Source organism: Buteo buteo, chromosome 25 (assembly GCF_964188355.1).
Source record: "Buteo buteo chromosome 25, bButBut1.hap1.1, whole genome shotgun sequence".
NCBI classification, from domain to species: domain Eukaryota; kingdom Metazoa; phylum Chordata; class Aves; order Accipitriformes; family Accipitridae; genus Buteo; species Buteo buteo.
The window spans coordinates 12,609,649-12,681,737 of record NC_134195.1 but is presented as its reverse complement, the minus strand read 5'-3'; the positions used below and the strand labels follow the sequence as shown (position 1 = coordinate 12,681,737).

At 40.4% G+C, this 72,089-nt stretch overlaps 1 protein-coding gene across 1 annotated transcript; it reads right to left on the bottom strand.

Annotated features, from left to right (window-relative positions):
* Positions 1 to 45,147: 45,147 nt before the first annotated feature.
* LOC142044598 (uncharacterized) lies at positions 45,148 to 49,523 on the bottom strand. Its single transcript, XM_075057216.1, has 3 exons — positions 48,590 to 49,523; positions 48,404 to 48,559; positions 45,148 to 45,276 (listed from the first exon to the last, which is right to left on the bottom strand). The coding sequence occupies exons 1-3, from the start codon at positions 49,397 to 49,399 to the stop codon at positions 45,148 to 45,150; spliced, it is 1,095 nt and encodes a 364-aa protein (XP_074913317.1). The 5' UTR covers positions 49,400 to 49,523.
* Between the last annotated feature and the right edge of the window lie 22,566 nt (positions 49,524 to 72,089).

Sequence of the window (72,089 nt, the reverse complement as noted above, 5' to 3'; positions counted from 1 at the left end):
ACTAAATTAGATTATTCTAATTTAAATAAGTATTGAAATACCTCAAGAAACAGAATCCAAAGCCTGTGGGTCAGGTATTCATAAAGTTAAGGGAGTACTAAAAATATATCTGCCTCGTCTGGAGTCTCAGCAGCATCATTAGCCTCAACAACCCTAAATCTCAAGTAGTTTACCACTGCAGAGGTACAGTTTGGGAGAAAGGTGCGTGCGGATACAGTCCCAGCAGCTCCCTTTCACAAATTGGTTTGCTTGGACACAGACTTCCCCTTTATGCCTGTGAACAACAGATGATTTACGCTGAGTTCAAGGAGATACTCTGCAGGGGCTGGGTTGCACAGGGAGGACCTGATGCACAAGGTTGTGTAACCAAGCAAGCCTCTCGGGACCTCATCTTTTGGCTGTGATTTGGGGCTCACCTCTGAGCCATTGGTTTTCCTGTTGAAGCTTCCGTACTGACTGCCATCAGCTGCCACTGGCTTTATGCAAAAGGCTGACAAATACACTGTCTGAGGCTGTACCTCCGCTTGTCTCAAAGGTTTGTCTCCATTCCCCTCCTTTACACAGAAAGCAGACTTGCCAGAAGTCCACAGCCAGTCAGCTTTGTCTCTGGGCATGTTAAGTGACAAAGCACACTTTAATGGACCCTTAGAACGTGCTCACAGGGTCCAACACCCTCCTGGTGGTAGGTTATAGTAGCGCTGAAGGTAGCACCTGTAGGCTTGTTTTCTAAGGTCATCTCAACTGTAGGCTAAGTCTCTCAAAAAGTTTCATAGGCTTAACTGTAATGTAACCCGTCATGACTCCTGTCTGGTAGAGACAATGGGCTCAGGGTTTCAGAAGAAGAGGTTTCCATTCAAAACTGGTTTGTTGTCTTTCCTCTCTCTTAAATAAATTTCTGTTACAGTTTTCATTATTGCCTCCACACTAATTAGGGCACAACAGGGTGAAGATGCCCTACATAACGCATGTAAATCATGTATTAGTCCACAAATTCTTGTCAGCCTCCTTTAAATGTTTCTAAAGGTTTAATGCCTAACTGTTCACCAATCTTGATGTTCATAAAACACTGGCAACTTATTCATGACCAGACTAACTCTTTACAGGTGTTCTATGACTGATTGTAATATGTTGTGAAATACTGAATATTAGACTCTATTGGAAGACCATCAATGGTATTCTTTGATTTAAGGCAAACTAATATTTGGTATGTGAAGTTTAATAATTTCATGGCCCTTATTTCTTTTCACTAAGCTGTCCAGACATTTGCCTTTATTCATGCCATGCACACATACATTTAACTGACAACACTATCTGCAGAACTGGGCTATGACTCTCTGTGTGTATGAGTGTGTATCTCCATGTATTTGTATAAGAATATATGTTTGTGTACATGTATACATACAATACACACACTGGACCATGTCTCACATTTCTCTGTGCAATGTCTGTTTCTCTTATCTAGAGATGGTAACTTGCTATATCTGGATGTCAAATACTTAGGGGAAGGACTAATAAGGAATCTTAATTTTAGCTTTGGACATGCAGATCAGATTTTGCCTACAATAAGTGTAATGAGAAATAGACAATCTGACGCTGTACTTTAGTTTGGAACACTATCTAATAGGCTGTCGATAAAATTCTTTCAATTCTACAAATGCAACAAAACTAAAGTTGGATTAATATCACTTACATTTAGCCATAGAAAAATTGAGCATCCAGTCTAAGCTGGTCACCTAGGCTACATGTAATGTCACTGCAAGGAGCAATAATCCTGTAGAGGGCAACTGATCCTCAAAATAAGCATCTAAAATAGGTGGAATGGCTTGCCTCTAAAATGTATCTGTGCCTCTACCTGCAATGACTACAAATGGAGCCCACATGACCACTTGAAATTGGATGCCCCACTGTTAGATGGTTAAAATTAGAGTGAGACATATCCCAACTATAATAGAGAATTTGTTGCCAAGACAAAGTAATTCATTAATATCACAACAAGTATCTTTAAAGTTAACATACACTGTCCTGAAATCTCTGCTTAAGCAACTCTGGTTCTGCTGAGACGGGTCTTAAGGAAATCCAAGACTGGGCTGTAGCAAGTAGGGAAGGTGGATGGAAACACCTTAAAAATTAACCTGTTAGTGAGCTTCTCATTGTCTCTGAGACATATTGGTAACAGATTAAAAATAATCTAAATAACTGAGATGTAATAATTTTCTCAACAACTTCAGAAAGCCACAGTTGGAAGGCAGCATTGCCATTTAGCAACTGCCTCTTAACAGTATTTTTAGTATTCCTGTATTGCCAAAGGGTGATAAGAAATGCCAGCTGGAAAGCAACATGACAAATGAAGGCAAGGACGTTGCGGCACACACTGCTAATACAGAGGGTGAGCTGCAGGCTTCAAGAATCATGTCTCCAGAGTTAAAAAAACAGAGACTTAAATACATAGGACTATAAATGACCGATGACATTCGGTACGGTCCTTTGACACTGCTAGCAACCATATGCACTGGACATCCAGTTTGGCCTAATTTCAAAGTCTTTGCCAATGCTAAATAACAAATGTTAAAGCTTTATAGCACAAAAGAATCAAAGTCACAAGAGCTACAAAGGGCAAAGGAAAAAAACCCACAAACCAACAACAAAAAAAACCTGGAAGACAAATCAAGAGCATTGACAATAGCCTAGATGACAAATCCTGGAGGCCTAATGAAAGTAAACTGATAAAGAGTAATTAGGAAGGGCAGAAGAAAGGGTCATTATGCAGAAGTTGTATAACAACAGTGTACATGTATGTGTCTATCTATATGTATTTATAAGTAGATAGACAGATATGAGAATGAAGGAGGACTCCAAAGGAAGTCTAATGGCTGACTTGAACCTGAGCAGAAAAGTCTGATTAACAGAAGGATATGAAATGCCTTGAAATAGCTGTCCTAAATAACTAATACTTTGCTTTATTACTTAGTTTTGAGGGAGCAGGCACAAGCTTAGTGCAGACATATTGTGAGAACCAGCATTTGGCAAACCATGGCCAGGTCCAAGAACGACATGGCTCAGCAGGGCTGTGAGCTGAGCTGCATGCCTCATCATGCGGAGTGACTCAAGTCCAATTAGATTTGTAGCTGGGAATTTCTAACCAAAATAAAATATCATAGGGATTAGAAAGGCACTTAGTAAGTATAAGGGCAAGAATATTCCAGAGTCAGACCCTTGGCTTGAACACAGCAATAACTTCTGCAGACTTAGTTTTGCGCACTGTGAGAAGTTCCAGTGACTTCAAAGGCAGTCAGTATGCCAGGTAAAGCACATGTGCAAGTCTTTACAGGATGTAGAAACTCCACTAAAACTGTCTCAACTATCAAATGGCATATGTAGTCCTTACTGAGTTTGGCAAAATATGTAGATCTTCATATTGCAGGAAATTAAGCCATTTATATTAAGATGCTTATATGTAAATACCTACCTTAAAGAAGAGAGATTTTAAAATTTTAGCCAACACCATACCTTCTGGGATCTGCTCTAGACCATGCAGGCATATCATACACCATATTTCGGGGTCAGATACCTGAGCACCAATATGTCTGGTATTTGTTTTGATCAGTAATTTCCCCCAAGAATTTGGGCTCCAGAAAATCTATTTTTCTTTGCTTCATTTCCACATTGTAAAAAGTGGAATGCTAATTACAACTTTGGAAAAATATATCTTAGGTCTGCTGAATGAATATATTGTCATTCATGAGCTCAGTTTTTTGTTCACATTTTGGTAAAGGAAGACAAAATAATTGGCATGAAAAGTTATGAGGCATTAGATAAAGGTCAGATGCCAAATTATATCAAATTATACAGAAAGGTATTTCCTGTGATTTAATGTATCAGTAAGTAAGATATGCATATTTTACTATTTCTACCATATTATGTATCAACATGTAAAAAAAAAGCAACCGAACAAAGAAAATGCAGGAAACTTAGCTTATTGCCATGAATATGTCTTTCTACCATGACCATTCCAATTCAATCCACTTTAGCAAACTATAGGGACAATTGCCTAATTACAGGCAGTTAAAGGTTTTTCTCTACCAGAAGAGGTGACATGTGATATCTGATTTTTAATTATGAATAAATCTTGGTCTATTCATACCTGTAGTCTCCTAATTACCTTCTAAAATATTTATGAAGGGTTTAAGAAAACAGTCCTGAATTTAATTTTATGTTTCTTAAACCATTACAGCAGTGCTGTTAATATAATAATGGATATTATATGGGGAACTATAAGCTATTTTAATTATACAGTTATCTGGGTATAAAACAATCCATGACTACTAAGGAAAAGAAAAATGTCCTAGAGAGAAGAACCTCAGCTGGAATAAATCAATATTTAAATTTATAAGCTTATTTACTTGTGAACTTCTCTCCATAAGTGGTTTTCATGTGTTAATAATATTCTTACAGCAACCATTATAGCAAACTGTAACACAAGTCATCTTTAGGTTAGATTTTTATTTTTCCTTATCATCCAGGGATTAGCAAAAATATATCATAAATGATATAAATGTACCTAACAATCTATTAAGTATTATTATGTCCATATATACAATCCAAAATATCATGCTGCTTTAATGTTGATAAATATGTGTACATATGCTAGCAAATAACACACATACTTACAGGTTTAAAAATTAGTACTCAAACTTCAGTATATTGCAGTGGGTCGAATTATCAGCAAATGTTTTACTAATTTACAGTAGAATATTTTGTAATCAAAAAGAGAGGACTTATTTCCCAATCTATAGCATGTCCATACTGTACACATATTTTTCAAATAGGAAAATGTGAGAATGGATGTGACGGCAGCACACATTCATTATTTGTGCAGACATACCATTTTCAGCAAGCTAAGTAAAAACATTCAGCAGCAGCAATGTGTGGGAAAATATTTTACATACAAGAGCTCATTTTCATATGGCTTCATTTTTACGGTAATTTTTTTGGAGACTAGGGGAAAAGAACGTCTGGATAAAGTTGATTTTAGCCTAGGTTACTTGTGGGGAAAAATACATGCACAGGCACCCAACTGCCACCGAATAACATTGTTTGTTTTTGATCAACCAAATATGTGTGCTTGAAAAAACATGCCATAAATATTATTTGGAGGAAAAAAATGATCAAACAAGATACAGTTGCAGGTTTTTATTTTGTTCATAAAAACACTTTTCAGAAACTGCAGAGTTTTTAGTCTGACAGTGTGTACTTGCACACATAAAGCAAATGAAAGTCTGAAAGATGAATTCTCCCATTCACAAACAATCTAAAGGGGAAGTATGGAAAAAAGATTATACTGTTTAATGTATTTGTATATAGCATTATAAGGGCTATGCAAGACTGTATTCTGGTTTTATAGAAAAAATAGCATACCAGAAAATGGTATTATATTCTCTGATGAATCCACCATCATAATAAAAAACGACTTCTTTGATTTCAGGGAAATACACCTTCTACTGATTATGGAACATAAATTCACTTTACACTTTTGAAATGCATCCAAAAGAGCTGAATCACAGTAATTTTCAGTGGAAATACCAATAAACAACATGGTTTTACATGCATATGTAAAAATTAAATACTTGTTTAAGGCTAAAATGTGACTAAACTATTTTAAATGGCTTCTCCATTTCACAAACCGCAAGCACCTAGACAAAATTAATCAGCTAAGGCATCTAATGATTTTAAAAAACACTGAAACAATAACCATAAAACTTTAACCTCATCCTTAACCTCATCCTGCCATGTACTTACTCTTGCTATAGATTTACATGTATTTAGTATAAGTAATTTTATTGATACTACTCTATCATTCCTCCCCTGTTCCCTGTTCTTGCTTTATGGCACTGTGTCTACCGTTGGATCTCATTCGAAACCCAACCAGCAATAATGGTATCGAACAATGAATAAAGCAATTCTACACTTGTAGTTCTACAAATAGTGCACCAATACTCTCTATGCACACCTGCCACCTCTTGCACCATGGTTTTAGGTCCAAATTACTCAAAGATTTGTTTGCAAGCTTGGCTTTACACCATGTGGTTATTTCCATTGAACGTCCTGAGCTTACGTGCAGCAGGTAATGTCAAGCATTTGACTGGTAAATGTCTGCAAGTCTGGGACCTCAGTTCATTTCCTAATGAAGGGGGCATGAAGAAGTGGTGGGAGAGGGCAGAGGAGAGATGGGGGAGCGGCTCCTTTCCACCTCCACAAAGAATGTGTGCTGAAGCTCATGTAAAGAGATGAATGAACGGTTAACTTCTACATGGTGTTGCAATGCATATCAGTAGCTTTAACAAAAAGTGACACAAGGCTGCTGGCTCCAGCAGTGGTCTACACAAGCGTAAGGGATCTGCGTGTTTTAACAGACACCAGTGCAGAGTCAGGGCCAAGTGCTGAACCATGCAAACCCCTTTCACAACCTGCCAGTTTTGCTTTCTGAAGTGTTTAGATAAGCAATTGCTGACAGCATGCACAAAGGCTGATGGGAGCGGGCTCTGTGCTTGCAAATCTCGCAAGGCAAGAGATTACGGGCAACATCTGATAGAGTGCTTGAGCACTTTAGGAACGTGCAGTGGGAAGTTACAAGCACACTTGATGGTGCCATTTTAGAATACCCACTAAACGCAGAACAGAGCTCCATTACAGAGAGTTGAGACCATGGCACCAGCTCAGGATCATTAATTGCAGGATAATGATGTTGCAACAATCAGGGAAGCTTTGTGGTGCACATGTGAGTAAATGCAACTTGAAGCCAAGGTAGTATTTTTACATGTAGATTATTAATATACGTACTAGTATTAAGTTAATATAACGTTTCATAGATAAAAAAATGTCCGTATACATACATGTGTGCATATGTACATCTATAGGTGTGTATGTATGTGTGTGTCTCTCTATATATGTGTGTACATGTACATAACATCACACAAAACGATTTTCTGCAGAGATGTGAATAGTTTAATTTTCAAACTAGAATGTGGCATTTCTCTGGGTGTGCATATATAATCTTTGGTCACTAGCAGCTGTAGTTAAATTAGAAGCATTTCTAAAACTGTTATATTTTTTTAAGGACCATTAGTCTTTTTAGAGCTCTTGCTATGTGAATAACGAATGTGTCAGTCACAGTGCAAAGGATAAACCAAACTGCAAACACAAACTTTTAAAGCCTCACTGTTTCTCTTTAAAGGAACTTTAATCTGTGCTTTGCCACTCCGTGCACTTATTCCTGGCTGTTGAGTAATGCGCTGCGCTTGTTTCAAGGGTTTAGCAACACTTTCAACCTAAAAATCAATTATATGAAAAACAATAAAAAATATTCTTATTGCATGCCATAAAAAAAAAAAAAAAGATACAAAAGGTTAAGCAGAGCAGCCGGCATCTGCACACTAATGACATGATTGTTATGATAGGTGTTTGCTTTACCCTGGAGTGGTAACATTATAATTCATCCACCGCTGAATGAGTGGGGACAATTAATGCAGTCAATGTGTCCCACGTGTTCCCTGCAGCATTAACAAGGCAGCTCCAGGCCCCTCGGCAGACACGGGGCTGAAAATTGAGCCGGCTCCCCCGTTGAATGTGATCCTGATTACCTCCGCGGGGGCCACCTGCTGCTTCGTGCCTTCTGGTTTTGTGCGCTGGCCGCCTCCGTCCGTGGGGCCCCGGGGGAGAGCAGCCCGGGGGCCGCGGGCAGCTGACACCAATCTGGCGAGCTGGGAACGAACAACCGTGGCCCCGCGAGCCCGGCGGCTGCACGCCACGCTTGGCCACGCCGAGCCCGCCACGGGCGCGCGAGCCCACGCGAGGACGGGGCATCGGCCCCGCTCCTGCTTTTGTTGGTCATGACAGGCACCACTCCTGCGGTGGGTCTCTCGTGGTGCCGGCCTGTGCCGGGATGCCGGGATGCCGAGGTGTTTTTCTGGCGTTCAAGATGCTGCGTGGTTGCGGTGCTGAAAATGGCTGGCACCTTGTGTACGGTGGGAGACCGACTGCTCGAGCCCCGAAGTCTGTCTGTATCCCATGATAATGGAGACGCGGTTTCCTTCCAGTTGTCCCCGTGCTCATAAAAGTAAACCCATGAAAAAAGTGAAAATGGGCTTGCCTCTCTGGTCCAGCAGGTGATGGGCGCTCGCTGACCACCGCTGTTCTCGGATATCGACAGGTGAGGACCGCGCTCGCAGCAGCAGCTCGAAATGGTGTTTTTCATCCTCCCGGGTTGGCTCTGGGGGAAAACAGGTGGGTTTCTGCGAGGCTGTGATCAGTTACGCAGGTCTGTGCCGCTGGAGCTCTGGTCAAAGGGGCAGCGTGCAGCTGCAGCGGGGATCCATGCCTGAAAATAGGAGGAGGAGTCGAAAGTTAAGAGAGGTGGAAAGAGCCGAGCGGTGCCAGGTTAGCGCTGCGCTGCGGAGTGGCAAACATTGGCTTCGTTATTCTGTAGCGTGAAGCTTCCTGTGCAGGAAGTTTGAAGGGGTTTAGCAATCTGCTTTCCTTTGCCCTCTGCTAAGTGAAGGGCATTTGCTTCATGAATATTCCATTACCCTGCTGTTCCCTGCAAGCCCTCGACCAACTTTTGAAAATAAACAAGTGTACGCAATTCTAGGCAACATCAGGCAGGCCTTGTTTGCTTTTTTTTTCTCCCCCTCTAAATAGTAAAAAGTGCTGGTTGGGTTTTGCATGTAATTCATAATCTCTTGGATAAATCTCTCACATAATATGAAAGTGTATTGCACGTATACCCCAAAAAACTTGCATCTTCTCATACCAGGCTATTCATCTTCAGTTTACTGATATACGTTATTTTAAGAAACTCACTTCTGCCTTAAAGCTTTCCAACAGGAGCCTCAAAACTCCTTTCAAAAGTGTACCACAATTCCTGGAGAATGTGCCACCAACCAATGTTACAGGTTTGAACTCTTATGACTACCTGCGTTACTGTCCAAACCAGCTGGAACATGTCCAGGATCATTTTCTCTGTTGGTAGACCACACAGCACAGCTAGCACTTAAGAAATAGAAAAATTTCTATGTATTATTCATATTAATTATTTGTATTCAGCTGAGGCTAGCTAGACTCATTGTGATATGTATTATAACAGATGTGTCATTCGTATAAATGTGCAAGAAGTGGGATTTCAGTTCTTGAGAGATATTTGTGTTTCCAGACCTTCTTGTTTTTCATTCAAGATGGGCACAAAAATCTCCCCAAAATAGCAGCAGAAAAAATAGAATCAAGGTTTGGGGTTTTTTTCCCCCTTCTACATGCCTAAGTACACTTTACAATCTGGACTTTAATCTAGTATTTGGCTGATTCAGCCATTCTTATTGTGAGTAGGGGTGTCTGAGTGAGTTTGAGATCCTAGACTCCTGTGTCTCATCATCCCTTCAAGAAAATGGAGATAAGAGGACTTGCTTGCCTCAGAGAGACATTTGGAAGATAGGTATGATGTTATCATGCAGGGCTCAGATAATGGCATGTCTGTGTACTTCTAGGTAGATAGAAGAATATTTGGTGAAAATTCTCCAAAAGAAGTAATAAGGTGACATCATTCAAAATTTGGAGGTCAAGAGGAGCAGGGAAAGGAAGATCATTTCTCCATGGGTAATAAAAGAAAATTGATAAGTAAGATACAAGCTTTCAAAAAAGAAACCCTTTTTTTTTAATCTTTTTCTTACAATGGAATGATTTTTTTTAATGGGAAGAAAAAAAAAAGATTTGAAAAGAAACAAAACTGTACTCTGAGAATTGTCACTCATTAAAAGTATTTCTCAACTGGTTCCACAAGGCAGAAAACTCAAATGCCCTAACTCCCAGACCAGAGCCCACCCACCGAGTTATCTGCCTCCCCAGAGGAAACAGATCATTTTGATGCCATGAAAATAATATTAGTGCAAGAAATTCAGATTCCTAAGGATATTAGAGTCTTTTCAGTCCTGAATTAATGAACAAATTTATTTCAGAGTTACAGCGAACATTTTCTTTACTGTGTGATGGCTGTTCAATAGCTGACTGAAAATGAATTTATTGGCTTCAGTCTGCTATTAGCTATTATGACAAATATCACCTTTGCTAAAATTAGACATTTTAGTGAAGAAACCTGAAAGCAGAAGCCATTGAACTTTGAGCTAGAAGCCATGCTTGGTAGCTCCAGGCTGTAACCAATTCCCTTTCCCAGAGGACTGGATAAAAAGTTGAACATACAGTGCTGTGATCAATTGATTATGCCACCAGCACAGCTGCTGGTCTGGTTGGGAGGCCAGAAGAAAGACTATGGCAGCATGGCCAGCGTATAAATTGCTGGTTTGATCCAGAGTCTAGCCAGTTTGTTCTGAAGAATATAGCATCGCTGCATGGCCAAGTGCACAGTACCATGCTGGAGAGGCTTTGTTCAGGACTCTATTCAGACTTCTCAGTCTAGGAAACACAAATTCAGTGTGAATAAGATTCGGACCTTTATTTTGAATCAAACCCAATGGCATTGGAGGTTTTCCCCAAGATGAGTCAATTCATGTTCATTTTGGTGGGAGCAGAACTGAGTTGAAGAGTGCTCAGCCCCGAAAGCTATGTGAAGTCATCTTTAAGCTGCTACTGTAGGCCTAGCAGGTCCTAGGAAATGGGAATCTCAAAGGTTGAACGGGTTCCTTACTTTAGATTAGAATAAATTTTGAACAAGTCCCACAGGTTTTGATAAATTCAATCTAGATCCTGGCTTGAGTTCAAATGGCCTTTATACCACTTTCCCCTTAAAAACTTAGCTTCCTCCAGTTTTAGTGTGTATTAAAGCCCCTATCTGAATCTTGTGGTAAGTATCAATTTGGAGTCAAAACATTAAAGATCAAGAATTATTTTCATGCATTCCAACTTCACTTCTTGGAGTGGCCAGTTTGTGGAGTAAAGCTTCTTTGTTGTAATTCAGTGAATGTCAGCTATTGGATTCTTCCCTGTGTGGTTATACGAGACACCCGTACAAAGGTAACCTTTGTCAGTCAGGCATAGTCCTGCCTCCATAATGCCCATTTGATAAATTATACATGGGTACCTAATGTTCTCTCATAAATTATTATAGGCTCTTATAGCCCTGTGTTTTATGGTGATATGTCATGGCACAGGAGCAGACAATATATTGTCCCAGAAGATGCCATGGACTCTGAGATGGCATTACAAATTCTGCCAGTATAAAATAACAAATTAAGAGCTCTAAAAGTAGAATACTTGACAACGCCTCCCTTAATTGAAGAAAACGTTCCTAATGAAAGTGAGCTGTTGCAGCAACCAGTGCATTGGTGAGTGAGAGAGGGTTTGATTTAGGATCCCCTCTGGCTCTCCTGTTCCCCAAGCAATCAGGAGGAGCTTTGAGCGCTTGGTCCCTGGGGAAGGACATGCCTTACATCACTTACCAACCATGCTTCGCATGATTAAGGGAAGAGGTAGAAGCCTTCAAAAGGATTTTCATCCAGTCCTTCTCACTAGGAGGATGCTGAATAATATCTTCAAACTGTGGACTTAAAAAATGTCTAGAAAGATGGGATGAAGAAGGGACAGGGGATTAAAGAACTGAAAGATGCAGTAGCCATATCCTCTGCCAGGGACAAAATGCAATGAGAAAACTTAGGACCACTTTAAATGGTTCTGCTTTTTATCTCAAGATTAATATACATCATTTAGGATGCTGCTCTCCAACATATGTTATATCTATACCTAGAAAGGGCTGTGGGACAACACTCAGTAAAAAGTACTATGCAGAGTCAGAAGGGCTGCCACAACTCAGCCAAGGGACTTTGAAGTTCTCTTCCTCCAACCAACTACAAAAATAATAGCATTCACAAAGGAGTCACTTTTAATTCTAATGGTCTTACATTATCTGTAATGCAGAGGATGATGGTACTACCTCTTTAAAATATTGGCATATGTGCTGGTTTTGTCTGGGATAGAGTTAATTTCCTTCATAGCAGCTAGTCCTGGGCTGTGTTTTGGATTTGTGACCAAACCAGTGTTGATAACACAGGGATGGTTTCGTCACTGCTGAGCAGTGCTCACCCAGAGCCAAGGGCTCTTCTGCTTCTCCCCCCACCCCACCAGCGAGCAGGCTGGGGGGGCACAAGGAGTTGGGAGGGGACACAGCCAGGACAGCTGACCCCGACTGACCCAGGGGAGATGCCAGACCATAGGAAGTCATGATCAGCAGATAAAGCTAGAGGAAGAATAAGGAAGGGGGAGACATTCGGAATGATGGCGTTTGTCTTCTCAAGTAACCGTCAAGTGTGATTTTGAAGTCTTTTTCTTTTAAAGGATTTTTAAAATTTTACATCAGGGGCACATTGATCTTCATCCGATTTTTCCCAAATATATTTAAGTTGTACAGCAGAACTTCAAGGCTGATGTGGCCTTGAGGTTAGGAACTGTAAAACAAGAGTGGCTAAAATAGTTTCCCACACATTTTAGTGGACAGCTCTTTTTTTTCTTTTTTTTTCCAAAAAGCTTTTACTTCAAGGAAATTATATTTTTTCCTTGAAAAAGAAATCAATGTATTTGATTTACAGGAGAAATTTGAGAGTTCTGGGGAAGATCAACTGTTTTCAGAGTAAAATGGAAAAATTATATATATTTTTTTTTCAGTGCCTACATAAATCACACTGTGTCAAGTCAGCTGTAGGAAAGAGTTCACCAGTCTAACCTAAATGTTTAGTGCTGTGGATCTAGAACCATAGTGTAAATGACACTATGCTCAGTAAAAGGTCTGTAATGAAACCAGAAATGCCATACTTCAAAGGCTGGAAAAGTTTTTACCACCAAAAATTAAGAATCTTGTGTTCTTACATCTTAGGCTGTTGTAGAGGTTTTTGTAATCTTGTTTAATACACTGCTTCAGTTGAATGCTAGCTGACTGTGTGCCTTGCTATCTAAAAGAGAGTAGTTTTCTTGACAGCATGTGGAGGGACTATAGCCTTTATTTAAGAAACCCCAGTGCTTTAAAACTTGGGTGGCAGATCCTACCTTACAGTATGTCAGTGGATATCTGACTTGTGTAAAAGGGACTTACATACTGTTTGGGTTGTTTGTGGGTTAAAATCCCACGGCAGTTAGCACTATAATCAGCTAATGGTACTTTTTAGTAAGAGCAGACGTGCAAAGGAAATTCAGTCATTAGAAATGAGATGGTTACCAAGGCAAGGTCATGTGGTAAACGTGGAAATTAATAAATTAGCAAGTAATGATGATATATGGCTGGTTAGGAAATATTATATCAGAAGATTTTTAAGCTGCTATCCAAGAAATAAGCACCGATCATCTATTTCTACTTTTGTAAATAAAGAAACTGAGACCCAGGAAGAAGTGACTTATATAAGTGTAGTGGTGACAAACACCATGGCATTTCTTGGCTGTCTTCTGTGGATTAGCCAATGCAAGTAGTTGACAGTCACTCACCAGGAAAAAAATGATGAAATAAAAGAATAATTTGATCAAAAATAATTACACCAGCATGTTAACAGCAGTGCTTCATATGCTGGAGTAGTTGATACTGGAAAAACCAGTTAGGTGAGTAGAACCTTCCTCTTGGTACCATCTGCTGAATTTCTGGCAGGCGTCGATGGCCCTTCTCCAAGGGTGAGGACACAACGTTTATCCCAGAACTCAGTGCAGCGGCGCCATCAATGAAAACAGCGATACCCACTTAATTGCTTCGAAGCAGCAAGCAACTGCCAGAGCTGCCAGGCAGAAGATGGGTCCTGACACGGAGACCCCGGGGTGCTCAGCCCATCCAGTGACCGCCCCCACCTCGCCCGGGCCATGGGCACCATGTAAACAACCGTATACTAACGGATGAAGTGGATAGCGTTTGGGCAGCGCGGTCTGTCAAGGTGGGAACATTAGCACCGTGCAACCAAGTGAAGAGCGATGGGGCACCAGGAGGCTGTGACAGAGGAAGGAGGCAACGGGGGGTAATACCCATAACCACAGCTGTCATGTCAGCCCCTGACCGAACGCAGACCGGGTGGATGGAGACACAGACAAAGGAACGATGCTCAGCTGTGAGACCAGCACGTACCGGTGAAGACAAAATGCAAGGCCAGGCTGCCTCTGGTGAATGTTTGGCAAAGCGGAGGAAGAGTGTAGAAATGGACAGCGACCACCATCTAATTACATCTTCAGTCTTCTTCAGAATAAATCTTCCAAGAGCTGACACAGCGACACTGAAAACAGTATTTCCCTTTGGAGTTTTTATTTTGTCGTTTGGGTGGGGGTTTTTTTCCCAAATGGGGAAATTTGCCTCAGGTAGCTCCCACTGATGTTAGACCTTTCCACTGACTTCAGTAGAGATTGGATTGGGCCCAAGCAGTCTAGAAATGAAACGGTGCATGGAAAAAAATCAATTTGCTGAAATAGCACGTCATAACTGTCTGCCACAGAAACACTAACAACAAGAGAAGGCTGTTTGGCTGTCTTCTGAAAGACAGTACATGAAGAATAGATTCTCTCGCTGTTTACAAATACTTCCTATTTTATAAGAATATAAAACACAGGCCTGAAGTGAGACTTCAGTGCTTCAGCCAGAGGTTTTTCTAGGCTGAACCGTAATAGCTACAGGGGAGTTAGTCAGATTAAACTGATTTACAGAAGTTAAAGAGCTGGCCCACTGTATCTGTAGGGCAGTTGCTTTATGTGACTACAGTCCCCCTGATGCCCGTTTTACCAACAAATACAGGTGTCACAGCAGCTGAAATTTCATACACTAGTATGTTTATACTCAGAAACAACTAGCTAGGTGATCCAACATCAGTAGCTTCATCCAACTGAGTGTTTGCTTCTGTTCATGTTAACATGCTGTTTACAAGTTTTTTGATACTTACTCACTAAAAATGTTGATGATTTTTGCTAATTTATTGTCCTCTGTGAGTGGTCTCTCCCTACAGTGGAAAGGACTCAGCTATCTTATCCTCTTTGAAGGTTGAGATACCTCAAGGGAACCAAAATTCATGCAACTGCATCAGACCAGCAATGAGTAAAGGAGCATCACCATGGCAGGATTTACAGCCTCCTCTGACCACTGTTAAGTACCAGTTCAACAAATCTACGTTCCAGTCACAGGTGGGAGGCAGCTAGAAGGGTTGGAAGCTGGTTGGAAAAGGCTTCACATCCCCTTTCGCTGTCATGATGCTGTAATGTTGCTGTATGCAAGCATATGGGTGCAACCAAAACCACAGGATATACCAAGAAATAGTCTGGTCTGCAAGGAAATTCAGAACAAAAGCTGCTAGAGCAATAAGACAACCTTGTGCCAAACTTTCTGGCACTCGCTCGCGGCTTTGTAATATTTAACTTTTTGAAAAATTTCAGAATTCAGTTATTTTATTTCTTAAACATGGTTCAGAGCCTTAACACATCTAATAACAGTGGATCAATAGGCTCATTGCCCTACAGTGTATCGCAGCACCAGCAAATACCTATGTTATGAAACTAAGTGAATTTACTGGAGTGTAAACCCCCAGTGAGTTGTCTGTAATCAGCCAGCAGGCCTTCAGGGCAAGAGAATTAATTTATTTTAATATTTTAGGTTATCTTCCATATGGCATAATGCTATACCCCATCTGTATGTGTGAGTGTGCAAGCAAATGTAGGAGTTTTTTTCCAGAAATAAGTTTCCCTTAGTAGAAGCTCACCTGCCTTCTAATATCTTTTAGCGTCTACTGCTTCAAACAAACTCAAAGCAAAACTTGGAAGAGTGTGAAACTACAAATAGCATTAGTGTCTGTAGAGTTGAAATAGATTATTTCAGAATTTTTCTCTTTACAGTGTTGAAATGCCTGTTCTATTCTATTTTAAAAGACTCGGCCACTTAAAAAGCAAAGCATCCTTAAAAGAAATTTCCACATTTTTGTGAAACCTATCACTGAATCACAAAACAGCAAGTTTAAGGTTCCATATAATTGTTGTCATATAACTGTGCTGAGGAAGGCTACCTCTAAAGTATCCCTTCATGGAAATAATGTCACTGCAACCATCAGCTGCAGGATCTCTAGTTGACTTAACATACTCAGGAACACAGCTCTTAGTAGAAGCAGGTGAAGGGTGATGCCAAGAGACAAAAACGCATACACATTCATATTTATATAGATATTATACCGTTTCCCATGGAGCATTACAGAGAACTTTTAATAACTCCTCCAGGCAGAGGAACGGTTGTGGGGAGGCAGCAGAGGGGAGTGAGCATCCCGTGCTGCAACCTCATGTCCTGATCAATGGTCGGGATTTCACCTATTTCACCTCCTCAGGTTCCCTGCTCGTAGCTTCTGCAGACCTGGTGCATGGTGAGCTGAGCAGTAGAGGTGCCAGTGGCAGCTCTGGCAGGGGACCACACAGGTTTCCCATATTTGGCTCCATCAGGATGAGTGGATTTCATGTCCAAAACTCAAAGGAAGTATTTTTGACATCAGCATTAGATAATGGCCACCATTAAAAAAGGTAGGTTACTAATGGTTTAGATTCAGGCTTGCTTCATGCATTGTACAAACTAGGACAGCAAGACCCTGCATTTGTTCTCTTAGTAAAACATTTTTAAAAGACAGGTTTTTTAAGTGAAAGGAGAGGCTGCAATACTATCAATCAGCACTACCATTGATTCAGCAAGAGAGACTGCAGCCTGAAGATCACACATCAGCTGTCATGTGCCTTTGTAATAGAGGTATTATATGCTACTTCAGGAAAAAATAAACAGCACTATGTGTTTGATCTGTGACTCAGAAGAAACAAACTACAGGGAATTAAAGAGTGGCACTGATACACTTAACTAGCACTGTTGGATAAATTTCTTTATGAAGAATGAAAAAACTTTAAAAACAAGTTACGTAATAGACCACCTTTTGTAGCATTCTTTCTTCTGAATCTTGTAATTAATAATGCATTGCTGATATTGTAATTAACTCATGGAAGCACTGATGCTGTTAACAGGAGTGTGGAATTTACAGAGGAAAATTCCCTTTCCTGAGACATGATAGCCAGGTAAATACATGAATTGTCTTGGTGGAACCTGTGGAAAATGCCTTTTAAAAATCTTTCCTCCCTCCTTTTTTTCGGTAGCCGTGTGGGAAAATACATTTTGCAGGAGTGTTGGCAGTTGAAGAAGTGAGTTTCACAGATGCAGGTTTACTGGCAAGAAAATAGACACCGTGAGGGTCTCCCATGCAATCCTGTTAGGAGGGTGCAGCGTGACAAGCAGAGCCATGCCCCGTGTGTTACGGTGTAGCATGGTGGTGCAGCCTGCGTCGCCTCTGCCCCTGGTCTGTGTGAGGAATCACCTGCAGCACAGAGATGTGTGGCATCCACAGCCTCGGGTTTTGAAGAGCCTTGAGTTGGAGGCTGAAGAGTCTGGCGACAAAGTGCGAAGCAAGTAAAAGCCGGCAGTTGATTTCAGAACAGGAGGTATCAAATCAAAATAGAAGAGAAGATAATTTTTTCAGAATTTTGGGGGAGAAATCAGGGGAACTTAGCATAACAAATGGTTGAGATCTATCACTTCAGGACAGCCCTACACCATCCCTACCTAAGTCAATTTAGGCCATGTCCTCTGCATTCCTCAAAGCCTAAAACTTGTCTTTCACCCTGGTCCTACGTATTTTTGCATAGACCTCCTTGAAATAATTTTTCAAAGTCCTCATTTTGGGTCGTTACCTAATGAAACGGGTTATGCAATCCTGTTATCCATTTATCCTGTCTGTGTTTCATACATTTATTCCTGATCCTTTCTTCTTAATCTAAATTCTATTTTTAATGGGCAAGTACAACAGTCATGGTAGTGTTAACTTTGTTCAAAAATAAAGGTTTGGACAATTTTTGCCACATTTTTTCCTTACTGAACTAATGTCACTGGCTTCTTTTCCATATATTCCATAATTTGTACTTCTCTAGTTTTTGTTGATTTTCTATATCTAAGAAGTGGTGTAACACAGAGAAAAAAAAAATAAAGCAGTGTAATAAGCCCAAAACATAATTTGAATCTATAATGCATGGAAAGTACATGCTAGAATCAAAATTATCAGTAACATTTGCAGTTTCCTCAAAGCAGCTCCCAACCTACTGCTACATTTAAATTTGATTGTTTTTTAAGTGTACAAACTGTAAAAAATAATTCCTTGCAAAAACTAATGATGCAGGTCACAGTTTTGTCATTAACTTCTTCACAGATTGACACTGACAGTTTTAGCTTTTTTTTTATTTGCTCTGAAAACTTGCTTTTAATTTCGCCTCTTTCTCAGAATAGAAATGTTGTCTGTTGAGGTCTTTTTCAGATAAATATGTTTAATCCTGGAAACTGCTGATCATCCTGTCCCTAGTGATGTGAAGAATTCTAAGACAGCTCTGTCTTTCACCTCAGTGTGAGAAATTTTCCTTTGAACAACATATAATTATATCTATTTAAACAGAAATTCTAATATAATCTTTCATGAGAAATGCATATGCTTATATATATATATATATATATACACACACACACATATTTTTTTCTGTAACTGGCCTGCCTTCAGAATTTCACTTCCATTGATCCAGGAATCAATGGGCAGAAGAAAAACATTCTATTTCTCTTTAAAGAAACTTTGAACATACCATAGGCTTGCAAATACACAATGTCACAATAATTGATAATGAATATGTATATTGGGAACTGAAAAACAAAGTCATTCTCATGGGGATTCTAAAGTAAACAGATTAAAAATGGAGAGTGATCCAAGAAGTAAAACTGAGCAATATACTACTAACTAATAAGGGTTTCCTCTGCACTGTATGTTAAATGGTATTCATTAATTTGTATTCACAACTTCTCTACAGGGTGTATACCTTATTATTAGAGAAATTGAGGCAGTGGAAGGAGAGAAGTTCACAAGATTTAATGCAGCAAAAAAAGAAGAGAGCAATACTCAAACACAGATTCTAGTTCACGAGTTCCTGGCATGACAACCATTGTATCTAGGTCGGTGCAAATGAAATGAAATGGTTTTGGCGTAACACAAAAGCAGCAGAACGGCTGCTACCCATACAGACTGCTGGTTCTGTAGGAAGGACATATTGCCCTTTCCACTGCCAACTGAAAGGGTACATAACCAGCGTGGAAGTAATGTGTCTGTCTCTCTTTTTAGTCTAGTTTCTACCTGTCTCCTACACAAATCTCATATTATCTCCTTTTTATTACTGCAAAAGGAAGGACAGCAGTACTGTTTTTTATAGTTAAGACTGTAAACTTTTGAATCATGTTTCATCGGTGCCAACACCTACTTGCTCAGTGGCCTGAAGCAAGGCATCCAAATGGCCTGGGTGGGATTTTCAAACATATTAAAACCATATTTTGTAAAGTTATTTAGAAACTTGAAGATGTAAACAGACATACAGTTCTTTGAAAGACATGTATTTTGGCAGTTCAGTTACTTATCAAGATCCTCCAAGGCAACTAATTTTCGTCTTTAAGGACCTAAGCGCTAGTAATGATTAAGCACTCTAGGTGAAACAGTTTTCCATCTGAAAAGGCATTTTTTGTCAGATTCAAAGCATTTCACAGAGATAAGTCAAAGTGTTATGACATTTTCTACAATTAAAAGTCAAACCAAATTGGCTTGATCTTCTTATCTCATTATAGTAGCTAATATTTCATGCAAATAAAGTGAAAAGTATAACTTTACTGTTTTCTTATGTTTCATTTTGACAATTTATTACATACTCAATAATATCCAAAGCTAGACAACAAGCATCACTACATTACAATGCTAACAAACTACCTGACAATTGAATGTTTTCTTGCTTCCAAGCTGAAATTTTAGTTCTAGGGGAAATTTTGAATCTATTTTCCAATTTGGTATCAAAAATACTTCAGAGTTTCCTAAGCAAAGGGAAATTTTATTTATTTATTTATTTAATCAGTTCTAATAAGATCTCTGAAAATCTGGCACTTAGAGCTGGCTTAATTCTGTTGGCTTTCATGTTCTTTGTAATATTCCTACAGACTTCAAAGGAATCAATTAGCTTAATGCTAAGTATTTTTTAAAATCTCATTCTCTTTCTGTTCACAATCTGTATAATGGGGAAAGTGATTAGAATATCTATACTACAGAGGTATTCTGAAGTTTTAATTAAGTTCTAGAAATTAATTCAGGATTCTGAGATGGGAGAAATGGAAAGAAATAACATCCTCCTGTGCGCTGGAGCCTCTGGCTGCAGACTGTGAAGCTGTAGCCACTTTTACCATTTGAAAATCTGGAACTTTTAACTCCTAGCCATATGATCTGGAGCTGAATGTCTCTCTCTCCAAGTCATGAAATGTGGAAAAGTCCTCATGCATTTGGCCCTCTCTTTGCTCATGTTTTATAATGTGATGTCCAGTAGTCTCCATTTTCAGTCTTTAATATTATTCCTCACTAGGACTCTTTTTGTTAACCCCTTGTACATGTTCCTCTAACTTCTCACTCTCCATCTCAGCAGACCTCCTTGTTTCAATAACACATCCCAGGCACTTTTTACGATCAGTATTTTCATAATTTCCACTGGTGCCTTTAGAAATACTGTTCCTGTCTGAGCATGGTCAAGACTGACATCAATATATGTTTGAGGATGTGTGTGCATCCTGGAACACTTGTCTTTAGAGGAAAAATTATTTAAATGTTTCCCTTGTCCTCTAAGAAATGAAAAGGCCCTCAAGTTGTGATACTGTCAGCCTCTTTAGAATCCCTTAAGTGCAAAAGCCCTGTGTGATTGGAAGGAGTGGGACAATAGCTGCTACTACTCCTTCACTGATCCTTCCGAGACACACACTAGAGACAGCACACATCCTCATGCTTTCATGAAAACATCACTTCCATATAATCCCCACATGGCAAAGGTAGATCGAACCTGCTGCATCTGCCTCCCTAGGACTGAGAGGGCAGGTTCCCGCAGAAGTTGGCATTGAGGAAACTCCACAAGGAAGGTGGGGGTGTCTCTGACCCGCTGCAGGGGTGGTGAGGGTGAGTGATGATCCATAGACATGGCACTCGGTCAGGAGGTTTTCAGCCAGAGCCAACATATGACAGTTGTCACCCTACTCAACAGGTAAAGCAAACAGAGTGGGTTGTATCTGCAGACTGAAAATACATACCTACATGATGCACGCACTGGGAAACACCTGCATGGGTTTGGAAAGCTTCTAGACAACCTGGTATGCTACTTGTAATATACAAAGCTAAACAACTCATCCTTTCATTTCCAGTGGATTTTGATACTCACTCGTGTTCCACCCTGAGCCTGACACTAAAACTATCATTTCAGTGTGAAGGTATTTCTGTAACTGCCCTAACCTCGGAGGTCAGCTGTGGATGTTTTGCCTTTGGGCACATTTCCTTGCTGTGATGGTGGTAAAGTACCTATCAAAAATAGTATCTCAGGAACCACTGCCCCTTACAACATCCCTCTTCCCCACTTCATATAATACCTCTAAGCATCGCCTGTTACAGGAGGATGGGGCAAGCGGGACATAGCAGCAGGAGCATGGGCAGCACCTGGGGCAGGGGTGTGATGGGCAAGGCTAGCACAGAGCTGCAGCCATGCCACCAAGCACAGGAGGGTGGGCCACCTCAGCAGGGGTTAATGGGCTAAGAAGGGGTCATAACTTCTGGTTAAAACCCTCGCTTGCTGCTTGGGTTAACCTGCATCTCTAGGATCTTTGTGATCAAGCAAGTTAGAAATGGTCTGGCTTTAAATGGATTGCAGTGGTCTGGATGGAAAGTGCAAGGTATAGTATCACAATAATACAGTTGAGCTTTGAACTTTAAAATAAATTTTGGCCAATTAGATTGTCCAAGCTCTAGCAGTTTTCTACCCAGAAAATACACTGTGAGAATTTTAACAAATTAACCATTTCTTTAGTTGCATTCTGAATAAATGGCATCTAAGAGTTTTCAAATTTAGAACTGGAAAATTAGAAAAATGTCATCCAGAGGACTATTTTCATCTTGTTCTTCCAGAGCATTCAGCCCCTGTGAAAATAAAACAGTGTGGTTAAAAACAGCAGAAGAACAGGTACTACTCTAGAAATGCAACAACAACTGTAAAATCTCAAGTTTGTTGTGCTTCTGACTTTAAAATGCCTCATGCAAGTACCATTCATACGTTACTGTTTTCATTGGGATGGAGGTTTTTAAGTGAATTCTCATTTGGTTATTATCTTGTTTGCATTTCAAATATCTTTGTCTTAGAACTAATATTTTCTTTGTCTTTTGTCCTAAAATCTTGTATGTAATATCACAGTTTCACACACAAAGTGGCTGCACTGAGGGAATAGATAAAATAATGCCTACCTGCACGGCTTCTGCATTGTCAGTTGTTTTGTCATAGTCACAAAGTGTGACGTTTTGTGATTCACGAGGGTAAAAGGATGTCATAAATTTCAGATCCCTCCATGACTCATGAGTTTTTCTCACAAAATGAGTCCTTTGCATGATTCAGGCACTCTGCTTACTCTATGTAAATAGATGCTAAGAAGGAGCAACAAGTTTCTTTGAGCTCTATTTGATTGCTGTGATGTCAGAGATGACTTCAGCACTGCATGGCCCTTACTCTGCAGGCACCTCTATCCCTTTCTTTTTCACATGACGCTTAGTTACTGTCTCCAGGATGGGAAAGAAAAACATCGAAACTTTCAGCCTAGAAAATTTAACCGAAAGCAACAATTCAGAACCCAAGGAGTAGATCTCCTGTCCTTCCAACGTGACTGGGAAAACTTTGAAGTTTTTCCTGTCTGTTGCCTCCCTTCTTTCTTTCACCGACAATCTCCCAACCAAACATTTATGGTTATTCAGTTGACAGCCAATAAATAGCAAAGTGTTTGGGGGAAATCTGTAGGTTTTTTGGAAAGAAACCTATAAAAGAAAGAGACACAGAGGGGGAGAGAGAGAGAGGAGGAGAGAGAGTGTAATCTGTACACCATCTGTTGCCTAGTGCAATTCATGCTGACACAGGGCTTTTTGACATTTTATACCTCAAATGCAAGCACATAGATCATTTCTACCTTGTACTTTTCCCGTCTCATTATCGGAATTTATTCCCTTGCTTTGTTGTTGGTGGAGTCCCTATTCTAATTGTTTCTTACATGTGCTGTAAATCTGTCCTCCAATCAGTAAAGCCCTGGAACATGAAACTGAGACCTAGCAATTTCCTTTGCTTACCAGTGCATCTGCTGGAGCGTAGTGTTGAAATAAAATGAAACATGTTTGCACTCTTTTTCTATCATACTGTAATGCGCCTTTCATTTCGCTCAAGGAATTTTTAATATTCAAGCCATACCCTGCGCATGAAGTCATTTCCCTTCGATATAATTGTAATGGTAATACGCATGGCCTAACTGGCAGTGGCACAGCTGGCTGCTTGCCACAGCTGAGCCTCTGACTGAAAGACTTTAATTCTGTCATGCCTCATCTGGTTTTATGTACTCTTTTGTAGTTAGTTCACAAATTTATTCTAGGGTATCCATTGAGATGGGCAGGCCATTGACTTTTCTCTAAAGATAGCACACTAAACTAATGAAGGGTACCAAATATGTGCATTGATAACCCGTGCGCATACTGAATAGAAGTCAGATTATAAGTCAATGTGCCTGTGTGGTCAGGACTTATTGACAGATGCTTAGGCCCTGATTGTGCAAAGATTTAGTGGCGGTGCATGAAGGTAAGCATAGGCAAAAGTCTTGCCTCATCGCTGCCTGCGGGATCTGCTGTCACAAGTGGCAAGTGGCACAGGGTCTGCATAAGCTACATTAGCAGCCTGTTAGCCCACAGGACCACTTGATGGATTAATAGCGGTGTTTTGTTTTGCAGATTTTAATTAACTGAGTCTTTCTGCAAAATCATGGCATGGCTTCAGCCACAAGGAGCTTTTAAAGTCTCTCTTCAGGTTTGTTTTCACTTACAGGGTCAGAATAAGGTTCTTCAGCCCTACCTATAGTGTCGTGATGCTTTATACTCTTACCATACCTCTTCCCCTGCATCTGTCACTGCGCCCAAAATGCATGCCCCCAAAGCAAGGTTCTGTGTTTATCTTTCTGCTTTCATCCCTTTATGCTTTCACTAAGACTCTCCATCTTTCTCCCTCTAACTCTCCTAAAAAAGTGATTGTTTCAAGAAGCCAGAATATCTGACCCCTGCTTCCAATTACTCACTGGAAATACACTTCAATTGATGGTTACCATCTTCATCCATCCTCACCTTTCCGAGTCTGCTGTTTGTCTCCTCTCTATTTGTCCATAATAACTTAGAGAGAAGATTTGCTTTTGTCTATAAAGCTCAATGCACATCTACTGAGTTACAAGAGCAATAAAGTGTTATTTACCAGGTTTATGGATCACTCACTTTCAGTCTATCGTTCAAATGTAAGCCCCCTCTGAAAGTTAAAAGCTGTTGGTGTGAATCGATTCGGACTTCATTTTATGCTAGCTGAAATCAATGACCAAGCTTGTTTCTTGCTGTGGGAGAAAGGTCTTACTAGCTGCACACACTGCAGATTTTCTTGATTTGATGGTCAAGCCATAATGCTGAAAAATGTTATTTGAACAAAAGATTTCATTCAACCTGAGGTGAAAATTCTTTTTTAATTGTGGGGTAATTATTCTAAAATGATGAAGTGAAATCCAAATGAAAATGCTGATTCAAAATGGAAAAAATATGACTCTTAGAAAAAAAAGATATTTGCCTTTCCCAGAAAAACAAATTGTCATATTTGTTCTTTATTTACAAAGATTTTGGGCTTTTTTAAAATTGAATCTTTTTTTTTCTTTTGGAAAAAAAAAAGAAAGTACCTGATTTTTTTATTAGGACTGAGGAAAGTGCAGAAAATACAGCAAAGCCAATGAGTTCTGTCAACCCCATATTTACTACCACCCTCAAGTGGTGATTCAGCCAATCTGCTGTATAGATCAGGTCTGATCTGTACTTTGGGATGCAGGAGAAATGAGCAGATAGAAGAGAATATTGGTACCTAGTCAGGTCTTGCCCTCATAAGCCAAACACAGCCATAGTGTACACCTAAAACAAAGTTCACAGATGTCCTTGGTTTAGGTGCAGCATAAAAGAATAGAACTGGAAAAGACCATCTCAGCCCTCTCAAGAACGTATTCTGCTGTTCTCTGTTAAAGACTGTCTCAGGAATAGCAACTACCATAAACAAGCAAAAGTTTTCTAATTCAAACCTAGGAGCTGAATGGGGCAGACCTAAGAAAATGCATGATATAAGGGTTTACATTCTGAAAAACTAATGCCAATTTTCATTTGAAGCATGTATAGGTTTACTTAGCCACTTGAAAAAGTCAGACAACTTATTCACATGCTCCAACTACTAAGGACTTAACTAGAAGCATTTAGTTTGTAAACCCTTGCTTCTCCTCTCTACTGTGCTAATCTTTTCCCCTTCCTTCATCTCAAAAGAATCTAAATTTGGAGTGCATGCCAAATAGCCACTTTCCTAATCTTCCTGATAATCCACACAACTGACTGTTATGGTAATGAGGTACAGGAGTCAATTACATTTGGTGGAAGCACAAAAAAATTCATTTAATGCCTCTCCCATCTCTGAAATACTATCCTGGCCCATGCTGTTCATACATACCCATGTCAAAGGTAGCCTAAGGAAAAAAACACTTGTGCCTCCAGTACGTGCTTGGGTTTAGAATTTTCCAGCCCCTGTTTCTCTGTTCACAATTTATTTTCTTCATATCAGCTTTAAATATGAAGTAGGTTCCCAATGTTTACTTAAATTTTTCAGTTTTTAAAAATAGTATTGCAAGCATATGATTCTCATAAAGCATCTTGTGCAGGGGGAAAAGTAAGCCTAGAGGCAAATCCTGTAACTCTCCAGACTGTAAAGACAGAATGATGACAAATTGTATAAATATGTGCAAATTGTCCAAATGATGTCATGTACCCAGGCTTGCAAAAGTCAGGAAGAATACTTGAGTGTAAGGTCAGCACGGACTCTTTCTTTGAATAAAATTGAGCAATTACATTCAATTTGCTTAAATTTATCACCAAGAAAAATGTTTTCTTTAATCTTAATCTTCATTTTATTTTTCAAGCATTTTAGAAACTACTGTATTATTACATCAGTGAAGGCCTCCAGTAAATTCAGGAAAACCCTGATAGGTAGCAGCATGCATTAAACATGCTGCCTGTTGGAAAGGATTGGTGAAGTAGGGCAGCATACCTGTGACCTACTACATGAAACTCCTCAATGCAATTTAAATAGCAAATTGCAGAGCCTTGTAAAGGTGGTTTTTTTTCCTTGAAACAAGCAGCACTTTAGATTACTTTAGAAAATTGCATATTGAAACATTCTGTGGCTAGAGTACAGGCTTATGGTCTCTGGGCTCCAACTGGTCTGTAAATGCTTATATTGAAGTCTTTTTCATTTACATTACACAGGTCTTCATTCCTCTCTTCCTCTTTCTCTCCCTCTCTCCCTCCCCTCCCCTTTCAGAATCAAGGTCAACCTTCTCCAATTATTTGTCTACAAACCATTTCTTTCTTCAAGTTTTCCCATTTACATTACACAGATCCGTGTCTCCTTGGGTCAAGCTGTTTTAACTTCCACTGCATCTTTTTCTCACCTTCCGATGCTTTGCTTCCTCTCTGCTCCCACCCTCTACCCCCAGCCCTTCCAGGTTTGGAGAGAGCAAATTAGTGTAAAAAGGTAAAGAAAAACAGATTGTTTCTGCTTTCCTGACAAACTTCTTCTAGCCCCAGCCACTGGAACACGGGTCCAGCTGAACGTGCAGGTGTTTTTAACCAATGCAATGAGCTGTTTGTTGTCCCTGCACATATACTTTTGCTTGCGGAGGTGTCAAACAATTCATCAGCTACTGATTGGGTTGTATGTCTTGGTGGTGGGTTCAAATGCCTACGTGGATACTCTCAAACCTGTTGATGTCTGGACCCTTTGGAGCACCTCAGCAATATTCATTTAACAGATTGCGAAATGGTCATTTCTGACTGTAGACCTCTATACCCAACATCAGCTAGACATCAGTTCCTGTCATCAAAAGAAACAAGATTATATTTACTTGTTTTTACAGGTGTATGAATCCATGTCGAAAAGAAAAAAAGATGACAAATCGAAAAAAACCAACTTTAAAACACATCTGTTCTGACTCTGCCTGTGTGATTCACAGGGTTTGATATATCAATGGCAGTGTCCACTGCATTTGAGAGGTCAAAGGGATTTGTTGTAAATATCTAACACGCACTTGCCTCTATCTCAGGGCCAGACTGCCTGCACACTTTTGTGAGCTGTGACTCACACAAGGACTCGACGTGAGTAAAAGGTTTGCTTTCTAGCCTGCCTGTTTAGGCAAGAAATAAAGAACAGATGGAACCTGTTACAAAAGAATTTCTGAAGTATGAGCTTTAAAAATGGTGGTGTTTTTTGATTTGTTTTTTAAGAAAAAGAAAAGCTCTTACAATGTTAGTGGGATGATATGTGATGTACGGCTAATTTGGCATCATGCAAACCGATCTAAAATCAAGTTAACACTAAAGCAGCTGAAAGAGCTATTCTCCAAAAATGTTTCAGCTGCAAATGCTAAAGCCCCTGTAATTGTTACTTTTAAGAGTGCATTAAAAAGGTTGTGAAAACTGCTCATTGTAATGATTTCTACAACAGGATCTCTGCAAACACGCAGCTGGAGGCTGTCAAACACACACCTCCCTAATAGACAGCACTGTGTGTACAATTAACACATTAATTTATGGAGTAAACTGATCAGGGGAGACTAGGGCTTCAAAGTCAAACACTCGCCATTAAGGCAGAAGTGAAGTTACGCGGCAGGAGCCGCCTCGCTCACCGCAGCCCTTCCTAACCCAAAGGCTGTGCCTGCACTGCTGAGCCCAGCCACGCTCCCCGGCCCCCGCGCCCAGGTGCGCGCCGCCACCGCACCCCGCTTCCAGATGGGGATAGGAGCGAGGGGTGCTCCTCCTGTCCTCTCCCTAGCCTTAAAGGAAACCTCGGGACATAGACCAGACGGGCATGCTGCAACCAAATACTCTGACTGACTGGGGAGGAGGTGGGTAGCACGTACCCTCCTGCCTGCATGGTGCATCCCGAACATAAATACCGAATCAGCCAAAGACATCATGAGGCACATCACCATGGTAATTTAACATCAGGAATGCTTCGCACCTAGGTGAAGCGTTCCTGATGTTAAATTACTGGGGGTGGTTTCCTCACCGGGGTTATGCCCCACTCTTACATGGAAGGGGAGAGAGTTCGATGCAAAATGGGGCCCCAGGCACACCACGTTAGGCATGGAGCCACCAAAAGTTAGTCCCATTCTTCGTGCCAGGAGGCAGAATTAGCCAGTGGGGAAGCAACATGGTCTGGCTAACCATCGTCACTTCTCAGTGCTGGAGACAGGTCTCAATTGAAGACCCAGAGCCTGGAAGCTCCTCTTAGAGCGGGATGATTAGGCTGCTGCCTTAGAAGAGAGCCTCTCCTTTTTTCTTTAATATATGAGGATTTAAGGTCCTTTTGTATTATAACCTGTTGATTAGAGCATTCACAAGGAAATCGGTGACCCATGCAGAAGTCTCAACTAGAGGTATTCAGATTCGTCTGTACAGCAAGGTGTGCTCTACCCATTTTGTTGAAGGCTGTTTCAGAGAGCACTGCCCTACTTTGTCTTTCTCTTGCTCTCAGCCTTCCTAGCCCTACTTAATTTCCAGTAACTGTCTCCCTCTGATGCCCTCTCCAGGCACGCTTCTGAGCACCTGCAATTACCCCTGCTCTTGGAGTGACAGCCTCCTCTGAGTTCTCCTTCTGGGTGCCTCCCATCAGGAGACAACTACTATGATTTTCAAGCCCAAAATGAGCTGTTGGGTTTCTCATTCTGTTTTCTTAGTCCAATACCAGCTCTCCTCTTTTTCTTTCTGCTGTCTACAACTCTAACTTCTCAGAGGAGAAGTTGGATAATTCTTCCCATACTTACTTCTCAGAAGGATCCTGTACTTCCCCACCACGCACCCTCCCTTCATTAGAGGTAAATGCAGTGAGTGTAGACAGGGTATATAGAGCACCCAGGGCTAACCAGATCAGCGGGGCAGTGAGAAAAAAATATGACCTGCCAGAATGAAGAGAAGCTCAGCTTTGGGTAACCAGAGAAGCAGTCCTTAACCTTACTGCCTCTGCAGAGAGTATTAGTTGACTGGTCTGGCCAACATTTGTTTGTGTGGTTGGTCATTAGATTCATTTTTGAGGTCAAAATAAGAGTATTGCTGAGGGAGATTCAGATACTTGGAGGTTAGGGGTTTGGGAGCTCTGCTTTCTTATTTCCTTCCTTCTGCCCCAGCCACAATAGACGCAGGCCAGGTGTAGCCTCCATGACTGCTTTCTTTTGTTGGTTGGGGTTTTTTGAACAGAACCCATACCTGCCAACTCTGACACTCCTGACCATAGATTTTCACTTCTGCGAGTCATCTACCTCCCCTTTTCAGTGTTGCTGTTGACTTCTTGTGGAGGCAAAAGGAATTTGGCCGTTTGCTCACAGTTTCTGAAACTACTGAGTTTCTGGGCAGTTGCAAATCCCAGACAAGTTTTCCTGTGCCTGTATAAACCTGCTTAACATCTCACATTCACGCTGGGTGCACTGAGCTTGCTGAGCATGCAGAGATACATTTCACAGTGACAACACAAGAAATCAGGTGCATCCTGGGTGTACTTGCATTCTTTATCTATAAAACTGTGTATAAATCCTGAATAGATTGATGGACCTAGTGCACAAGTCTAGCAGTTTTGTATTTCATACAGTGCCTACAGATTCACAAGAATCTCTATCCACCAGAGAGAAGACTATCTGCTTAAAGCAAAGCAGGACTTTTTAATCCCATTTGGGGATCTCAGATCTGAAATCAGTTCCACCTTCTGTCCTACTTTGCTTCATGCCTAAAAGACCTTTTCCTGCAATGTCTAGCATATTCACCACTCGTCTTTGCTAAATAACTTAATAATGGGTCTGTTAATTAATTCCCTTTGTAATGCATCTTTCCACTGCTTTGACCAGCATTCCTCTTGGTGTCCTAGAAATATGCCTGCCAACGCTAGACCTCTGGTCCAACATACTCATTTTGCAAAATTTCTACTGCTACTAAAATGACGGGCACGCAGTCACTGAAGCAGGGTACCCTGCTCAGAGGATCAGTGGTGTCTTGCCTCTTCGAACGACGGCAGCAGGAGGATTCAAGTAGGGAGTGCATGACTTTTCAGGAGGGAAAGCCAGCCTGCAAGAGCAAGAAGCTGCTGGCCTCTCCAAGAGGCGTGGAGAGAGGGGGCAGGAGGCTCTGCAGGAGCAGGCAGCTGTAGGAACCAGACTCAGCCTATCTGCCAAGTCTACCACTTTGAACATTTGAAATGTTGGCAGGTATGCAGCCAGAGCATGGTTTCAAGAGCACTTGTAACACCCTGGTCTTCTCTCACACCTCCGATGTTCACTGACAGCTCTCATTAAATTAATCCCTATAAAGCAGTGGGGATTTGAACAATTTTGCCACTCTCTCAGAAGGTGTTACACCACTACTTCACCACCATTAAGAAGCCTGGCCACCCAGTCTCTTGTCCCAGAAAAAAAGCAAGTATTTGAAAAAAATCCCATCAACAGAATTCTAGGAAAAACAGAGCTGCCCAGGGAAGTCTAACCAACAGTTAACTCACATGGACTCAGAATAAACAGAGACCTACAAGAAGCCATCATAAAATTAACATTTTCATGGAAACTGAGGGAGACATGTTCTTATAAAATTCAAAAGAGTTGCAGCCATGGGATATATCAATGTCTTTAGAAAGAAAGTTTTCAATACAGTGATTTAAACCTTTGTAGTTGAATTCTGGATTTTGAGTTTCTCACAGGTAATGTTTGGATGTGCAGAGCTAGCTGTCATTCGGACTAGGCCCTTAGGCCATCGGTGGGCATAAACGATGAACATGTTGCCTTGGTTAAACCATTTCTGCCTCCAGATGGAAATAAAAATCTACTCACCACCATTTTCAAGCTAAAAATGTTTAGACTCTGCCTTAACTCCAAAAATTACTTCATAAAAGTATTTTCTGCCAAGAGATCATGAGGTAAAATTAATGACATTAAATCCTTTGCCTGTCTTCTCCTTCTGCCTCTGTAACGCCAAACTGTCCTTCCCTATAACACACATGATCAAAAAACCAGCTAGAAATAAACCTGTGAGAGCCCTGCTGTGATAAGCTGATGAGACACAAGGGATTCTGGAGAGCATGACTCGTCTGCAGTTATGGCAGAAAGATCCCACATTCACCCCGCCAGCATCTTTTGCTGGCATAACTAACCACTTTATCTTACACAATAAGGCTCAGTCACATCTGAGAAGTCTTATTAGCCAGGAGGAACTAATCAAAAATAGCCTGAAAGTGTAATAATCTCTGTCCAAGAACATGACCCCTTCAGACAAGTTGTCATGGAACATGGAACATGGACAACTCACCAAATAAAATTCTGTGCTGATGACCCCTGGAAAGCCAGACATAATAGAGAACACATGCAATCCCTCCTCATGGATACCAAAGACAATTTTCATAACTAACCAAAGAGCAAAAGTCTTGTTTTCAAGGATGCCTTTTACTGTAGACTATGTCCTGTTTAAAGATTTAGAAACTTTGCTTAGGGGCTTTCTTAGGTATTTTGTTTAGGTTTGCTGCTTAGCATGGGACCCCACAAGCAGATATCTTAGCCTTTAGCTGTTATCTGATCTATACCCAGAATTTGGATTCACCACCTAAAGAGAGAAAAATCACTTAACTTCACTGGTTGTTTCACAGCTTAGAGCAGAACTTTCCCAGTCGTCAACTTCTCAAAAGTTTTCATTGTATGGAATAACTAGGACTCAGATCTTTTTTCCTCAGTAAAGGAGAGAGATTATTATTTGAAGTTATTTGTAATTCTTAGAAGATCTGGGGAGAAGATCTTAGGTTTAAAAAAACGTAGATTGGGCAGAGTTAAACTGCTTAGACTGTGGTTAAGCTGTAACTGGAATTTGTGGATTAATTTTTAAATGTATTGCACAGTCTGGGCAGAGTTACTCAGTAAGCCTATGTCAACCATAAACACACTTTACTGACTGTAAAATTCAGATTGGAGAATTTTCATTAGATTTGTGCATTTTACTTTTGGCCCAAAACAAAGCAAGACCAAAATACTTTCTCACTTGCAGCAAAACCTGTTAAAACTATCTCAGCCCAACCACTACAGTTAGAGGTGGAATATAACCCACAATTCCAAAATCCATAATCCATGTTTTATATGTACTATAAAGTAACATTAATAATTGCCAGTTATTAGCCTGAAGCTTCTTAAGGTGGACATGATCCTAAATAAAGTCTTTTATTTCATTTGCATTTGAACCTTACAGTTGCTGCATGGAGGAGCAATCACTGAAACATATGACACACATTATTAATCATGTTAATGTTGATTCCCATTTAGCTAGAAGAAAGAATGTAAAAAATTTGATAATCTTGTATCTCTGCCTACCAAGCAATGATAAAATCTTCACTGGCTTAAGTGCAAAAGCACATTTGAAATGTAAAGGGACAGAGGCATTTGTGTTGGAATAAGGGCAAGCAAATCCAAGGAGTTCAACAGACATGTGGGTGCTGTTTCAAACCAAAAGCTTGGACCATTTTTAACCCTTACTCACCCATTCATTTGCCTAATTGTATCAGAAATTAACTGAGATCAAGTCCCTCTGTGCATTTAATTTAAACTTCTGAACTTAACAAAATATCTGAATAAATAAGAGAAAAAGTCATGATTTATCCTACGTGGATGATGGCTTTCTGGACAGGTTGAAATCACTGGCAACAATTTGAGGGGGCTTTCTTATCTTTTAGACATCCCCACCTCAGAACACATGACATTTCTTTTTCTTTTTTCTTTTTTTTTTTTTTTTAATTTCAATTATCACCATGATGGAAAGCCATCTATTCTATTTGCTTTAGAATACTGCCACAACATTTCAGCTATGCATAGCTTATCAACCTCAACAGTACCGCAATTGGGAGTGAAAAACCCAGCAAAAATCTTTTGCCAAAGTGGCAACTGGAGGGAAAGATTGTTGTCGTAAAATGGAATTGTACTGGGGTTTTAGTAGTTAGTTGCTACAGAGCAAGTTCCTCCTCTCAAACTGTCCTGGAGACACCTGTGCTTTCATGCATTGGGGAATTTTCCAAGGGATTCAGGGCAGGAAAGCTGGCTGAGGCAGGAAGCACTTTCTCCTAACCAATTTACCATTGTATTGAAGTTGCTTTTTGCCAACCTGGTATCAAAGAGATTTTTAATTTTTTTATTGCTGGCACCCTTGGAACGATCAGTGCAATCACAATTACTTTGACAGGCATGCTGGAATTGGAGTAGGCAGAAAATGGCCTTAATGGGAATCTTTTACAAAGCAGCTGTTAGAGTGTGGTAACAAGACTCTGAATAAATGGCAGCTACATAACTTCCCCTAATCAGATTGGAGCAATCAGCTTGAAAAATTTTCCCATATGTTGAAGAGTGGAGCTTAGGCCTAGGGTTATGGCAAGGACACAGGCCATGTTAAGGTTACAAAGTCTGGCTACAATTAAACACTCACTGCAGAAATTGTGATGATGCTTCGGGGAGCTATTGCACTTTAGCCATTTGTAATTGCACATTCGGAAATTACTCACTCCAAAATTACTCGGGGCCCAGTTACACGGTTTACAAACATATGTTCTCAGAGAGAGGCAAAAACATTATCCTTCCAATGGGCACCATTATTAGATTTGTTTATGGTTATTAATGAAATGTAACTTTGTGAGATTGTTTATTAATAGTTGCATTCGATTTCAGGGGGGAGGGGTGTCTGTTTATCATTAATTTAATGATTAAGGCACGATTCTGCCTAGCAGGGGCAAATCTGCAATTCTTGCAGTCTGTTAATGCCCTGGTTTAATGCCTCTCCTGTCAGCACTCATTGAGTAATCCAGCCAGAGCATTTCTCCTTAGTAGAGGTATTTCTTCTTAATTCTTTACAGACTAGACTGTGTTTCTGCGGGTCGCATTATCTATGGCAGGATATGTGGGCTGGCACCTGATCTGTGTATCAGTGCTGCCACTTCAAATATATCTTAGGGCTGATAAAGTGTGAAAGTTATGTAGAAAATTAGCATTGCACAAGCTTTGTAATTATACAGCTTTTTATGAACTGAATGAAAAAAGACAAGGCCTTCAGGGTGTCTCTTTTTTCTGGTAGCTAATGCAAGGAAATTTTCCATTGTGTTCCAAAGCCTATCCTTCCTGCATTTCCCAAGCCTGGGAAACAGACAGTGAGTCCAAGGTACTTCACAGGTCTAGAGAACACATACTGGTGACTGACAGCACTAATGACCTTTCCGTTTATTGAATGTGAAAGGAGAAGTGTAGGGCGCCAAGTATGTTCATGTGTGTGAAGGGGGATGATCAGTGAACCAACAGGAGGAGGTAAGCATCATTTTAGAAAATACAATCTGTACACTTTTCAAATGCACCTGGTTTGCACACATTTTCAGCAAGACAGAGAGGTGTAGTGCTTGCTAAGCTGTTCGGAGACTTTTCTCTGTACAGTAAGGCCTGCAATAGTTTCCAAACAAATCTTTGTGCAAAGAATCTGGTGTGGTACTCTATGTCTGATGGGAGGTGCTAAAGGAGAAAGAAATTTTCCAGTACTGTGGGCCACTGCTAAGATCTGCAGTGTTGTCTGATGACAGAATCTGAATGCAGAAGCATGCAAACAAACAGCTACATCATTTGTTTTAAACAGAGTAGATATGATTGCCCGTGGTTTTATTTATTTATTTAAACTTCCAACAGAGGTGCAAAGTTATGTAACTCAGGGAGGAATTTGGAAAAAATTTGCCCTCATGTAGGTGACTGAAGTTAAATGGGTGGTCTCCCTCATGTCCATACATAGTTAGAAAAGAGCACTTAGCTCTTTGAGAAGGTAGCTTAAACTTGCTGCTCTGAATGGACATAGTTTGGCATTTAAGCACATTTAGGGCTGGAGTGACACCTCACAGCCTATGTGCTTTCCCATGAGCAAAGAGGCTCTCTGCAAGTATCTGTTTCTCCCTTGCTCCATGTGTAAAATATGTTGCTCTCACCCTTGTAAGTGTTCTGCCAAATGGCATAAACTAATGTAGGATCCTGCTTTAGGATTTGGGATGCTTCAGTCCCTCCTCTCTGCATCTGTTCTGCAGCGAGTAGAGTTAAATCTGTTGAATTCTGTAAATACAACTTAGATTCTGTTCACAATGTGTTTGAATTCACTCATCAGGCCAAATGTTTACTCTTAGCTCTTTTTTCACAATAATTTTTCAAAATAATTTCACAATCCCCTTGTTCAAAAAGAAGTTCTAGTTTGCCTGGGTTTCCTCACATGGGATTTTTTTTGTTTCCTCAGTCTATAGGCAGAGATACAGTAGGTGGGCAGGACACCATCAAAAATTCCCTCGATTAACAAGGTGCTGACACCTATTGCTACACTTTTTATAGGAGACCAAAGGTACTAGCTTTGCATTTCAGCTTCATTTTTAAGTACATGTCAGGTAACAGAGGATTGTTCATGCTGTTTCCTGTGGAAACAGCATTAAAGTGCACTGCACTTTATCCTTTCATAGATGCATAACAAGCTAATGTGAAAGAGTCTTTTTCTTTTGGGAAGAATTAAAAAGACTCCTGCCAAGATTATACTTTTAATTGAAAATCTTAAACCAGAAAATTATTAGGTTTGTTCCCTTTCAGTCTATCTTTCTTTCCTTTCACTATTCTGAAAAGGATATGAAGGAAAAGTAATTCAGATTTCACCAAAGTACCTTAAATCTCTGTTTGGTGAGAAAATTCAAATGAAAAGGATATTTATATTTTTCAACTACACTTGTTTAATTTTCACCCCATTCTGATGCTAACACAAGAAAAAGGGTGACATAAATAGTGAACACTTTAGTGTAGACAGCTTTCTGGCTCCGAAGCCATTTCCAGGACACATCGAGCACACAGAGCACTGCCGATGGCTTCTGGAGCCAGGCAGCTGTCTACACTAGGGCTCACTCTCCCGTTAATACCAGGCTAGTGGAATCAGTGCCTCTTCAGATTTTAATCAAACTACCTGAAATGTTGCTGAGTACTGTGTGAGCTGGGGGACAGAAGGACTTAAATTGTTTTCAGCACTGCTCAGCCACAGTCACTGTTGACACCGGTCGTCAGCAGCGAGTACTTTTCCTAGGGTACATGAGGCCATAATGTCTTCACAGCTTGAAAATCATTCATTCTCACAACGCCCACACATTCTTCTTCATGTGGTACGCTTTCTTGGGGAAGAAAAAAAAGAGATAGTCCAAATAAAACAGATTCTTGCATTAAAAAAACATGGCTATTCACAGGGGTTATAGAAATGTACTCATTTGTAAATTGGTTGTAAAGATTTGAAAACTTAAAGAGACAGCCACAGCCTGTGGTTGTTAGACATATGGATTTCTCGCTCTCTCCTACAGAAAAGAAAACATTTATTTTCAGCATAAAAATTGTTTTTGGAACTAAGTTGCAATTGTGCGTACTCATTGAAAGAGAGCTGAAGGAGGGTGGAGTGGTAGTCTGTCACCTGAGAGCCTCAAATGTAAATGAAAGACTCTTAGAAAGAAAGCACAGCTATCCGTCCTACTATCCATCACTGAAGTGTTAAGGTTAAAAATGTATCCCCCTTGGTACCACGTCTAGTATTTGTGTAACGTGAGGAAAGTGCGGAGCTAGACCATAACCTGATTCTCCAGTACTCACCCACACAAAGCTTTTCAACACCCTGGCTATGTGCCAGCAGTAGAAAACGGGGCTATTTCTAGCTGAACAAGGCATATTGAGTGACAGAAGCAGAGCCACACATGTGGGTGCACGGGCTGCTCTCATCTTGGGATCATTCCTCCTTCAGATCTACCTTACTCTCTGGTTTTGCCCAGCCACTAAGTTCTCTCACCAGCCACCAAGTACCCCCCAGCTCCTCCACCTACATCTCCCAGGACCCTTTAGCTGACCCCTCTGGTCTGTGTGGGCATTTGACGTGTCCTTCAGAGGGAAGGTGGAGCTGCTGCCCATCTTGCCTCTGGATCTCACGCAGTGCGAACTCGCAGCAGGGGCAGCAACTCGCGGATGCACTTGGCAGCTCTGTCATCTCAGTGAATCCTGAAGACTGTGAAAGGCCAGAAGCGAACTTCAGGAAAGTCATTGCAGGAAGCGTGGTGACTTCTGTTTGCACAGGCATTAAGACCATGCAAGTTTAATGTTTAAGAGTCCAGTAATGGTTTGAATAGCTCATATTAAATCTAATATAAACTGTATTGAAAAAGAGAAAGGAAGGAAGGGAGAAACAGAGAAAGGGAGAAAGAAGAGAAGGGGGCAAGAGAGAAAGGAGAGAAGGGAGGAAGGGAAGAAAAAGAGAGAAAAAGAGAGCAAAAGCAAGAAAGGAAGGAAGGAAGGGATGGGGAAGGAAGGATGAAAGAAGAGAGAAAAGAAGATAGAGAAAGAAAGAAAGAAAGAAAGAAAGAAAGAAAGAAAGAAAGAAAGAAAGAAGGAAGGAAGGAAGGAAGGGATGGGGAAGGAAGGATGAAAGAAGAGAGAAAAGAAGATAGAGAAAGATAGAGAGAGAAAGAAAGAAAGAAGGACTGAGGAATTTTTGGCAGAGTTAATAGTGAGGAAATTTACAACTGGTTAAAATTCCACAGGTTCAACTCCAATGCTGCTGAATGTGTTAAAACTAGTGGGAGCCACAACCACAGTTTTCATTAAACCTATTGGAAAAGCAAAGCAAAGCAAAATGGTGGTAAAAATAGCTACATTCATAGACGTCTTGTCTACCCTGTGTCTCCCACCAGTGGGAATTTTTTTCTTATTTGCACACTTCCGCAAATCAAATCAGGCCTATAGGCATCAACATGAGGTATTTTACAACCATGTTCGGAGGGCCAACCACTTCTTAGAATGGTACATTTCCATAGTTTAGACAAGGCTTAAGGAATTGAACTAGCAATGAAAATGAATCCCTGGTCGATCATAATACTTTCTGAAATGGTACCGAAGAGTTTTGTCTCGTCTGCTGTACTCCTTGCTTTTTTCTCCAAGTTCAAGGTTCAAGGGAACCTCTGTCTGCAAGAGATTCATCCATGTTTCTTTATGTGATCCAACTTAGCGTGACCCAGTTTAGAGTTTTACCCGAGTAAAACCTGCAGGAACATGCTTTACCATTACAACAGTGCAGCTCCTACAGCCATCACATTTAAAATGCAGAAAGATTAAAAATGCATAGATATCTTAGTTTTCATCCATAGGTCATGCCACTCTGGGGAGATCTTGACAACTAACAATACAGAAAGTTGCAGTGACTATAGGTCAGGAAGTCTGATGGTTAGCAATCATGGAACAAATACCTTCCGCAACCTGTATAACTACCTAAATTTCTTAAAGGAAAATCTGCAGCTCTATTTGCCTAATTTCCACTTACACAAAGGCAAAATGCTATTCAACTCTTCAGATTACATTAATAACTTGATGGCCAGCACATGAAACATTTATTCCATTTGCTCCAATTTCGAAGAAAAAGAAGTTGAAACTGCTTTCTCTTTTACAGCAATAGGAAAGGATGTTGAGTAGGGATGTTTCCACTAAGTTGTCCAGAGTCTTTAATATGTTAGTGTATCCTGTCTGTTCATATAATATACTGAACTATATTTCCCCTGGTGTCCTTTTCAAATGTCAGATTAGTTCTGTGCTGTGCAACTACGGGGGGAAAGGAAGGATTAAGAAGCAAAATCTGTCCACAAAAGAAAGCTGGTTAGCTCTACTTATATGTGAAGTTCATCCGCTTCAAGCAGTAGAAATGCCATCATATCTCAACTGCTCAAGTAGTGCACTGTTTGGATCCCCCCACCGAAGTGAAAAGCAGTTGCTCCTTTCACAAGGAGAATGTCTCTCAAGGGAGTCTTACCTGGTTACTCCTAATGTCTTGGGTTTTTTTTTCTCATAAGAACAACCTGGATCCATGTTAGTTTGGAAAACTTTAAGAATTTCATGAAGATGAATGATGCAGGCAATCTCGCAACACAAACTATCACCTTGGCACTGGCAGTGCAAGGGAGATTTTTGTGGTTGGTGCTAGGAACTGCAGTAGAGTTTTTGACACCTGGACAATACACATGCACTCCTTGCATGTGTCCTCCCTCCAGCAATCTTCCAGTTACAGGGCTTTTCCCAGCTGGGACAACCACCAGGCTCCAGACCTCTCTCCTGCGTGGGAGGAGTAAGACATTTACCTCTGCCTCCGTCGCTGGGGAGTCCTTGGTAAGGGTGACGTGAGAGTAGCTCAACTGAGACCAGAGTAGAAAGGTGCAGTCTCCCAGGTGGTAGAAATCTGTGTAGCTCCACCAACACCAGTAAAGCTAGACACATTACTACAAGCTGGTGATCAGGCCTCGACAGCACTCTGTGGTCCTGTGCTGTCCACCATGTAGGCTTTCACTCTGCTCCCACCTCCTCCCTGAACAGAACTCATCTGCCAGTTGAATACATACTTTTTTTTCCCTTTAAAATCCTGGTTTCTCTCCTCACTTCAGAGCAGTACTAACTTCAAAGGATTTACACAAGAGACGCCAATGATAGGCTCTGGTTGAAGCTGCTGACTTCAGCAAAGACACTGAAGGTCTTAGGGCTTAAGTTCTCTGTGCTAATATATTAATGATAATTCAATATTTACAGCGTGAGAGCTTGAGCTTCTTTTTTTTTTAAGAAAAACAACACATACTTATATTGTGCTCCGAAGGCTGACATCAAAATATTTCAAGGCTGATTGCAGCTATGTGTTATCAATATAACTCTGCAAATTTAAGTAATTTTGTAATATTTTATCACCGGTAGGAGAAAGGCCAAATTCTGCTTGCTTTATGACAGCTGATACTCTTCTTGAAGTCAGCAGAACTATTCATCTGAGCCCAGGGAGAAGGGTTTGTTCCCCAGACATGAAATCTTACAGATTAGCAAAACTCAAAGGGTTACAAGTAGGCAAAACAGCTCCTTTGTAAACTGTGTGCCTGCAGGAATGTTTGAGCTAACTGAGCACTCCAGAAAAATGTGCGTTGAGAAGCCTTGCAGTGGGAACGCTCTCTGCCCTCCCACAGAGGCGGTGTGACACAGAGGCAGCAATGCACATTCCACTACATCGCCCACAAGTGCGGCGCAGTAGCTGTAGAGGAAAAAATTTATTTCCTGTCCCTTTGGTTGACAGCCTTTCAGTCACAGCTGCCAGCAATAACTGGATGTGTTATAGCGATTTTAGTCATAACCCCACAGTCAAAGTGAATATCAGTTGACACGAACTCCCATAGTCACCTATCATCACCACATAGTCCCCCTTTATTGTGATAATAATAAGCAAAGACTTGACAAGTGAAGAAGGAGGCTCCAGAAAGGAGATTGCTGGAGAATCCGTCAGAAGGTCCTTGCTCCATCATCATACGGCTGGGTGACTTTACCTAACTGTAACCACTGCACTGAAGTTCCTAGGGGCATCAAGGGAGAAGCTACCCAAGACTCTACATTTCTACAAAAGGGCAGTTGCATTACTAGTTTAAATGACTCAGTTAAGCACCTAAAATAGGTGAAACAAATTCAGACCTTAGTAAGCATAGACAATTCTCCCTCACTCACTGTTTGTTCCTCATATTTAAAATATAGAAAATAAAAATTTGCCACCTCAAAGGGGAATTGCGTGTATACCTACAAGAAGGATAGTGACATGCTTAGGTACTGCAGTAACAGAGACTGCATGAGCACCTTAAATTCAGGAGTACAATCAAGCGGGTACTTATCTTTACACAACCCTGTTGCCATCAGCAGCGAAGCAGAAGAGAATGATTAATTCCCTCTTTTTTTTCATTTACATTTTAATTCAGGCTTGCCTTTTTTTTCCTGACAGTGAGCTTTCTTTTCCCCGTTTCTTTCAAAGCTTCCTTAAGACAATAGGAATGTCACAGATCACACTGGGCAGAATTCAAATTGAGGTCTATGAGATGCTGGGAGCAACATTTGAACTTTGATCATCAGCTTGTCCAACTTTTTCTGTTATTCTTGATTTCACAGTGGGTGAAAAGAAAGTAGCGTGAGTAGAAAGTGCTTTGTGCAAAATGTTTCACAAAGCCCCATGTACAATTAAATCATGACTTTCCTATGCTAACTCTGTTCCTGACCAGGCAATGACTGCTCTGCAAATGGACATTTCCGATATTTGGGAGGAAGATGCTCCTTATGTTAGAATTCCATGTTTGGGACCTAATTACTAGTCATAGGTTAATAGGTTAATAGGTTAATAATTCATAACAAAAAAAGTATTTGCTGAATATACCTATATCTTTATGATTTATCTCTGAAAAAACTAATTTTGTCAAATGTATTCATTATTTTAAGAAAGCATTTATTATTCTGCAAGTTCTTGATCAGCATGTAGATTTCATCTCTACCTAATTCTCAATGTATTTTGAGGTGTGAAATTGGGGTTACATGATATACATTCCTGTGTCCTGGCTAGATGAGAATCAGCTTACTTAAGCAAATACTTGCCATTACCAGTTTCTCTCTCCTTCTGTAAATGTTCTGTAGTCTGTCTGTATATATATTTGCTAAATAACCACCAAGAGCAACTACAAAAGGCATGAACTTAATTGAACCATCCCCAGCCCAGAAGACTGCGATTTTTTGATTACTGCAGAACTGAACTAAGGATCATAACATAAAACCTGTAAAAAGAAAAGCGATAGCACCTACTCAATAGCAGTCAGAGGGTGAAGAGCAAATACTGTCTTGATCTGATTATGAATTTCACCACAGATAGGAAAAACAGGCAGAAAGATTTTTTATTTTCACCTGGATTTTTTTGTGGTCTTATCAAGATTTACTTCCAACTCTGGCAAAATGAATTACAATCCCACTTTGCCCTTGTACAATTTGATATATAACTTTAAAACATTGGCCCTGGTTTCTTACAAAAGTATGAAGGATATCATTTTCCAATACAGACATTCTATGATGTTCATATAACTATCCAAACCCCAAGTTTCTGAATAGGAATCTGAAAGCACAGGTCCAAGATTTCCATAGCATAGAGAACTTTAAACTGTGCGTAAAATTAAAATTTTAAAGAATCCTCGCTTACTTACATATCAATATTGAGGAATACACCAGTGAACTTTTCTGAAATTGGAATTAACTATGAGATACTCACAATGTGAGTAAGACATTGCCTGGGGAAGCATTGCTGAAATGAAGATGACATGAAAATATCCTCTTTTCATTAAGTGAAATTACCTATGTCATGAGAAAAATACATGCTTTTGTGTTGAGCAGCTTTCTGATGTTATCTATACAATACACAAACCTACTTTTTGCTCACTTAGAGCAGATAATTCTTCTTTTTGGCTCATTTACGTACTATGAATCATCTCCTATTTGCTATACAGAGTTATACAGTTCAGGGAAGGGGCAGACAGTGAGACAAGAAGAGTAGGAAATGATCCAAATAATCATTAGTTAGTCCCCAGGTGGAAAAATCAGAAATGCAAAAGGTATCGGTTGCATAAGTTAAAATCTGTAGACCAAATAGCGCCAGAGAACTCCTGCTGTTTCACGAAAAGCTAGCAGACCCTGTGGACGTAGAACTATCAGCACGTACGATTATGTTCTTTGCAAACAGTGAACCACCTACAATTCTATAGAAAAATGGTAATGGGTAGGCGAGCACATGTATCATATAGCCCAGATGTATTTGTCTGTAAATCACACTTTTCTAGAGGAAAAGATGTAAGTACCTCCTCAAGGTGCTGTTGGCCCAGAAGAGCCTAGGACACAGTAAGAGAGAGTCATCCTCAACTTCGGGGATGTGTTGTAGGCAATGTCAGCAGAAAAAGCCTTGGCTAAAAGTTGCTTGACACCCTTTTCAGTGCATGTTATTGGCAAACTTAAAACATTTGTAGCTAAATTGTTTCTTCTTGAGTGTCTGCCTGATTCTGAAATTACTGTTGAGATGCAGGGTTACTGGTTTTGAGTACATGAGCGAGCAGTGCTAAGTAGCGAGATTTAGAGCTTGCATACAGTTTACCACAGAGAACATGGAACCACAAGCCCCAAAACTGCCTAACAGCTGAGCAAATTAAATCTGTTTCTACAAGGAGATTCACTTGTTGCCCTCTACTGCAGTGGTGAAGGAGCTTTTATGAACTGAATAGGAAGAGAGATGTTTTTTCTGGCTAAAGACACCTAAGAGGATTCTAGGCTCAAATCAGCTAAAAGGTTGCTCAACTAAAAAAAAAATTAAAGAGGCTAGGATGACGAAAGGGACATATATCCCAATGCTGCACATCATGCAAAAAGAAAGATACTGAAAAAAAATGTAAGAAAAGCAAGTTTTCAGTTTCTATATGGCAGCATTTCTTCACAAGCTGGAGGAGGACTCTGATGTTCTCTTTGCTGAGGAGAAATGCACTGCAGTTAACAGGGGCATTGGGGGAGAGCTCTATATTAAAAACAACTTCCCTTGTCTTTGAGTTATTCCCAACAGAGAAGTACAAACTTTTGAATGCATATGGGACCACTGGCCTAAGAAAGCTCAGGAGTAGAAGGCCCTATGGGTCAGGCCTCCTGATGACCAATCTAAACAGAAAACAGAATTAATTACTCTGCAATATGCAGAAAGAAAAACTGGGTTGTTAAAGGACTTCTGAGTTTTGGAGGCAGATGCTGAAGGATACATGTAGCCAGTAGTAAAACAAAGTTTACAAAAGATATTGATGATAATGATCTGTCACAAACGTTGCAACAGCAAAAAGTCAATGCATGTTAAACTTCGTTATAGTGGTTAAAGGTGAATTAAACACTAAGCTGAAAGGTGATGGTCATCCAGGTGTCTGATAAAGGTTAGCTTCTTAAATCTGACAAACATTACAAAGATTATGAAAATCACAAAAATTATGGAAATGACGTGAGAAGAGAAATGTACACAAGGTATGTAGATGAAAATTCAAAGCTCTCAAAAACAGCTTATTTGTTCACTTGTATTCCATTTCCAAGACAGAGGACGATTCTGTGTAAAAGTTCATCCTGACCCAGGAATGACAGTAATTTTACTTGGTATTTATATATAAATGCATATAACATACCAAGCACACATATGTGTGTGTAATTACTTTGTGTTGTGTATGGAATACATGTTTTCGGTCAAAGTATTTCATATTCGTAATGAAGTGTATAAAATAAGTGGTATAAGGTCACGTACTTAGGGACTAATAGCAAGAATTTCTGCTAAGGGCTAATCAGTTTCAAATAAGAGGGAAGGAGAGAGACCCTATGCTAATAAGCGTGCAGTGAGATATTTTTCTGTCAGTTTGTTTCCCCTTTGCCTCCAAACCATTCTGTAATGCAAAACCCCAGGAACACTGTAGTATAAGCAATTTTGCTAGTTCAGACAGAAAGACAGCTGGAGACAACCCAGATTCAGAGGTGTCAAGATACTCAGTTCCTGGTCTCCCCCATCTCCCTAAAATGAACAGAAGAAGAGAAGAGATGCCCGACTGGGCAGGATGGGTGGTCCATCCAACCTGGCCCTCTGTCTGCAGAAACAGCAATCAGATATGTAACATGTAAGCCTGGCCCTTCATGGCAGACCATTTCCCTTGCACTATCCCAGCTTCTGCAGTCATTGGATTAGGGGTTTTAGAGGTTATCTTCCTCTCTAGTCCTTTTAGTATCTGTTTGTAGACCTGCTGATTATAAATTTGTCTCCTCTTTGTCAGTCTGCTGGTGCTGCTTGCCTTCACACCCACCATGGGAGAAAGATACGGGAATTTACTATGTGCTCAGTAAAGGAGTGCTTGCTTTTAAACCAGTCTCCCTCTTGCTTCACCAAGTGCTCCCCAGTTATGGTATTGCAGGATGTGGTCAATAACAGCTCTGCATTCGCTTACCCAGCAGACTCCTGATTCTGTCACACTTATTCTTTCTCCCCTTCAGCATGTATCGTCTCCAAAAAAAAGGATCTCAACCTTTGTAGTCTCCCTTTGGAAGGCAGCTGCTCCATCCCCTGGATCCTCTTCACTGCTCCTCTCCATATCACCTCCAACTCCACTATGTCCTTCCTAAGACACAGAACCAGGACTGCACACGTGGCACGCAAGATGTGGCACATGCCAGCTTAAGACAGTGGCAAAATGTTGTCATCTGCTTTGTTTTCAAAGCTCTTTCTGATGATGCCCAATGCTGCTGCCTTTTTGTCTGCCACTACACATAGCAATGATGACTTGGGAAATGAGACAGCAATGACTCCAAGGTCTCTCTCCCCTGAGCTGTGGCTGCCAGCTCTGAGTTCAACATCATATAGGCACAGATTAAATTATTGTTTCCCCAGGTTCACTACTAAAATATACCATTTATACTGAAGTTCTTCCGCCACCTTGTAACCACTCATTCACCTTTTTGAAGTTTCCTTGGTCCCTGCTGAATAAAACTAGCACTAGCACTGATCCCTATGGGAGCCTACCAGTGACATTTCTAAACCCTGAAAAATGACCAGGTGTTTGATGAGATTTAAGTCTATAAAAAGACTTTTCTTACAGTCCTGAGGAAACTCAGGTACTTTAATAATCTTGATGTTGAACTTTACCGAAGTCTCTTTGAAGACTAAATAAGTTGCCTGCCCTGGCTCCTTTCAGCCTGTGTGCTCACTGAGTCCTCACAGAAGTGTCTCAGGTTGGCCAGGGAGGATTTCCCTTTACAGAGGCCACGCTGAATCCACTCAGCAGCCAGTGTCCGGGGCACTGTGCTAATCCATTTCCTCAGGAATCTTTTTCATCATTACAGACTCGACCAACGTGCCTGGAAGGGAAGTCAGATTCAATGGCCAGTAGTTTCCAAGATCCCAAATGAAGCCCTTTTGTGTTTATAGCTCACCGAGCATATAGCTTTTATATTTATGTTTCTATGCTGTGGGACTTAGGAGCACCTCCTGGCTGCTATGCCTGGGTGTGTGCTACGGCCGCAGCTTGACTCCATCCCTGCAGTCTCTCCATGGTGTTGTTTATACATAAAGGGCAGCAAGACACCAAGAACCAGAGCGGAGGTGTGACATAATTCTCAGTCACGACAACAAGGGTTGTTGCACGCAACTCAGACCAAAGCTGCTCCACTGGACCATTACTCCTGTATCTTGTACTGCAGAAGAGAAATGACAATGAAGCAGTACCGCAGGAGGCAGGGGATGCAAAGAAGAAGAGCCCACGTAACAGTAATTCAGTAGCAGGATTTCAGAGTTTCAGAGGGAGAGAAGAATGAGTACAGGATCCTGGGCTTTGTCCACAGTGCAGTGAGTGAAGGACCCACTGGGGTTCACTTTAGTGGGAGAGTAGAAGCAATGTCCTGCTTCAGACACTGAGATGGGAATACTGGGAGAGGAGTTACCTGAGGGCACTGCTGGGGGGCAAAACTGGAGCTGCCCAAATGAAAAAACTGTCCTTTTGAAGTCTTGAAGACCTTCAAGAGCCATGGAAACCGGTAGAAAGCATGTGGAAACTGGAAGGAGGTCCAATGAACAAGAATAAATGTAAAAAAATACAAAAAAAATAGGAAGATAAACAGCTAGACCAAGATATAAATGAAATATCAGTAGGAAAGCACATAAAGAGAATCATGACTATAAGAGTAGTTAGGGGAAGACTAAGGAGTTGACTTTTTAGTAGGAAAGGAAAGATCTCCAGATTTTTTATGCTAAAATAATTGTTCAAAGCTTTTTTGCCTTGACCAAAATAGCCAGGTAAGACCAAATGGTTAATAAAGCTGGCATGAGTAACAGATTTAAGAATCCATACTGTAAAAAAAACCAGTTAGAATATGTAGCATTCGCTACATATCAAGGTGCCACGCTTAGATCACTGGTCGGCCCGGACCAGGGAAAGAGACAGATAACACACACAGTGTGAGCGCCAACTTCCGGCTTTTATTGCAGTTAATTCCTTTTATACTAACAAGGGGAGGTGGGGTTACAGGTACATCACAAAGCTGCGACTAACCCTCTAACTTTCCGTGACAACGCGAGATCTTCCGAACGCCGACCCCTACATCTCTCCCCTCCCCATGACGAGTTGGCTTCTATTGTTATGAACAATTCCACACAAAGAAATAACTATATAAAGTGCCATAAGTAGAAACATATCTCTACAACTACTTTAAAACACTCTATCTTAAACACCCGTAAATATCCCATTTACCCTGGAGAGCAAAAAGCTCCTTTATAGAAATTCACACAAGAGGTAGATTGAAAGTTAAGACTTGGAAAGAGTTACTTCTATTACTCTATAAGGCTTATCGTTGGTGTGCTGATGTTAAGGCTTAATGTCCGAGGCACCTAGATTCCTGGCCGCGAGTTCCGACAGTCGGATCCCATAAAGGCACGTATTGATGGACTCTGAGAGGGATGTCATCCGGATACCCAAGGTGTCATAAGCCAGGACAGGATAACAGCAATCTGTAAGAAAACTCAAACACTACGAGGTTAAGGCAGGACGAATCATACGACTAGGAACCCATTTCAGTAGCCCTTCACGTGTTTGTACACAGGCATACCCTCGCTCATGCTATGTTTAATCACAGTATGCTTAACACACCTTTTACCTAAAGCAAGTTCTACATACACTTACTGGCTTTATCAGTAAGTGGATTCCGCACTGACTCACAGCATTCTTTAAGTTCTCAAGGACTTTCCAGTGAAACGCCTCTCTCTCTCCCCCCCTCTCTCTCTCTTTTTTTTTTTTTTTTTTTTTTTTTTACTCCCCTCCAATGCCTCTGTAAGGTGTCCTGTCCCTCCCTTGCCTGTCTCTGTGGCACGCTTCTTGATGACCGCCGTATCGCACTATCCATCCTCACCTCATCGGAATAATCGGAGTCTATAGCTGCTGGTACCGCGCGCCAGTTTCGGAAGGGCCCAGCCGAAGGATTAACCCGTTCCGGCCCAGGAGCGGCAGATGGCGCAGTTGATGGCGCAGCAAGAATAGGCACAACAGGGCCAGGCCCCGCAGGCAAAGGCTCAGCCAGCACAGGCCCAGTAGGCCCGGCCCGCACAGGCAACGGCCCGGCCCGCACAGGCAACGGCCCGGCCCTCACAGGCACGGGCCCGACCGCCGCAGGTATAGGCTCAGCCGCCACAGGCACTGGCGCAGCCTCCGCAGGCAAAGGCTCGGCCGCCACAGGCAAAGGCTCGGCCGCCGCAGGCACTGGCGCAGCCTGCGCAGGCAGAGGCTCAGCCTCCACAGGCACTGGCTCAGCCTGCGCAGGCACTGGCGCAGCCTGCGCAGGCAAAGGCTCGGCCGCCGCAGGCACTGGCGCGGCCTGCGCAGGCAAAGGCTCGGCCGCTGCAGGCAAAGGCTCAACCTGCATAGGCTCAGCAGGCAAAGGCTCAACCTGCATAGGCTCGGCAGGCACAGAGTCAACCTGCATAGGCTCGGCAGGCAGAAACTCCGCCTGCTCTCCCGGCAAGGGCGCCTGGTTTCCCTCGCCGGGGGGTTGTTCCCCCGCTACTACAGTTTTTAACTCTCTCAGCTTCTTGAGCTCCCCCTCCGGGGGCGTTCTTTCCTCCCATTCCTTCACCTGACGGTACAATTCCCCCTTAACATCCCCGCCTGGAACCCAGTCCAGGAGGCATTCCCGCAACTCCTTCAGAAGATCCTGCCGTAACACCTCCCATGCCCGCCGCAGAGAGGGCCCATCCAGTCTCGCAGGTACCGTCTCCACCGGAAAAACCCCTATCTCCGCCGCACCCTCTGAGTCCACGCTATCAGTCAGAGAGGAACCGCTCCGCGAGCCCCGCTCCACAACCACCCACTCCGTCTGATCTTGTCCCACTGTCTCTGGGGGCACTATCCCCCGTTGTTTTCGAACCGGCGCTTCATCCGCAAACAGGATAGCTCGCGCCGCCGACCTGCACTCCCTAGCCTTTTGTCCCACCTTAACTACCCCCTCCACCATGTCCCAAGCTCGTAATCGTTCCGCAGCGCCGTGCTCACGCTCGAGCGCCGACTGAAGCAACATCTCCCGAACCACTCCCCAATTTGGGGGACTAAAAACTTCTGTGGGAGAACTCATCCCTCCCCGGCGCAGCACCCATTGGATGCATTCGCCCGTGGGGCCCCTCCTAATCGTTCCTCGGGCACCCACCTCATTAGCCAACCCTTTCAACACCTTAATCACTTGCGCAAGTTCCATCGTCGCCATGGCAACCGATCACGTCGGGGTCACCACTATGTAGCATTCGCTACATATCAAGGTGCCACGCTTAGATCACTGGTCGGCCCGGACCAGGGAAAGAGACAGATAACACACACAGTGTGAGCGCCAACTTCCGGCTTTTATTGCACAGTTAATTCCTTTTATACTAACAAGGGGAGGTGGGGTTACAGGTACATCACAAAGCTGCGACTAACCCTCTAACTTTCCGTGACAACGTGAGATCTTCCGAACGCCGACCCCTACAAGAATAGTCCACCATAGCTAGCTGCTCTCAGGTTGTCTGAACCTTGTGAGAGTCCACAGAGGATGCCCAGAGAAGTGAGTGGAGCAGGCCCAGGACCACTTCTTTGAGAACCTAGAGGAGTTTCTTGGAGACCACAAAATGACAATATAATGCATATACTTTTTTTTTTTTTTAAGGAAAAAAGGAGAAGTGAAGGGATTACAGATTCCCAGAAAAGTAACAGAGCAAGCAGTGTCTAAGCTGATAATGAGGAAATGAGTAATAACCAACCCTGATCAAGAAAAAGCAATGTCAAGTTTTTTCTTTTTATGACAAATCAATGGGTTGTGACATTAAGGGAAAAGTAGGCTTGATCTATCTTGACTTCAGTGGTACTTTGTTGTTTACAGGTGATTTTGTGAACAAGCTAGGGAAATATCAGCAGTGAAACAGTTATTAGATGGGAAACTTTACTGCAAGAGTAATTATAAACCACCTACTGTCAGATTGGAAGTTCTGAAGGAGTCTGTCTGGAGTCTGGTACTGGTCAATATTTTTATTAATGATTTCAATAAAAGAATAGAAAATGTATTCAATGAGTCTTCAGATTAAGCCATCTGGATAGGAATGCAACATGTTGGAGGTCACAGTTAGAATTATAAGATTGATAAACTAAAAAGTGTCCAGGAAAAAAAATCAATGCATGATTCAGTAAAGAAAATTGCAGAGTTCTGCCTCTCTATGTAAATAATCAAATAGTATATAAAGAATGATCTGTGATTTTAGTGTATTATAAAATGACAAAACCTCGAATTTTAGAAATAAACCCTTAATGAATTTGGGTGAGGGTTAAGAAGGCCCCTAACTATTTGAGTAATCAGATTCTCCCAGGTGGAACAATGAGATAAAAAATAACCTTCCATTATTCATTTAACCTGTCTACCTCAGCTGACTCGATAGTTAAATAGAGATAACAATATTAACTTAGCTCATGAGAACATGATGTGGTTTCATTATGTAAATCTTTTAACACAACTTGATCAAGAACATTTCTAAGTATTCTGACATATTATATAGTGTGATATTGAGATGTATGTATATCTATGTTATATATTGTTACAGGTCTGTGGTCACCTGTCATAACTCTCAGTTTGATGGCACAGCTCACTCCTGATATGCTGTGTAGACTCCTTGTCTTAACGCCTGATTTAAGTTTCTTCTAAAACACAGGTTATTTATTATTGTAGGGTTTTTACTTACTGCACCTTTTTCCTTCATTACAAAGTAGAGATTGAATGCAGTTTCTTCATTGTATGCTATGTAGTTTGTCTGATGTTGACATCTCTTCCACCTCGGAGTGATCTCTCAACTAAATGATAAACAGGGCTTTAAATCTGAACATATGAATTAGCCACAGGGATTTTAAATAGACTTTTTGACCTATGACTGTAAAATTCTATGTATTGTTATACACCTCTCTGTGGGACCGTTTGATCACTTTATTATTTATAGATTAAAGAACATTGTTGCTAATTAATACTGTTCTAATTGTTGGCAGTGTATACGTGCTTGCTTTGATGTTTTTTTGATCCTGTATTTTGGGGATTTCACTTACTACTTTTTTTTTGGATGATTTGGGATTTTGGAACCTGTATTTTCAAGTCCTTGTTTCATTTTCCTATTACTGAGGTCTCCTCTTTTCTAACTTCTTTGCTTCTTATTACACCATTCCTTTTTCTTTTTAATCAAGTCTTATGAAATGGGGCAGCCCCAATTAATTCCTCAACATTATACAAGTAGATTCATTTTTCATTGTCTTTTGAAAAAATGGATTAGTATAAAGGTTAATATTTTGTTACCTATATCACATTAGCCTTGTATTGTAGCTTGTTAGGAAGAAAAGCTTCCCAGTTAATGCGATACAGTAATTTCAGGCTAATCACTCGGGGCCAGCTAGCAGCCTGCTAACATTTAAGTTGGTTCCTCTGATGAAGTAGTTCTCCTACAATCTCTTGGATGCATACTTTTCATAGAAAGTACAGCCACAAAATGGGAATTTCTCTCTCACTGTCTGCCAGATGAGCATTTGAGTATATAAGGTCAGACTGCATGATCCTATCGGTTCCTACTGATCTTAAAATCTATGAATGATTCAATCAAAAATCCCAGGTTTTGAATGCTTTGATCAGAAATCTTTGGGTTTAGCATATTACTAAGATGTTAAGTTACTAAGATGTATACTTACTATACAGAACTTTGCATCACTATTTACACTCATTAAGTAATGTGTTTCACTAATTCAGCATGACCAACACAGACTAATTGAAACGCAGTTGTTGGTTTTGTTTCTTCCCTTTTTTTTAATAGTCAGCAGAAATTTAAGCTTTTCAACAGAAAAAAAAATATTTCTGGTTTCATGATAAAATTCTACACCTACCATTCAACATTAGAATTCATATTCATCACAAACATTCTTAATTTATATATATATAGAAAGAACATGATACCACATTTTTAAAAGTATAAAAATAATTGTACAGAATGTCTCAAACAAGAATATTATAAGGCATTAGGCAGACAACTACAGTTAAGTTATAATTAGTTCCATTGTGAGTTTCAGCTTCAAAGAAACCCAAAACTTCTAAGAAAAAATTCAGCTGACTCTACCAAGCTTTGCCTACATGTTATGGCCTAGATCCACTAAAAGAATTAGGAGTCTAACAGCCATTGTAAACATCTAAGTCCAAAATGTAGATCTTCAAAACCCCAGCTGAGCTGCTGTCTCACCCCAGGGGAAGATAGTTGTCTTCCCATGGCACCTAAGTTTCTGCTAATAATGTTCTCTAGATATGTAAGACCGCATCCAAAAAGACAGGTAGGTGTCTCTAGCAGGGATTAGGAAAAATATTATTTGTCTGTGTGCCAAAATGTAACCCTGAAAGCTCCACTAAGCTGCCATCTGACCTGGCAGGCACTGATCACACCCAAGCAACACTCTTTCCCTGAAAGTTACTGTAGGAAACATAAAACTTCTGTCTCTGCAAGTGACCTGATATACCTCAGTTTTGATCTTAGTCATGGCTCATGTTTATGCATAACCGGCACCCAGAAACTTGCTGTTCATGAGCTAAATTTTCTGAGGATATGTCTGCACTGTTAGCTAAGAGGTCAAAGGAATGACTTTGTGCATAGTCCACCCTGCTTTGTTGTTAGCGTGCTCCCTGGCTCTGCTTTGGACCACTCCTAGTACCTTTCCAGGAGTAGGATGCAACACCTGCATATGGTTTGGGAGTCAGCCTGCACACTCTCAAACAGTACAGGCAACACTGCACCAGGTCAAGGAGGGAGCGGAAAGCTGAGGCAAGTGCTTACATGTAGTTTCCCTAAGTGGTTATCTTATGGGGCTGCCTATGCAGCACTCTGGATTTCATGGAAAACATTTCCAAGTCCTATCTTATCTCACACTGCATACAGAGTTAGGGCATCTAACTCAGACCTGGGGATCCCGTTAAAGAGAAGAGTCATGCAGTGGTAGGCAGTGGTCCTTGCAATGTACACATACGTTTGATTTGCCATTTGACCAAATGAAACCCCTGTATTCTCTCACCCGTCTCATCCCTCGAAACCCCACACGGCTTCTACCAAAAATAAAAACCAAGTCAGCGACAACCTGAAAAAGTTTAATGAGTCTCTAACACAGGCAGAAATCATACGGTTTTGAGTTTTATTTCCTTTGCACAGACCTGAAGATGATCTACAGAAGCAGTGGAGGTGGTAGAAAGAAGAGAGACATCAAGGGCAAAAGATGAAGTCTTAATCTCAGAGAATAAAGTATAGAATCTCCCATCTAATTCAAAGAAGCAGAATTTCATTCCCATTTTCATAGACCTTCCTCATCCACACCCAGCCTTCACCACGCTAGCCTGCTTACTATCTTCTCATTCTAGAAACCTGTGCTCGGACTTTTTTGCTAGGTATTTTTGTGGGGTGCATCTACTCAGACCTAATTTGCCAGATAGTTTTTAAAGTACCCCTCCATTTGATTTAGTCCATGAGGGAAACAGAAAACCTCTTCGTTTCTGTGGGAAGTGGAAATGTATAACACAGTAAAGAGAAGAGTCCCATGACAATGAACAGTATTAATGATTAATGTTTTCGCCTGCAAAAATGGTCTCTAATTTCCACTCCTTTAAGTCTAGATAGTCAGTTCAAATGAAATACTTACATGTTCTTTTTGTTGTAGAAGAAAATGTCTTCCTTATATTTTAGTGGGGAACTCCGATAGCTGGTTGTGCTCTAACAGAAATGGAATTTAACTTTTTTCAGTATTGCACATTAACTTACTGACACCAGCAGTTCCTCCAAAAAACAGCAAAAGTTTGATCCTTTTCCCAGACACCAGAGTTAGTAAATGGAGGGACTCTGGCTGAACTCTATTCCCATTGAAGCTTATAAGAAAACTGTTAGAGAGGTTAATAAGAGCAAAGCTAGGCCAGTGTTGAAGGCACTTGCAGATCTCCTGTTACTTACACAACTTTCTCATTTAGTTGATTTTGCCTATAAAAATGGAAAATTATTTTAATGTTTGGAACTTTCAGGAATACAGCTCCAGTTTCCAATACAGCAAAAATCATACACCACGGCTTCATCTCTTCTGCTTACATAACTCTCCTGCTCATATTTATAGTCTTGTTATAATTTGGAGAATTCTCAGAATGGCTTAAATTAAAATCTTTCACATTTTAATTTTTTAAGTAAAGAGGAATGCACAGGCTTTTCTAGGCTAAACCTTGTAACTAATAAAACATCAAAGAAAGATGATGAAAGAGATACAAAGATAGTATATGTAAATGCTACCAAGTGATCGTAGGTTATAAAAGGAATTTAGTATAGCAAAGATTTGGAATTGCCAATTGAGGTTTAAAAAAATGAACCACTAAAATCTTACCTCTAGATTCACTAAGGAGCTTTAACTATGTATTTCCCTCTAGAATCCTTGGAAGTTGCCTAAATACACCTCTGCCTCGCTTTCTAAATTTAAGGCTGGTGTGCATCCCCTGCATATGCTATGCGAAAGGTGGCCCAGACTTGCCTCTGTGGTGCGCTCCTTCCACCGCCAGTCCCCCAAAAACCCGTCCCCAGCAGATTTGTGTGGGGCTAATGCTCAGCCGAGGTAGCTGGGTACCAGAGCTGCCTGTGTTTCTGGAGATTCTCCACCTGTCCCTGAGCTCGCAGGGGAAATCGATAGGAATCTGCTGAGGGTAAACTGAGCAACTTCCAGCTCCACTGCGTGATCGCGCTGATCCAGCTCCTCCACCATTAGGCCGTCATCAATCATTTTTCCACCTCACTTATGGCCAAATTCCACTCTCAGATGTGCATTCGCAAATCCCGTTGACGTCAGCGGTTAGCGGTGTACCAAAGGAGAGGAATTTAACTCTTCATATAGTTTTCTCCACTTTCTGAAGGTCCTTTTTGCCTTTCCCGAGGCAAGAATTTTTCTCTAGCATTGCATTTAGGTTTAAGTGTTGTAAAACATCAAAAAGGCTTCATCACCACTCTCAGGTATTACCTCACTGAGCCGTATGCTTTAAAACTCTCTAAAGTTGCTGGTGATCCCTTTGCATTCCTGTTTGGTTTGGTATGAGATACCCCAACAGGGAACAAGGTACACTGGCAAAGTTAGATTTACAGATGCTTCAGGGGAAAAAAGATGGACTTTCATGTCTTGGGACTTGCTAAAAGAGAACCAGGGAAAACAGTCTGTTTAAAGAAAAAAAGTTACAAATATTCAGCATTTCTGGGTACCTTGCAAAAAATCTCAAGTCATTCAAATGGCCCTATCATTAGGGACTAGGCTGGTTTTCAAAAACAAAAGCTCATTCTATGTGACTGATGTATAGGCTAGGAACTAAATGATCTTCCTAAGCATTTAGTTCCTTGGTGTATTTTTGAGGGCTAGGATGAGTCCCGGTGAGTCCATAGGCATTTTAGAGACAGATATATTCTAGTCCTGAGAGTCACAATTTTCTTTTGTTGGAGTCTTTCTTCTCAAGCTAGAAATGAAAATGTTCTTTAATTTCAAATGTGGAAAGTGTCCTGGCTAGCTTTTATGTTCACTTTCAATAGCGCAATTTATCGTTGATTCAACAATTTCAAATAAAATTTGGAACTGACTCTGGGATGTGCGGCTGAAGTGGGAAGATGTTGTTAATCTTCAGACCTCAGCTATTCCTACCAAGTAGCATTACTGGCTGGTAAAATGTAGTCCTGCAGAGCTGGGTCACCAGGACAAGTCAGCCTTTCCCCAGGACGGCCTCACATATTCTCAGAGGTCACAGAGTATTTCATGGAGCATGGTCAGTCTCCAGGAGGAAGAAAAGAAAGAGAAGAAAAGGAGAAGAAAAATAAGGATTTGGTCATTGACGGCTCCCTTCAAGAATTTGGATTTCTGCTCTTCCAACACAGCTTTCTATTAGCTGAACCTGATTCAGGGCCAACCGCTGAATCCTCACACTGTAGGCTGCAGCTCAGCTGCACAGTAGTATCTTTACATCTGTGCCAGCTAGGGTTATTACTGAGTTTTATAACTTCTGCTATAAATAAAGCCTTGTCATCTAAGCATTCAATTTAAATACCTCTCAGTTTATTTTTGAACACTGGAAGTTAATAATAAATATCATCTTTGTTTTCTAATTTTTTTGCTGAGTTGATTTAAATGCTCTTGACAGCTCCAATCCAATCCTCCCATCCAAGCTGACAAGCATGACATGCATCTCTGCATACAAGCTCTCAATTATGCATAATCCAATGTTTTCTAGGGTTTTAATTGAATCACTAGTCTCAAACTTGTTATTTTTAATTTACAACATTTGATTTCTGACACCGGCCCCTCTATGTCATAAATTATGCAGGCAAGAGCCTTAGTTGTGTGGGTGATTAAAAAAAACTAATTAGGCATGATTAAAAAAAAATAAAACAGAGACCTCTTAAATATGTGCATGTTACCATGTAAGAGAGGCTTATTTCACTGGAAATGCCTGGGTGATTTTTTTTTTAAGAGATTATGTTCAGTTCAGTACAATTTGATTGATTTTGACAGAAATGAAAGAAAATGTAGGATTTTTTCTTCCTGCATATATACCAGAAATTGCATTACATGGCCCGTTGATGTGAATTTCTCCCACAGCTCATTGAATGTAATTTTGTTAAGTGGGCAGGAAAATGAATATGAAGAAAACTGAATAGAATCCAACATTTTCCTTGGCACCAGCAGCAAAGCTGAGACATGGCATATATAGATATAAATATATGTATATATATACGTGAGGTACAATTAGAGGTATTAACCTTTTATGCCTCAGCTAATAACAGCAAGAAGGAAAATGTGCAGAATGTTAAACACCACTAAAAGGTAGATAGCAGAGGAATGATGTGTCTGCAAAGGCTGTACCACTACAGCAGCAAATTAAAGGAAAACAATGGTTTTCTCTTCAATGAATTTAAAAAGTTACAAGTGTACTTGCTGCATGAACTTGCAGATGTTTATCATTATTATTCACTAACAGCTTAAATCTGGCTTTTTTAAATATACTGTGTCAAAAAGAACATAATCTCCCCCCTTTTTAACATGTTCTTTTTCCAACAATCTGGGGAAAAAAATGAGGAAGAATCATTGCTTCCCTCCAGCTGTGCTACATGATCTCTGTGCTCTGAGCCTCGAGTTTGTGCACCATGGACATATAGAGTACAGCTGCTCCGTCCCCCTAAATCAGGCTGTGATGATAACATGAATGAACTAAGGAGCTGCTTCATCAGAAACTTCCAGTTCAGGAAAGAATTTAGTCTCCTACTCAATGTTGGACCTGTACGTAGTTCCAGCAGTGCTGCTCTTCCACTCGCATATAACCATGTGCTTATACAGTTTGCTGGATTAGGACCAAAGACTCAGATGGAGGTGCCTGAGGAAGAGCTGGCAGATTTGTTAGTCCTAACACCCTTAACAGCTTTAAAAATTCATGGTGCTGATTGAAAATCCAGGATGATCGGCTGATCCTCAACAAAACTCACTGTGAATTCTGGAGCTGAGATGACGTTTCACCTGCATCCAGAGGGGAGGAAGGCATTTCGCAAGTACAGGGGTCTTTTCAACTGCTGACGTCCCCAGAAACACAGCCTTGAATAGCTGTGCTTCTTTCCCAGTGAGGAAGCCCCACTGGAAGGAAGGCAAGGATGTCAGAGAGGGCTGAGGGGAGACCAGAACGGAGGGCTGAGCCCATGCTATTTTTCTACAGTGGGCAAAGCTACTTTGGCAGTTCATCACCAACATTTGTAAGACCGCTAACAAGCCAGAAGTTGCTAAGCAAAAGCAAGAGAAAAATCCACCCTTCCAGTTTAGCCATCCTGGGGTGCCACCATGGGACAGAAGGGTCCTGAGAGACTGGGACAAGTAGGAGTTGTGGAGTACCACAGTTCTTGGCACATCATCTGCATGAGTGTCCTCAGCTGCTCCCTGCTGCTTCAGATGGTTAGGAGAGACACCGTAATTCAAAGCTGGTTGAATTTTTTTGAAAATTCAAGGTCCTCACTAATAATCTATAAAGAAAAACTTAAATGTTTGTCAATGTGTTTTAATTGATACCCAGACAGCTTTTGTTTGGATCAAGAAATTTGAGTGCTTGGACATCAAAGGAAAGAGATCTGAACCCTCTTCAAGGTGATCCTCCTGCAAGTCCTGAAAACGATTTGGAAAGTACCCTGGCAATGGAATTGGTGATAAACTGTGTGAATAGGATGATACCATGCTCAAACATTTAAACTTTTCCTACCTGAAGGCCTGTCTGGACTGGCCAGAGATCTGTTTTAAAATTTGGAAAGGGCATATACATTCCTAAGGAGAAATCAGTGCAAAAATCAAAGACTTATCTGCAATCTCGACTCTTAGAAGAGATACCGAACTACAAATATTGAAGGTAGAATAGATATGCTATATTCCTATTTACAGGTTTTCATATCTATCTTCTAGTTCTAAACTCTGTGTTCAGTTACTGTGCACAGTCTTAAAAACTCAACTAGAAATGCCCAATATTTTTGCAAATCCAAATCCTACTTAAAGGGGATTTTCTAACATAAATAGATTTAACCAAAACATTAATTTTTTTACCAACAAAATCTAAGGTTTCCCTCAAAAGAGAGAGGGTATGTTGCAAAAGAGGTAATTACAGATGAAACCATGTGTTGTCAAAAAGCTCTTCAACCATTGTGGTCAAAGCGGTTATAAATCTCCTAAGGTCTGTATTATAGTTGGCCTTTGTATTAGTGCACAGGGATAAGTGGAAGAGGCAAGGGAGAAACAGCTTCCTTCTCTTGGGTAGCCTGCTCTCAAAAACTTAACAAAACAAAACCAAAACAGTAGAAGTGCTATAAAAATAATGGAGTTTGTGGAGAATTTGACAGTGGCCATAATTTTCTTACAACAGCCTTCAGCCAGAAAGCTCCTAGAATAAAAACAAAACTTAAAACAAACCAAGCCTTAAGACTGGATAAGCTTCAATCCTTTACTATAATAAGCAAACCCACATCATCTAAAGTTGTTTAGAAATCTGTCAGGTATTTTAAACTTTAAACTAGATAGGGTTGTAATTCCAAATAGTCTTCCTCAGTTTAATTCTTGCAATAATTAGAAACCTTTCTCTCTCTAATTTCTCTGTGGACTCTTTCTAAACAAATGCTCTGTTTCTTACTTTGTCCTTCAGCATAAATAACTCTTCTCCCTCTCTAGTCTTTAGTGTTTGGATGTACTTTAGGACAGCTGTCCTATTTCCTCTCAGTTTTGCTTTTGCCAAATTTGATTAGTCTGTTCCTCCTTCTATGGCTGAAACAAATATTCAAATGGCCTAACCTACATCATCTGAATCTCTGTCCTCTTATATATGTCCTAATATAAATTCATACATATACAAATAGATCTTTACACATACATTACTAATGACCTTTTTCCTTTTCTCTTTACACTTCCTTTTCTAGCTCTACATAAGCTTGATTTCTAGTAATTTTTATTTAATCTCTTCCACCACGATTCATCTCAATCAAATTGAGATGTCTACTGTGTCATTTACTACATGTGAACTAGTTACCCTAGGACTCTATACTTAATGGAGATAAATTGGTGTTTTTATGACATGCTGCTTCTGACTTCTTCCAGACTTTATGTGAGTAAAGGAGATTCATGGCTGAAAAAATGTTTGTCTCTCTCTTACTGCAAAGAGTCTAGTGTGACTAACCCAGGCATAAACATACATCGTAGACATCTGTATTTGGCCAGAATCATTCCACTCCATGACATCCTGGCCTTTCAGACACAGCCTTCTTCAGTGATTAATACTTTGGGAGCCTTCTTAAGCTCTCTACTAACTCCCAATGCTTCTTGGGGGTAGATATTCACTCAATTCTCTTTGGAGCTGTTCCCCACAGTAGTTCAAATTTGGTTCTCATTTCCTCAAAGCAAACCTACTGTTGAACGTGAGGGAAGAAAATAACGCTTTTCTTCAGTTAGCCTAGAACTGAAACCAGGTATTCACTAAGATACTAGTTTCCCCTCCCTGATAAGAAAAAGTATTCACCTCTGTGGGAAGCTTTTTTAGAAACCTCCAAATAAAAGCAAATGGTTGTTGAAGTTCCTAGGTCCCAGACCCATGCTTCTACTTCCTTTGCAGCATGAACAAGAAAGATGCATGTGTAAAAGAACCCACATATAATGGCTGTGCCAGTAATACCCTTGTATTCAGGTATGATTTCCAGGAGAAAGCACTGCTCTGAAGTTCCATGGCTTCTTGTGTGCAATTTCTGACACGTGGCTCTACTGAGAGATGGAGTCATCAGTTCATATGATGAAGCTGTAGATACCGACCCATGCTTGTACATGAGCTCAAGATCCAGCAAATGACTCATGGGACAATTTTATAGAAATGCATTTGTTTCTGAGAGCTAAACAAGATCATGAATAAAGTCTATCCATATCCAAATCGGCCAGCTGGAGGCTTCTGTGTGTGACTGGTTTATTCTATCAAATTAAATAGTCAGTGCATGCAAATTTCTGGTTGTAGGATTGACACCCATTTCTGTGCCACATCTGCTTCTTGTGGTTTTTTTACCCACCTGTTTCATCATGTCTTCAGCTGTTGCCCTACTATTATATTCTGTACAGGATCTAACACTTTGGAATTTTAGATTTCCTAGGGCTTCTAGCCAAACGGCAATGTAAATAATGGTAAAGCAGTTAATTTCTACTTAAGAATCCAAACAAAAAAGTGATCAGATTAGAAGATTTCATCAGAGTGTCTGCAGTTAGATCTTCTGGATATTTTTGCTCTTATAAAAATGCACCATGGTAGTCTGTGATGGAGGTAAGGGAGGCCAGGTTCAGTGCCAGTGTAAAGAAAAATACTGGAAACAAATAGGACCTATGTCCACTTCACTCTTCCCTGTTAACTCACCTTTACTAGTTTGTGGCATCCAAGTCAAATACCTTGTCTTCTTGTAAGAATTGTTTCCACTTTCATCATGCCAGGCATTTATTTGTCTCATGAGCTCTGTATACAGACTTTGTTCTCTGAATGGGAACATTAGCAATGAACAGTCATTTCAACAAAAGAAAAGAAAAAAACCTTGGCCAATGCAAATAACTACAACTGCACAGGCCAATGAAGAACAACTAACAGACCTTTCTCTGTGTTGCTTCAATGAGAATTTGGAGGCCCACATTACTGTTACTTGAGGACATTGTAGGGTGAAGCCCCATCTCTGATGGAGAATCTTACAGGGAATGCAATCAATCCTAATAGGCTTTTCTTTTCTGTGATGAGAAGGAAGACTGCGGCAGCTAAATTCTCTGAATCACCTGAGTTATTCTGGAATAAATCACCCAGAACTCCAGAACATGTTAGCTCTGTAAACCTGTCAGTCATGATCAGCAAATTGTTAAACATTAGAATACAGAAGAGCATGGCTTTGATACACAAGCCCTTGATATAGGTGCTGCAACTTCAACACCAAAGATGTATGGTTTCTGCAAGCATGTGAGATGAAATTTTATACCAAAAAGCCTCCACTATTATTCCTTGAAGACTTCTCAGCAAGGATTAGAATATACATATTTCATGCAAAAATCAGACATAAAAAACAAAATGGCTTTTATTTATGAGTAGGGAAATTCAAAACCTAGAGCTGCAACCTTTACTTAATGCCAAGGCCATGAAAATGCAATGATCTACAGAAATTCACACTTTCGTCTCTGGGGGCATTGTTACAGGCTCATAAAAAGTCAAATTGCTGTTACTTGAGCTTGCAAATAATTTATACCTATCATTTGTCTTATAGTCCTAGCATTTGCCTGCTGTGCTGACCACCTACTCATGGATGTATGTTGTAGCAATCATGTTCTTGACACAGTCACCGGAAGAGAAGAATGTGTTATTTGAGAGTATTTGAAATGTCCGGGACTAATCTACCAAGCAAAAACTACAAGCTCATACATTGAAAAAAGGTATTTTTTCCAAAGTATTATATCATGAGTTACCAAGTCATTTTTTCAAGGTAGCAACTGACTACATAAACCAGCAAGAAACCCCTGCTCTGATTGCCACTTATTTAATTCCTCTTAGCAGTGAAATGAGTATACAAAATCTTGTAAGAAAGAATTTGCCAACACCAGTACTCCACAATAAATGTAAACACGGAAGTACACATTTTAGCAAATATTCTTATTATTATTGTTGCCATTTTTTGGTATTTTAATGCTTTAAATATTAACCTCTCACAGCCTTTTCCATCATAAATATCAGAATGTTATTAGTCAATAAGACCTGAAATATATTCCCAACTTGGTTTTATCATTATCAACTATATTGCAAGACACATTTTTCTGATGTCTTATATACATTTTCCCACAGTTTGTAGGTAGCAAAGATTTAAATTAAGTATTAAATTAAATCTTTAATCAGTGCCTATGATTTCCATTTTCATTGCAGCAAAATTGCTGCAAAAACCAAGCTGAAATGTGAATTAGAATTATATCTGTTAAACAGAAACTATTTACAATCACTCCAGCATTCTCAAAACTTTGGCCAAGAGGACATATGTGTCAGTATCTTTCTTCTTTATATTTATGTAATAGAGGTGAGACAGAAAAAAAGAAAAACTCATTAGATCATCTAGTTCATCCTGCCAATCTCTGTATCTATCATCTCACATTGGGAAAGTACTATAGACTGTCTCTGGGAGTTCTCTACATATAATATTGGCAGAATAGGGCCCAAAATTTTTGTTTTCTTCCTGAATGTCACCAAAATAAACAAGAAGTCCCTCTGAGATGAAACTAAAAGAAGAGAGAACTACAACTGGCTGACCTAAAAAAGATCTGCAGAAGCTGTGTATCAACTGACTTTTCCACCCTTTCACTATTCATTTCTAACACAAAAGCTGATCTTAGTGAATTTAGAATGATATCAGTCGGGGAAGTACAGTCCTATTTTTGGCACCAAGAGGAAAGAAACATTAAACTTTCATATAATAAAATAGCAACATTAGGTTAAGAGAACATAAGAATCAAAATATTCTAATGTTTCCCTAAGTTTAGTTTAATTCATATCTGTGCCATCAGGAAAACAGTAACAAGAACACAGCATTGTCGAATTGCTTCTGTCCCACTCCTTCCCCTTCCCTGCCAAATTCAGAAAAGAAAATTGCTTCAAATCAAGCACACTAGTATTTCTTCTTTGTTATCCAAATGGAGACTGGGACTGCTGAAAACAATTTATTTCCACATACATTTCAATCGTGCAATATCAAATTTTATGGAAAAAAAAAAAAAAAGCCAAACCACAGCATCTTAACATTTTAAGAAACTTGAATATTTTTATTTGCCACATGGAATATTGATTCTAATGACCATCTCAAGTTTTTAAGAGATCATAACCCCATTTCATTGTAGTTCCAGAGAACGTGGCCAATTGTGGCTCAGCTTCCTCATAATGCTTGTCTTCACAAGACAAGAAATGTATAGACCTTTTGTGCTGCAAAGACTCATTCTGACACCAATGGGAGTGAATTAGAGTCCTTGTATAGCTAAATTCATTAATTTTTCCAATATTAGTTTAGCTATGAAATGTCTGGATTGTACAAAAACTTCTATCTTTAGCTAACTGTGTCACAAAAATTATTATTGTATATTCTGTGCAACACACATGCAGACATATCAGCTGAAAAAAAACAAACTCATCAATTACAAGTTTTCCTGTTGGTAAACTCTGGAGCTGGATGGACTGGCTCTTGCACTGTGATGAAAACTCAATATGAAATCTGAAAATTAATTTGGCCTTTCGTCAGCCCATGAAAGGAATCAAGTGGCTCCTGGACCATCAAGATGCAGGTTTCCCACCTGAAAAGCATCTCACTCGGCCCATATCAGTTTTTGCTTACCACTGAATCAGAAACTCATTCCTAGCTGGCGAAAGCTAAAAAGGCAATAAGGACCTGAATCTAAAGCCTTGTGGATTTAATAGAAAAATTCCCACTGGAATGAAGAGGCTGAGGAGGATCCAGCCCTGAGCAATATGCAATATATCCCCTGATCTGTATTTTAAGCCTGGTAGAGATGGAATGTAAAATACACATTGTACATGTATTAGATATGTTTAATATAATTCCAAGGCATATCTTTGATTAAGGTATTGGAAATGTATGAAAGCAAAAGTAATGTTATAATATAAAGCATGTACCCATTTATTTTAGTAATATGCATGTGCATTCACTGATAATACTTCCCTGAAGTTTCCAGGCAGGCTTTAATAGAAAACAGTGATAACTGTCACTTACGAGACACTCTCCACTGATCTCATACCAAAAAAATTACAAAACACCAAAATACAAATTTACACCTTCAGTTTAACTTTTGCTTAAGATAACCAGATGTTGGAGCTTCAGTTCACACAGGTTTCTTTCCCACCAAATGTTTCTGAATGGCAATAGCTAACATAACTAAAACAAGTCAGAATGTTTTCTGTTTTCAGATGAGATCTGTCTGATTAGGAAATGCTGAAGTTACTACTGAAGAGTTCTGTTGTAAACACTTGAACTAATGTTGGTAGATGTTACTTTTTCTAGACCAAAAAAAGTCTGTGCAGAAAGGGTGCAACCTTGCTTCTATAAACAGGAACAATCTGTGACAAAGTTTGGTAAATGTCACCAGAGTATATTTAACACTGATGTCTGGGTATGAAATTGCACTGTCCATATCAATGAAGGTTTGGTGCTAACAGGGTTTCAGATAACACATAAGACACAGATAATTATATTTTAAGAGTTTGGGAGATTGATTTTTTTGGACCATTTCACTAAAAATCTTACTTAGCACTCCAACTTTGAAACTTTTCTATAGAAATTACAGATCTATTCAGTCAGGTAAATCAAAACCTTTGCCAAAGAATTTACCCCATTAGAACCCACCTGAACAGGCACAGCCCATTCTTCTGAAAACAGAACATGTAAAATGCTAAGAGGACGTGCAAGGAGAGTGTCTTCCTGAGAATTTCACAGAGTTTGCGTGTGCTTTTACTCTCATAACTAAATAGTGTAAAAGAGATAAAACATAGTTGCATGCCTTGAAATAAGACAAAATGAAATCAATTAAATGAATTTTTTATGTCCACTCAATAGGTATGGTAATAATTACAATGTTGCTTAACAACTTAATGCATGGGTAATTTTATTCCATTGATTGATTACCTTATGGAATGTCTTAGTGTTAGTCCCTTAATGGGGCTTTTTGGTGTGGTTGACAGTGCAGTTCCTGGGCTTAGTCTCCTCCAATGAGCGCACCCTGGTCCACATTTTCAGGCTTGTGCACCCAGGTCTGCTAAACCCATTTTCAGCATCCACCCTACTAAGTCACCTCAAGGTCATACCCTCAGAGCTGCATCTGCCCAAGCGCTGGCTGTTGATAGAGTTTGGTCAGTACATCCACAGGGGCACGTCAGTGCCTGAAACTCCGAGAAGTGATTGACAGAGCAGCATGAAGGAGTGGTGTGTCCTTCTAGGCCTCTGTGTACAAGTGCCCTGCGCCCAACAACACCTTTGGCTGGACATTCAGCCCCATATATACTCATTCCTAACCTTTGCATCTCATATCAAGTCATGATCTAATGCATGAATGAGCTCTTCCTGCTTGTTACTGCAGTCTTACTGCAGTACCAGGGATGAGGCGAGACAGCCCTGTTGAACTACCTAGACCTCAGAAGACAACAGAGAGGGGACAATATTCATATTAAAAGCTGACACAGAAGAATGGAGACAGTTGCTAAACATTGCAATGTCTTCAGATTCTCCAGAGGCAGACAGGCTCCAAGTGAAGAGCTGCACAGGTCTAATATGACCCATAGTGATTCCAACACCTTTTTCTCCAGAAGCACATTTCATTCAGCTGAAGGAGAAGACTTGCGCCTGCCTTCCTGGCAGGATCTGCCACTGTAGGAGATGGAAAATCAGCTTTGCCACCTGAAAGTTGGTTGTGGTAGGATGTTGCACTTTCTTGCCCTACACATTCAGGATTACCAATTCAAGCATTGGCTCTACAGTGCATAGAGGCTTGCAAGGCAATGAATTCTATAGGTTACTCACCAGAGGGTTGAAAATGCAGATGTACTCCACATAATGTATGCTTTTCTGAGAATAATACTTTCATGGTAATTGTGTGCCCACACATAAAGCATGCTGGTACGTCCATCACAAAGATCCACATCAGTTGTGAGTCAGTCTTTCATGTCTTTGCTAAATAGCAAAGATCAATAATTACTTGTGTAAGGTGATTTGGCCAGGTAGGTGCTGTTGGCAAGGTATGACATTCACCTGTTTGAGAAAAGCCATTGCCTTTTTCCTCTGAGACTTTGCCATGGAGTTTCCATGAATACTGCTAGCATCCTTTTAACCTGGCTGTGTTGGGTTTACACGGCAAGGTTTTGGTAGCAGGGAGGCTGCAGGGGTGGCTTCTGTGAGAAGACGCCAGAAGTTGCCCTCCATGTCAGGCCGAGCTGGACAGAGTTTCAGCCAGCTCCAAGACGGACTCACTGCCAGCTAAAGCTGAGCTCATCAGGGACATAAGTCTTAGAGGCTTGTATTTTCTTCCTTCCCATATATATTACTGTAGCTCTCATGGTAGCTCTCAATGTTTAGTATTATTATGTAAAACTTGAACTCTTCTCAAGTCATGGCCATTTTCAAATGAGCTAAAAGAACTAAAAGTGGATAGAAGTATTGGAGTTCACTACAATATATACATCTCATTTAAATAAAATACTATTTCTGATGTTGATATGTCGTGGTTTAACCCCAGCCAGCAACTAAGCACCATGCAGCTGCTCACTCACTCCTCCCCCAACCCAGTGGGATGGGGGAGAAAATCGGGAAAAGAAGTAAAACACATGGGTTGAGATAAGAACGGTTTAATAGAACCATTGGCAATTGAAAAGCTGCTCCAGAACAAAATCATGTTTTTAAGTATGTGCAGTGTAGCCTGCATGTCGCAGTATCTTCCACATGCAAAGCTTTTTTTTTCTTTGTGTTGCTGGAAAGCAGCCCAAGCTGAGAGAGTTTATTCCCAAAGAAACTCAAAGAACTTTGTTTGTCTTGCAGTTCTGCTGAGAAAATCATTTGGTGCTAATCAGTATTAGCAAAAAAAAGAAAGAAAAAAAAGATTAATCCATGGGATCCCTCATGTATGCTCATGAAACGCTGTGGAGGGCAGAACATGGACTCTGTTCAGACCCTAACCATAACAACCATCTACCAGCAGATGACATGTTCCCTTACTAAGTAGCATTTGTGGACTTGATATAGTCAACAGCCTCAGGATGGAATTTTTCTCAACAATTTTAGCCATCCAGGCTAAGGGTAAGTCTTCTGTGCCTAGATGTGGTCCAGACTCTCTCTGTAGCTGGTAGGGGGAACAGGGCATTTCTGAGACACATCCATCTTAAGATGGATGTCTTGAGATACCCATCAATGAGAACTGGGATAAATTACCATCTACGGGTGCCTTTTCCACCAGACAGAAGATTTTAGATAGCTGAGGCAGATGTGTCCTTTCAGGCAAATATACATGGTCTCTTTCTACATGTCAGCCTCACTCACCAACATTGGCCAATGCAGGACTAAGTGTTATCACCAGCTGCAATCCAATTCACTATTTACACAACAACAGTTTGTTACTGTGCAAGAAGGTGACCTGTAGCAATATGTGATGATATAACTAGAAATTGTAATGCAATACTGCTGCCTGAGACAGAAAGAAGCATTTCCAGGCAACAACACTTTCTAACTTTTGAGTGGTTTTAAGCCTATTGGAGCAAAACATTTAAAACAATTGCTACAAACTAGAGCTGTGTATTTAAGCCAAGTCATGAACTCCTGCAAATTTGCCCAGTGATCTCAACTGTAAATAGCTTCTTCATAACTTGTGCTGAGGTGCCAAAACAAGTCGGTGTGACACCAGCTTTATCAATTCTTTGGCACAGACATAACTCTCATTAATCTCATATGCTACATAACGTGGTATGACCCATGGACTTTGTATTCTTAGTAACAATCTTCAAACAGATTTACATGTGGATATTAATCTTCAAAAAAGAAGGGGTCAGCCCAATGTGAACCTAAGTTCTCTGCAGTGTTTTAGACATCAGCATGAAGGGATTTTACTTCAACATGTCTAGAGTTATATTAATTATTAAGTATTATTGAACCTTCTACCTCCCACACATCTCCTTGGGACATGCAAGTTTGAGAAGAGTTGGTCCCTTTTTGGCGAGTTCAAACTTTGTAGCTACAAACTGCCATGGTCATGTTTGCCTGCATAACTGTCTAATTTCCATTGATTGGTGATGGGACAGGAAGTGTCAGTGCAGCCAACTCTGCTTTTCCAAGGAAAACATTCCTTTAACTTATTACTATATGTATATTTTATCCGAATGCAGTTTTGTAAACTACTTAGAAATAGGCATTCATTCCTTTTTGTAGAACAGATCTGGGTGAGGATGAGGTTATGCAGGCCATGGTTTCTGGATGCTGATTTACCCTTTTTTTAAGGGCATCTAAAATTTCTGCAGGATCTCTCCTTGTACATTTCCTATTACTATTTGTGTCAACTGTCTACACAAGTAATTAACTAAATAAGGTGGGTTTTTTTCATTATTTATCCCTATTTTCTAGTTCTTTCCCCTACCTATCACAGGTTGAGATCATCTGCAGGAAAGCAGTTTTCCCCCTTGCCCACTCTGAAGGAGACATAGTTCTTCCAAGCCATACGTGCCAGTATTGTTTGAAATCCAGAGACTACTACAAAATGTGCTCTTATGTAACATACCTTGTTCTCTGTATCACCTTGTCGTTGCCAGCTTCATGCTGACAATCACTGATTAACTCCCAGCACGTGTCTGAAGTGAATCACAATGTGATGTCTGATTCCTCGGCAACATTTCACAGCAGATTTTTGCTTTTAACTACAATTTAGGTAAGTAAATGTGAACATACTGTAAGATTCAAATAATATACTGTACATTAGACTCCCAGCTGCAGCCTTATCGTATTATCCTTTGTAAACTTGGCTCAAAATCCAGAGGGACTCTGGACTGCTTAATTAGTTAATTTCTGTTTTGATTGGAAAGACGAAAGTAAACCTTTTGGAAATGAATTCATCAATTCAAACTGCATAACAGGCTTTATTGAAATGCAGTCTGCAATGTTCTTAAGTCAGCCTCATCACTGAATGTTGGGACTTATCTTAATTATGGTTGGTTGTAATACTGTACTTATATTAATAATGTTCCTATGTTAAAGAGATTTTTTTGACCTTTTGGAGTGCAGAAATCAATGAGAAGTTGATAAAGCCAAGTTCATTGCTGCCTAAAGTAAAGCAAGCCTGATTTGTTTACTTACCTAAGCCTTCATCTGTCAGACCCATTCTGAAATGATTTATAGACCTCTACCCAATGAAATCATTTAAAGTAGATTAGATTCAAGGAACAATCACCTCTAATATGACAAGCTGATGGAGGCTGACAGGTAACCAAGTTGCTCTGGATGGCAAACAAGTTCCTGAAATTCTGATTAAATTAAAATATTAATGGTACCACTGGGAAAATAAGATTGAATCATGTTAGGCGAATTCAGTATTAGAACCAAAATGCAAATAGCGAATCATTCTGTGTGAAGAAAGCCAGCTGAGGTACCAAGGGAAGTTACCTCCAGTAAACGAGAGAGCAGGAAGCGAATTCAAATGAAAAGCATTGTGTCAAGAGCTCACCTTCACCTTTCCGAGGTCTCTAAAACAACAAGGCCTAACAGGCTCTGGGGTTGGTCTGAACACTTTTGAGAGGTTACATATTTATTTGGACTTGCAGCCTAGTACTAATGAACAACTCCTGCTTTCCTAAGGTTATAAGGTTATTCTTTGAAGCACTGATCCATGCTTTTTTTCCCCCTTTTTCATGTTTGTTTAGTTTCTGTTTTCAATCCTGTACGTTAAGTGGCTCTGGCTGCACTATAATTGCTATATAACTAAATGTATTGACACTGCCTGCTTTGGGATCTGTATTAATTTTGACATACAGGGTAATTAAATGTGCTATTCGTCTCACGTGCATTAAAGGAACAATAGATGCCTTATCTGCCAGACACACTGAAGTGTGCAATTACAACATATTAAGAGTAGTTGTGTTTTGCTTCACAACACCTTTTATTACGGTTCTTTTAAATATCTTTAAATGTTATTTAATGGCAGCTGTGAAGTAAAGGCTATCCATCACGTAACACTGATGGGATTTATCTCACCTCACTTTAGACAGGGTAGACATCTTCATCTGATCTAATTGCCTACCCCTCCTATTTAGTCAGCAGAGAGATAGGGCTGCTTATAGATTGCCAGTCATCCGGTATGGTTTTTATAGTTGCATTTGGATGCAATAAACAGCAACCTGGACATACATGCATACCCCCCACCATTCTGTGTCTTCCAGGAGGAAGAAGCTTGGTGGAGGCGGCAGGAGGCACCTAGAGGACATGGTAACTATGCTCACAGTACCTCTCTAAATAGTGAAGTGCCAATTTAGTTTCAGAACAACAGAGTTCTCCTGGTTTTTTTCCCAGAAGGTACTATATAAATTATGGTGGCAATAGTCAGTCCAGTGAGATCCATAGCTAGGGGAAGAATGTGATTAAATCAAAAGAGCAGCTAGACAGCAGCAGAAAGACCCTCCCAGAGACCCTTAACTACAAGGAAGGTTAGTTTTTCCAAACCAAAAAGAAATTGTTATGCAGTACAGAAGCAGTGGAAGGAAGGACAGGACGTTCATGAAGAACTGACCATGGTGGGGTAAAAATGAGAAACCTAAAGGTTTCTTACCATCTCAGTGGGGAAAAAAAAGGTCGAGAAGACACTACTGCTGGGAGAATGCTCCAGACAATGGATCAGGTCACAAAGATGTTTGATGAGTTTTGTGACTGCAGAAAAACCAAGGTGATCGAGAGATGCTGATGTGGGGACTTGGGCAGAAGAAGAGACTGCTGTTGTTTTCTGACCTGAAACCCAGAAGAGGAGAGGAAAGTATTTACACTTCAATGCCACAAACAATGGCTATGTCAACACTCACACTGGTAGATTAAAACCCTGTTCAATTGCAGCTGGACTGTTGGGACTGCTGCAGTGTGATCTCACCAGTGGCAATAGCAGAGTGAAAATCAGCAACAATCAAAAGAACCTGGAGCAGGTTGGCTGAGCCAAGAGACTGAGGTGTAAATGGAGCCTGAGGGACCACCAGAACACAATGCAGCACAGGAGAAAGAAAAAGTGCCCCACTGATTCCTTTAGCACATACAAGTAATGGATAACCAGCTTGACGATCAGCATATTGGACCTTGGAGAATGGCAGCAAAGACCATGCTCTTGCAGGGACTATTCCACTCTTGTATTCTAGTTTGAAACAGTAATTGGCAACACCAACTATTAAAGAAATAAAGAAGCATCTTGCACACTACTAGAACAAAAGAATGGATTATAAGAAGAAGAAGGCAGCACAAAATCAGCCCATAAATATATAATTTGCAGATAGATTATCTCCAGATAGATTATCTGCAGTTTCTCCCAGTTTGTAGGTACTGTGGTAATAGGGAGGAAGTTTATGTTTAGCAACAATGGATTCTTTGTGTTCTTACCATATGTGGCAGATGAAAAAAGGTAGAATATAGTAGTGTATAACCTATACTAAGAGCATTGCTGGGAAAAAATCCTAGCTACTCAGAAGTTTAACTCATGCCATTAGGGAAAAGGATAGTAGAACTCACAAAATGTACGGTTTATGTATCTTCCCCAGTGTCTGAAACAAATTCTCACACATCTGTGAATCATTA

What these genes read in the sequence shown, in the direction of transcription:
- LOC142044598 (XM_075057216.1), bottom strand. Translation starts at nt 49,399, where the DNA reads ATGGCGACGATGGAACTTGCGCAAGTGATTAAGGTGTTGAAAGGGTTG. An exon ending in TGCCTGCCGAGCCTATGCAG is followed by an intron (nt 48,560 to 48,589) that starts GTTGAGCCTTTG and finishes GAGCCTATGCAG; the next exon opens with GTTGAGCCTTTGCCTGCAGC. An exon ending in TGCCTGCGCAGGCTGCGCCA is followed by an intron (nt 45,277 to 48,403) that starts GTGCCTGCGGCG and finishes TCTGTGTCTTAG; the next exon opens with GAAGGACATAGTGGAGTTGG.